The sequence below is a fragment of the Battus philenor genome, unplaced genomic scaffold, assembly GCF_028537555.1.
Source record: "Battus philenor isolate CCGP_79_NKW_IND1 unplaced genomic scaffold, ilBatPhil1.0.hap1 SCAF_15, whole genome shotgun sequence".
Classification (NCBI taxonomy): Eukaryota; Metazoa; Arthropoda; class Insecta; order Lepidoptera; family Papilionidae; genus Battus; species Battus philenor.
The window spans coordinates 9404711-9476167 of record NW_027181677.1 but is presented as its reverse complement, the minus strand read 5'-3'; the positions used below and the strand labels follow the sequence as shown (position 1 = coordinate 9476167).

The 71457-nt window shown below is 33.9% G+C and overlaps 7 protein-coding genes across 9 annotated transcripts in view; 3 read left to right on the top strand and 4 right to left on the bottom strand.

The window, feature by feature from the left end:
* Positions 1-5196, top strand: part of LOC137918732 (probable ribonuclease ZC3H12B) — a 34308-nt gene extending 29112 nt beyond the window's left edge. For both annotated transcript variants that reach the window (XM_068761617.1, XM_068761616.1), the window contains exons 3-4: positions 2427-2659; positions 3502-5196. In XM_068761617.1, coding sequence (XP_068617718.1) covers positions 2427-2659; positions 3502-4606 — 1338 coding nt within the window. In that variant the 3' untranslated portion in view covers positions 4607-5196. The remainder of the gene's footprint in view (positions 1-2426; positions 2660-3501) is intronic.
* Positions 5197-7266: 2070 nt separating this feature from the next.
* Positions 7267-9414, bottom strand: LOC137918910 (uncharacterized). Its single transcript, XM_068761845.1, has 3 exons — positions 9278-9414; positions 8964-9107; positions 7267-8071 (listed from the first exon to the last, which is right to left on the bottom strand). The coding sequence occupies exons 1-3, from the start codon at positions 9376-9378 to the stop codon at positions 7426-7428; spliced, it is 891 nt and encodes a 296-aa protein (XP_068617946.1). The 5' UTR covers positions 9379-9414; the 3' UTR covers positions 7267-7425.
* A 1165-nt stretch (positions 9415-10579) lies between these two features.
* LOC137918785 (early boundary activity protein 2-like) lies at positions 10580-21891 on the top strand. Its single transcript, XM_068761686.1, has 7 exons — positions 10580-10655; positions 13439-13648; positions 15200-15360; positions 16200-16763; positions 18581-18693; positions 20119-20262; positions 21144-21891. Exons 2-7 carry the CDS (start codon positions 13486-13488, stop codon positions 21262-21264), a joined length of 1266 nt encoding a protein of 421 aa, XP_068617787.1. The 5' UTR covers positions 10580-10655; positions 13439-13485; the 3' UTR covers positions 21265-21891.
* An 847-nt stretch (positions 21892-22738) lies between these two features.
* On the bottom strand, positions 22739-25937 carry LOC137918789 (uncharacterized). Its single transcript, XM_068761689.1, has 2 exons — positions 24626-25937; positions 22739-23917 (listed from the first exon to the last, which is right to left on the bottom strand). Exons 1-2 carry the CDS (start codon positions 25852-25854, stop codon positions 23680-23682), a joined length of 1467 nt encoding a protein of 488 aa, XP_068617790.1. The 5' UTR covers positions 25855-25937; the 3' UTR covers positions 22739-23679.
* Positions 25938-28928: 2991 nt separating this feature from the next.
* Prp6 (pre-mRNA processing factor 6) lies at positions 28929-42249 on the bottom strand. Its single transcript, XM_068761526.1, has 17 exons — positions 42050-42249; positions 41904-41963; positions 41712-41835; positions 41269-41399; positions 40523-40782; positions 39529-39789; positions 38615-38808; positions 37441-37711; positions 36521-36657; positions 35609-35686; positions 34836-35052; positions 32461-32624; positions 32180-32356; positions 31144-31277; positions 30661-30811; positions 30246-30356; positions 28929-29677 (listed from the first exon to the last, which is right to left on the bottom strand). Exons 1-17 carry the CDS (start codon positions 42142-42144, stop codon positions 29453-29455), a joined length of 2790 nt encoding a protein of 929 aa, XP_068617627.1. The 5' UTR covers positions 42145-42249; the 3' UTR covers positions 28929-29452.
* A 1384-nt stretch (positions 42250-43633) lies between these two features.
* On the top strand, positions 43634-59289 carry LOC137918940 (putative leucine-rich repeat-containing protein DDB_G0290503). The gene is made up of 5 exons (XM_068761880.1): positions 43634-44085; positions 56217-56781; positions 56951-57466; positions 57761-57975; positions 58604-59289. The coding sequence occupies exons 1-5, from the start codon at positions 43696-43698 to the stop codon at positions 58817-58819; spliced, it is 1902 nt and encodes a 633-aa protein (XP_068617981.1). The 5' UTR covers positions 43634-43695; the 3' UTR covers positions 58820-59289.
* On the bottom strand, positions 44626-70726 carry LOC137918942 (carboxypeptidase B-like). 2 transcript variants are annotated; one of them, XM_068761882.1, is made up of 10 exons: positions 70597-70726; positions 70271-70479; positions 67091-67215; positions 66492-66819; positions 66183-66418; positions 49355-49515; positions 47537-47668; positions 46866-46962; positions 45103-45249; positions 44626-44993 (listed from the first exon to the last, which is right to left on the bottom strand). In XM_068761882.1, exons 2-10 carry the CDS (start codon positions 70443-70445, stop codon positions 44754-44756), a joined length of 1641 nt encoding a protein of 546 aa, XP_068617983.1. In that variant the 5' UTR covers positions 70446-70479; positions 70597-70726; the 3' UTR covers positions 44626-44753. The 2 variants fall into 2 exon arrangements, with proteins under 2 accessions (XP_068617983.1, XP_068617982.1); XM_068761881.1 differs by lacking the exons at positions 66183-66418; positions 66492-66819; positions 67091-67215; positions 70271-70479; positions 70597-70726 and adding exons at positions 50346-50479; positions 50981-51172; positions 51427-51705; positions 55367-55504.
* Between the last annotated feature and the right edge of the window lie 731 nt (positions 70727-71457).

The window sequence follows — 71457 nt, the reverse complement described above, 5'->3', positions numbered from 1 at the left end:
CTATTAGTGTAATAAGTGTAACCTTTCATTATATTAATTTTCTCCTTGTCGTTACTTTCTCAAAGCCTTTAGATGGGAGACCCGTAACTAGTTATATTAGCTACTATGTTCTTTACCGCGTGGTTCTTTTGTATTTCTCGAACACTGTTTCATGATTACTATTCATTAGGATTTTTCTTCTTATTTAGGAATATAGAGAAACCATTATACATACCAATCTTACGTATATAACGTTATCTTAACGTTAATCTCATGTACAATAACTTATTTTCTTTACATATTTGTCTACTTTCCTTTACTGGTGTACACTACGTGTGGTGTTATACAATTTGTTATAAAACAAATTTAAATATTTAAAACGTAATTATGTCAGTAGTTAAGATCTTAGACAAAAACCAAGTAATTGATTAGTTAGTCTAGTGTATTTACACAATTGTAATAAACTTACCTTTACACGCATAGAAATCTCGATCTAGTGAAACAAATATTATATTTAGTTACTAAACAAAAGTCTAAGATAGACGCCATCATCACTCATAACTCAGTGATTTAAAGATTAAAAGCTTTTGTTAATGATAAGAAACGTATCGTTCAGAAATCTATGATTCAACATGGTTAAATGCTTTATAGGCGGAAATTGGTGCTGCGGTGATATCTATCATGTCCCCAGTTGGCTCAGACCGTTTTACTCTATAGTTTTAGATTAGGAGGCCGCCGAGCTCTTAGATTGCTTTGCCCAACGCAAGTGACTGCGTTCAAGGACCCCACCGATGGAAACTCGGCTTTGGCTGTAACTCGTCGATAATATCCGAATACCATACCAAAGTCTTATTTACTATTTTCAATGTGAACGTTCTCGTCTCGTTGTGATATAAAAAATAATGTATTCCTTACGTAAACCATACAATATATTATTATAGTACAAACTACAGACACACGGAGAAAGTTCGGCACTGTACTTATCAACCGCGATAGGTGACACCCGGATACGAAGTGCCGGCATTTTAAAACGAAACTTTCTTGTTATCTTTATACAATCAGGGTACACATTTAAATGGTCTTCTGTATGGTTAATTCATGCTGAAGTTAAAGTCAATGCGTGTTCATTTTCCCCGAGTATTAACAATAAGTTTTTTTAAATTATTTAACTTAATATTTGTAAACACTGACGAAAATTATTTATTTATATGGTTTTCAAGTTTTAAACCGAATCAGAAGTGTCTTCAAAGAGATATAATGAATATATTATAAAATTTTAATATTTAAAGTACGTGTTGCCGTTCACATAAGAAGCGTTTATTCTGCCACTTTTCCTCCCAGCGCCAACGCTTTCCGAAGTGGTAAAAGAGTTATTAGCCAGGCAATAGTAACCACCCAGTCGACATTCGGGCCTTTCGGGCGCCCCTATATAGGAAAGTTAAGCGGATATTATCGAAGAATAAGTGCCCAAACAAAGGATCCCTTGTGGCTCTTTGGCCTTTTTACTCTATTTAAAGTCCGTCAAAGTAATCTAAGAGTTTGTGGCATCCCAATCTAGTGAAATAGTAGTATGCAGTGGTCCGAGCCGAGGCCAACCGGAGGGCCCTCAAGCTTAGCCTCAAGGTAGCCTTAAAAGGGTCTTAAATAATGAGTCCTCTGCGTTCTGCCGCCTCGTATCCGCGAAACCTGTTAATACCATTTGGGCCACGGTGTAAGTCCGATTAATTTTTTTTAAACTAAAATTACACCGCTACGTATTTCACTCTAATTTTAAAATTTAACTATAGTTTTTCATTTTAATTTTTATTATACAACAGTTAGCCTGGTAAATATGTAATAGGAAGTAGGTTAATATGCCTACGCCTATATCTAAGGTCAAAATAATAGATAAAGAACAATCTATAGACGTTATAAACAATCATTGACGTCTCTCTAACAAATTATACGTGCGTCACGAGCATTGTAACGCCGGAAATTCAGAGATAAGTTTAATAGTTAAGCTCATCTCAATGTTACGTAAATTGCAAGTTATCTCTTATTTGCAACAGTTACGTCATTTATGGATATAGGGCTTATGTTTATTTATTGGTATATATTGTAAATAATGAAAGTGAGTTTGCTTACTCTTTTTTCGTATAAATAAGTACATTTTCAGAGAACGGGTGTTAAGTTTTGGAAACAAATATTAGGAAAAGAATGATTAATAAGGTTTAAAGATTTGCGATACCTTTATTGCTTTTTGTAACAAGGTGAAAAGTAATAATTAACAGTGTTTTAAAAGACCTTGTTTTAAGGTCGTCACAAGACGCTGGATGCGATACTTTGGGAAATATATATTGAAGGCATGTGTGCATGCGCATTTGAAGTTTTGTAGCTTAAATGATGATATGATACATTTTTAATGAAAGTGTATGTGTTATTAAATTCGAATATCTAATTTTCGACAGGCAAAAATTGATTTCGCGGTCAAACTGGGATATTCGGAGCGCCTGGCACGAACTGCACTGCAGCGTCTCGGTCCCGATCCGCCGAGGAACGAACTGTTAGCGGAGCTGATCAAGCTAGCGGCCAAGCAACCACCGCGAGCGCGGTCCCCGCCGCCGCCAGCGGAGCCCGATCCGCCGCCCGAGCGCGCGCCCCTGCGTCACATCGTCATCGACGGCAGCAACGTCGCAATGAGGTCATTATTTCTTATAACAAATTCACATAACTTCACATAATTTAGGTACTTAAACATGCCCTATTATTTTGGTTTACTAATTATAAACATTTTTATTTCCATCATCATCATCTCAACCGACGCGAACTGCAAGGAATAGGCCTGCGACAAAAATCGCCTCGACCGGTCTTGCGCTGCCCGCATCTAGTGACTACCCGCAACTTTGACTATAGCTAGTGGAGATGCCGCCCACCCACGCTGTGTCGGTAGACAGTCGGATTGTGGTTGCCACTCGAGAACCTTTCGTCCCCAATCGTTAATTGCACTTGGTCAGTCACTTCAGACCAGCAATTCTTCGAACTACGTTGGCTACTTTGGTTCTTCTCATTTCTGTTTCGATGTACGAATCGATTGCTACAAAGCTCCGAACATAGTCCTCTCTGTTGTCCCTTCAAAAAGCCTAGAGCCTTATCATGAAGCCTATCGTGAACGAACGTCTCAGATCCATAAGTCATCTCTTGCAACACACGCTTGTCAAAGACCAATATCGGCATACATTGCAGTGACTGAAATCATTGATTCACATTAAAATTACAATAAATTCCATTGCTTAACAAAATGCTAAAAGGTCACAGCCTGTCTCGTAAAGTGAATTACATTTAAAATAATGCTTTGGCCTCCTGGCGTGCAGCTTAAAACAGTACCGAAAGTTAAAAAAACGAAAGCGCCTGAAATTTAGTAGTTTTTAATAATATTTAACAAATTTATTCATATTTTACTAATATCAATTATTATTTTGATTTATTAAAATAATTTTTATATTTCACAGAATGTTTGATAACAATTGAATGTTTTTGTTTCAGCCATGGTAATAAAGAAGTATTCTCATGCCGCGGAATAGAAATATGCGTGGATTGGTTCCGCTCTCGTGGTCACAAGGAAATAACTGTATTTGTGCCGAAATGGAGAAAAGAAGCTTCGCGACCAGACAACCCCGTGGCCGATAGAGACGCCCTCGAGCGTCTCGAAAGGGAACGCGTGTTAGTGTACACACCGAGCAGACTCTTGGGCGGCAAGCGTCTCGTCTGCTACGACGATAGATATATACTGCGTCTCGCCGCCGAAACAGACGGCATAGTCGTCTCCAACGACAACTATCGAGATCTCGCCGCCGAAAGTCCAGAATTCCGTAAAGTCGTGGAAGAGCGCCTTCTAATGTTTTCCTTTGTTAACGATCGCTTCATGCCTCCGGACGATCCTCTCGGTAGGACCGGTCCAACTTTAGAAGCGTTTCTTCGTGCTCCCCCTTCTAAAACTGACCCTCCACCAGCATGTCCCTACGGTCGCAAATGCACATACGGTAATAAATGTAAATTTCATCACCCGGAACGCGCAGGTCGTCCACATAAACCCGTAGCGGAAAAACTCTCTGAACGAGCGGCTAAAGCGATGAAAGCTCGGGACTTACATACGCTCAGTCTACCGCCGATTGGACGGCCGACGGACAATAAACGCCCGTTAGCCCGTGCTCACTCGGCCACGCCACGATTAACTGACGCAACTTTGACAACTCACTTCGACCGCGCACAAATCGTGCCTGGACCGTCACAGCCGCAAGACAATCATCCAAATCTCCACAGAAAATTAGCTAGACAACTCACGTTAAACCCAGCCTGCGATCCGAGATTACACGCAACGGCTGGAAGAGTTGCCTCTGCGCCAGTTGGGGCGGCGGCTGCTGTCGGAAACGGCATGACGCTTACCCCTTGCGCCTCGGAAGGTGCACTACAGCATTGGGAAGCCCGTCGTCGCATGCATTTCCATCTCGCTGGTATATTCCCCGAAGCACAAGTCGCAGAGGCGATGGCCGCTTATCCTGAAGAAACTGATGCGCAGACTATGTGCGCTATCATTTTAGATCGCTACCGTCCGAGCGAAGCGCCACTACACCGCCCCCCTCCAATTTAAATTAACACCCTGTTTTTGATGCTTGAATTATACTCTATTTCATAGTGAAATAGAGATAATATGTTCACTTTATCAACAACTGCGATGATTCATTTTAACATTTATTTCTTCGACATGGGCGTATACGGTTTTTCGACGAGGAAACGGATAATAATAAAACATTGTATAATATCATTTTGTCACAATTGCATTCTGTTGGGCTGTAGCAATTGTATGAATACTACGTATACGGTAACTGTTTACGTGGACCTAATGAGTTATTTGCACATGCGCTTCTAAGAAGTGTATGGATTTATTTAATAATTAACGTATAAGTTTAGTTTTTAGGTGTGTACAAACTTTATATTGTCATTTATAACATCATCACTGTTTCGCTAATTAAATATACAATTATCATCAACTTCTAGAATTTTCTTATATATATTGATGTAGGAATAGACATATACTGACAAATCCACAAGACAATTCACATTTTAGTATTATTAAATGGATTTCAAGAAAAAATCTTTTCTAATGGCTGTCTTGATTAATTTTATTCCAAATAAACCAATAATGAACTTTTATAATCTGCAATGTTGAATTCTAAATTTTATTGTACTGTTACTATTTGCATAGACAAATTTTTAACCACTAAAATATTAAAATCAAAATAAGTAATCAAATAAGTAATATTATAATACATATAGTTCTTCTTTTACTAACGTTATATATATAATGGTTATACTTCACATCATTGTAGGTAAATCAAATTACTTTATTAATTTTGTTAGTTAACAAAATATATATATTAACAATTAAATAATTGTGAAGGTTACATTATTAGTACTATGTACTAAAATTGTTTAATATCTATCGTTAAATAAATAACACTGTAAATTGTATGATAGCTAACATCTAAAATGGACTTCATTAGTTATGCTTTGTAAAAGATTTTTTAAACGGTTTTTTGCTAATTAAGTATGTTTTAGATGAATGAAAAAAATATTGGAGTTGTAACATTATTAACATGATTATAGTTATATTGTTATATATGATTGTTTGATTTATATTGAATTGAACTGTTATGAAACTTTAAATGCAATGCATCAAATGGAAATGTAAGATAAATGTTATCTACTTGCTTGTGGCACTCCGTACAACAGATCTTGTTTTGATTTGGTACTGGAGTTAATTTTTTTAGACTAATTTATGGATAAAAAATATAAATTTTATTAAAAATCATGACTACAGTTACTTAATATAAGTATGATCGTATATATTAGAAATATTAGTCGTGGTTTTTGGTAGAATTCATTAAGATTATATTCACAATATGTGATTGAAAAATTCTAAATAGATTATTTAGTAATAGAACAAATTATTAAACAATTATAGTTATATAAGACATTTCTACAAAGAAGTGTATCAATGACTTGTTTAATGTCTTTTTGACATTGTACTTATAAAACTAATGATTCTATGAAATAAATCATCTTTTATTTGTAATAGACTTTTATTTTAGATTTATCTGCAAGTAGACCTTTATCATACTGTGGACATCCTACAAATGAAACCATAACAAATAGAACTTATAGTAAAAGAGACAACAACAATCATTATTTTATAAGAGCCGAAACTTTCTTTGTGGTTACTCACAAAATTTGAAGTCAAGGTGGGTTTTGATTCAAAACAAATTCTGCAGGCCTCACTAAGGGGTTGTACTAAGCTATTTATTTATTTATTTACCGTTTATAAACAAACAAGTGTATACAAATAATAAAATTTCACGCATTTACTAATTTATATGACGAAAATAACAAATTTCATAAATATTATACTTGTAACTAGTTTTAGTGTGATGTATTGAGAATCATTAGCCAAAGTGCATCACAGTAATACGAAATTTTCCAATCAGATATTACATTAATATGAAACTCAAATTGATTTTATCTTTCTCCATGTCTTTAGGTTCCAATTTTTAGTTACTACATTTACTGCCAATACGGTTTCAAGCAATTACACTGAGACTAATTAAAATCTAAACTAAAACGAGACCATACAATAATATGTAATTGTAAAGTGATCAAGTTATAAAAGACCATATTGCCATAGCAATTTAAGACTTGAAATTATTCGGGCGCCCCAGTAGATCCTCTCGAGTTCACACTTCAAATAAGCCATGCAAAGGGTTTAAAATTCAACTGACACTCAAACTTGGCACCATCTTCCAGTTCTGGTATTGCTTGTTTTTAAGGCTTTGGATCGACTAAGCTTATTTATGATACATCAACTTAACTTCACCAAAGCCACCATGACTTGGAACTTCATAGTTGCCAACTTCCTCCAGTGTTGTGTATAATCACTGAGAAATTTTTAGCTGTTATAAAATAATGAATGTAATTCAAATCCAAAACATTCTTAAACAAACAGGCATTCATACACACTTTTATATTATTATTTTAAGGTCATAAGTAGATAACTACCACCAGCTGAGAATGCTCTCTGCTGAGAAGAGAACAGATATCTTTTGGAAATTAATTTGTTGACTATTTGACTAAAATTTAATGCTTTTATTTGTTATTTTGACATAAATTATTTTATTGGAAAGATCAGATAGCAAGTCTCCTATTACTTCTAAAGAAATTAACTAAATAACAAAAATATAAATACTATTCTGAAGTTTGCTACACATACTAAACAAGTTAAATATTAAATTGAAACTTGTTTATTTATGGTTTTTGGATTTATTTTACCTTCCAATAAAGATGTCATATAATATAATTATATTCTCTCATTTAAGTATCTACATTAGTGCTAATTCTTTGCCAAATTTCTTTAAACTATAATCGATTCTTCTTCTTGCACTTTTTTACCTTCACCCTGTTAGGATTGTTGGATATTCTTTTTACTACCATATTCTTATAGGCTTTATTGCCTTTCACTTTATCTGTATTATTGGAAAATTCAATAAAATCTTGTCCAACAAATTTGTTGGTGGTTTCAGTTGGTTTATCAATATCTGGTGGTACAAATACTCTTTTTTTGTTAGTTCTATACAAATATGTATAACATTGGACAGGAGTTAATACACTTGGTACAAACTTTTCACTCATTGCACTGTTTTTCATGTCTATATCATTTACATTATGCTCTACTTCCATGTTTTCACTATCTTTTGGGTCATGTGTTTTAATAATGTGTTTGCTTTTATGCAATTTTGATATTTGAACTATTTTATTTACAAGGCTTGTTAGACAGTCAGTTTTTACTCCTAAACAACTTGTAGTTATTCCGAAGTTTGCTGTGCTTATTTTTCTTAAACCGGTCATACATAAAATTGGAACTTGTTTGTTCCTACACACTTCAATCAAAGGTTGCACTATGGCTTTTGGATTAATTTCACCATCTAAAATCAAGGCAGATACCTCATTACTGTCAACAAGGCTCCGACATTCTGATAATCCAAACACAAGTCCCTCAACTTTTCTGTAAAAAAATATTTAATTAAAAGCTCTTCCATTTATAAAAACCATATTAAAAGTATAACATAGTTGAACAAAAATTTGTTTTACATTTAGGACCTGTTTTACTAATACATATAAAGGTGAACTATAAAACAGCCAAAATCAGGTCATAGAGCAGGGGGCTAACCCCATTTCAAATAATAAGCTATTTAGCAAACTTAAAACGCCAATGCAGGAACGCCGTTTGAACACAATTAAGATAAAAACCGAATCAAGGATCTTGAAGGCTAAGCTGAAAAAGAACTATTCCAACTGTTTAGAGGACTAGAAAAAGTATTGGAAAAGTATGTTTTATTGGATGGTGATTACTTTGAAGGAAATTTGAAAATTGATGTGGAAGAATAAATAAAGGTTTACACATTTTATAAACAAATTCACCTTACTTTATGATTACACTATTACTTTGAAAAATCGTGGTATTTTCTATGAAATTTAAGTTTTTGCAGTACAATTTTTGCCTTTCATTATCAGAAGGGTTACTTATATTACCAACGAATTAAAAATAATTACAAAAAGACAGATATATACTCTTTTTAGTAAAAAAACATTACAGAATGTGTAAGATTAAGCTACTTGTTTAAATAGTAATTATTTTAAAAACATATGCTTTTACCCACTGGTGTCCAGCATACTACACAATTCAGGCTAAGCCATAATTAGGAAATGAGTTAATTTTATTAGAGTTAATTTTATTAATTGATATTTAAATTTTAAAGTATAAAGTATCATTAATTACTTAAAGTTTAAGTTAACAAATAAAATTGAAATTAGTGTATATTTTGTACATATTTTTAACCATTTTTATAAAATTACAATTATTTAAAGACACCAAATAGCGAGAAAATCTGACTTACTTGGGAGTTGGTCGCCTGGGTCTTTGATTTTTGGGTAAATCTTTTATATCTTTCCAATGTGGTTTTTTGAACTCTGGTATTTCAACACGATATTTCCGAAGTATTAATTCTAATTCCTTGCCTTCGTCTTCTGAGATTAGGGGCCTGAGATAAAAAAAATAGGATTAACATAAATAACATCCAACATTAGAACTTATCTTTCTTTAACTATGACATTCAGCCTTTTCATAAATACTTTAAGAATATATGAGAAACATATTTAATTATACCAAGTTTAACCGATTTGTATAAAAAGTTTTAAGTCATCAATTTACCAATTTATTGAATCTGGTCGGCAAATAACATTTTTTAAAGTTTTTTTAATTTTGCCCTTGTTAATGTTAGTTTTATTTTTCTTTAAAACTGTAGCTTCCATTTTCTTATTAATAAGAGTAATATTCTCTGTATAACAAGTATAACTGTATTAGTATTTACAAACAGTGTTTATTATAACCTTTAAAAAAATCCGTAAAAAAATATTAGAGGCACAAATCTATACATCATACAGCCAAAATGCCTAATTTGATAAAATTTACCAATACAATGTGCATGTTTCGGTGTAATATTTAATTTGAAAACAATAATGAATTGAATGAAACAATAATGAGTTATGTTTTAAAGTTCGATAAATTTCGTTCAAAAAATCATATAAATGAATAATAAAAAAAAAAACTGTTTAATTTTCGCCCTTTTCTTTTTTTGCTAGAATAATTATTCATACAATATTCGATGTTTGTAATAATTTCGATTCCTAAATAGTGAAAAGTCAAAAAATAATCATCCTTTTTACACAAAGTGAATGTTTTTAAAAATTATGTAACAAATGCATTGATATCATTATAACTTTTTTGTCGTAGAAGCTTTTTTTTTATTCATGACTATTTTGTTCAAGTTTTAAGCTCTCAATTTTGTTTTGGTTGACCTGTAGCTTTTGTGGATCATGTGGATTTAAATTATAGGTCTAATGTCCCGCAAGTTCGTTACCCAGTATAAAAGTATTCTTCATTATTTATATAAACTATCATACAGTGTAGTAATGTCGAACTGAGAATGTGGTAATATCGTTGTTTTCCATTAACAGTATTAAAAATCAGCGCTTCAGCTTTTATTCCTTCCATATATCGGCGTACATGCTCTCGGACGCCCTTGAGCTGGCTTCTTTTCTTACGAAAACTAGTAAACATAAAAATCTTTAATTTTCAATATTTATTTATAAATAAAAACATATTAACGATTGCATTTATATAACCGTATATTATATAGTGAATTTTGGCGCGTGAACCATTTTTCACTGTAAATGTTGTTACAGTTCTGGTATTATTTTTAAAACATGTCCTGTTTATAATTAATTTAAGTAACGAACTGTAATTAAAGGGCTTTTTAAGGTAAATGTTAACAATTGCTGAACGTATAGCGAATGCGAGGAGTTTGGCAGGAAATTATTAAGAGAATACCCTCATATCTAAAAATTAAGCCTCTTTAAGATATGACATCCACTAAAGAACATTGAGCCCGCGTAATTTATTATGGTGTGTAATAGTCAAGCAGAGACGTATATTCTAAAAATATGATTATTACAAGTTAATTAGAATAATTAAGTCATAAACGGTTTTTAACATCTAAGTTTTGGTTAAAATTTAGACATTTTACAGGGTGAGTGTTTATATTTCGTTTTCATAATTTCCCCCTGTCACAATTACATTTCGCCGTTCCTTTTTTGATGTAAATTTATATTAGTTAATATATATAGTATAGTATAAATCTATTGGGCTTTTTTCCGTATATTTTAAGAAGTTTACACAAATAAAGTTAAATACTTTAATATACTTTTTTGCCTAGCCAGCCTGGATCTCTTTACAGTTAATAAGTACGAGAAATTATTTATTTCAAAAGATTTGGAAGCTACTGAATTTGAACTAAGTTTATACGAAAGTCTATGAATATGTAAATTACACGTGAAGTCCTACAGATTTGAGACTTGGTATCTTACATCGGGCCTCAGTGGCAATTTAGTCATGTAAGAATAAAGACCAAAAACGGTGTGGCCAAAATAATTATAGATTTAGCATATTCTAAAATGCTTTTTATGTTTAAGTACTAAAATGGAAAAGTCTTAGGGGCTCATTGGCAAACTCGCTATCGCCCAACGACCCCTTCATGGGGCATTACTTTGTCATGAGATCGAATCAGGAATTAGAAAATCTGTAAACGAACAAAATTAACAGCCACAGCCCAGTGGATTGCGAAGTTGAAATAGCAGAGGGCAGGCGAGAAGAACAGATGGCCGCAGCGGCCATGGAGTAGATACCATGGGCACAAAAAGCACAGTAGTATGTTTCCCAGCAGTGGACCTCCTGCGTTCGAAATGATGATAAAGCTTAGGTCTCCTTTTTTTTTTCGGTTGGGGAAATCTTCTGGTATTCAAGATGCCCTGCCTCTGGGGGGAGGACAGGGGTATGTGGGATTCCTACCCACTAAAACCCCCCCGGTGGTCGCCCTCTGTGCTAAACGGGGGACCGCGGTATCTCCCGGTCAGGGATCGCCACGCGGTCTTCCCTTGCGCCTTGCTATTTTTCGATAGCCCGTCCTGGGGTATGCGTGGATACGCTACCCCCGAAACCCTCGTGGTACTATCACGATGGTTCGAGACCACGTCGAACCATCGTCCGCCTCAGAGTCGCCGAAGCTAGTGGGAGTTTAGGACCGTCGCGAGGCACGTCTCTGCGCTGACGGCGTCGTCTCCGAGCGGGATCTGTCCTCTGCCGATGCCGTTCGGCTGCCTCCTTCTGGACCATGACGGTCTCACAAAAAGAGGCCACGGCCCTCCACGCCGATGACCCACTCAGCATCGCCGACACGATTGCTGGCAAGGAAAGGTCCTGTCCGATCTCGTCCGCCAGAATCCGCCGCTCCGACTGCCACGCCGGGCAGACCGCAAACGTGTGCGAGGCGGAATCCTGGGCGGCTCCTCCGCAGTGGAAGCAGTTCGCCGTCGCTTCGCGACCAATCCTACACAGGTAATCACCAAAGCAACCGTGCCCGGTGATCATCTGCGTAAGCCTGTAGGTGAGCCTTCTGTCTCGTCGCTGCATCCAGGCCTCGAAGACGGGCAGGATCACTCCAACGACGCGTCTGCGCGCATAGCGCTCTTCCGAGAGCTTAGCGCGCCACGTCGCGAGCGCCCTGCGCCGTTCCTGCCATCTGACCGCCTCGAGCACACGGTTGCGGACTTGATCGTAGACCCTCGCATCCGACTCCGCTAGAATGTCCAGGGGCGGAAAGCGCGCCAGGACTGTCGCCGCCTCGAACGATATCGTGCGATATCCACGTACGATCCGTATGGCCATCCTCCGCTGGACGCTGTAGATCTTAGTTCTACAGCGTCGAATCGCCAGCCTTTTTGCCCACACGGGCGCCCCGTACAAGGCTACGGACCGTACGACCCCTGCATAGAGGCGGCGGACTTCCTCCGTGGGTCCCCCGAGATTAGGCAGCAGTCTATGCATGGCACCCGCTATCCTCTCAATCCGGGGGACGAGGCGATCGAAGTTCTCTTCGAAGCCCCAGCGACTGTCCGAGTGAGGGCGAAGCGAAGTGAGGCCGAGGTACTTCATGTACCGCCCCACCGTGACATCGTGCCCACCGACGCGAACGCGCGAGTCGGGAGGTTCCCTCGTTCGAGGCAACCGGTGGAACCATAGCGCCTCGGTCTTGTTTGGCGCTATTTCCAACCCCAGCCCGCGTATTTTAGCGACGACGACTTCCGTCCCAAGCTCGGCGAGCTCCCTGGTCCTCTCGAAGTTGTCCCCGCTGGCGACTACCAGCGTGTCGTCGGCGTAACAAACGACGCTCACGCCGGCGGGGAGAAGCTTAGGTCTCCTAGGCTAATGCACCATTAACCAAATGCCCCCGATCGGATATCCTGACTTGGATTGTAACCTGAAACGTGTTTCGTTAGGCGACTCGAGAGTCTCGGAGTCTTCTTCAGATCAATTGGTTGCTATTATCGGTTTATACTTTTTATAAAGAAGTCAGCCATTTTTCAAATGTTGTGTTTAAACATTTTTTTGTCTTTAGTAAACATCGCTTTGCATTTTTGCGTTTTATATTTATTTAATAACATTTCAACTAGTAATAGATAAACTATTTCAAACAGTACATTAAGAATAATTATTTAAATAATTGCAAGGCATAAATAGGCTTATTGTTTTAAAATATTTAAGAACGCACAACGAAGTCGGCGATGGGTGCAATAAAACGTATCTTCGTTTGGGACTTACTTAGAAATCCCTTGCAAAAAAACAGTAGTTTTTGTTATCGGCCGGGCCGTTGGCGAAACTTATTGTTCCGACGAAGACGGGGCGGGGGATGCAATAATAACGCAGTAAGGGTGCGTAATGAAACTTTTACCTGAGACCGATGTAATGCACTTTTAGGAAGGGCTTCATTCGTTCGGAACTGGCTGGTGTGATATGATATTTTAATGTCTTCGAAGGAAAAAATTGAGAAATGGCTCATTGCTGAGTGGAGTAGTGGTCGTGGTGTCAACTCTAGATCGATGGTGAAAGTGGAACACGAGATTTCGCAAGTTAAGATGCCGGCAACCGGAGATACCGTAGAAAACATGAATCCAAAGGAATTGCCAAGTGAGTCTGTTTATCTATTTGTTATTGTTCTATCATTTTTTTTAATTTACACAATATGTATGACATAATTTCATATTTTCATACTAGTATATTCTTAGTATTTAGTTATTTTAAAAATGGAACATGTTATAATGTGATAAGGCGAAGTTAGTTCTGGTTTATTTTTAGAGCTCATTTGAGAGCAGTTGTGTATTACACTAATCGAGCTAGTTTATATTAGTTATTCCACCAATTTTAACCTTATGTACTTATAATGGTTCTATTCGTACAATTCTTAATAAATAATTCCCTAAAAAAATACAGTGTTCACGTCAGAACAAAATATTACTAATTAATTATAACAGAAGTAAAATTTTGTTTATGGTATTATTATTTCCGAGGATTTTAAGGTAACGGTAACGAAAAAATGCATTGTTATATGAAGTCATTCAATGTATTAACTTCCTTTCTTTTTTAAATCACCGTAGATCATTCCCGCGTTCGTAAACGCGCTTCTTAACGGTTCTTACGTCTATAAAATACAAGGATTTCACAAGCTTCCTATATCACTTAAATAAATTAAGTAAGAAATAACAACAGTTCAATAATTTTTTTACAAATAATAAAAAATTACCAATTAATCAAAACCGTATTTTGTTAATGAGTATGAAACGTAACTTTGGTTGTTAGGACTTGAGAGGTAACGAGTGATCACGACACGACATACGATATGTCATTTCATGAATAATTATTTTGTTTTAGTAACATGTAAGTTATGAATATCATTACTCGGTTAATTCCATCATCATCATCATTTCAACTGATATATGTCTCACTGCAAGGCATAGACCTCCCATAAATTTCACCACGAGGACCGATCTTGCGCTCCCTGCATGCGGCGACTTATCCCTTTTTGATCAATTTAATAGTAAAAGAATATTTATAAAAACTTGTTTGTACTGTAGTCAGTATGGTTTTAACATATTTACTATTACATTATCATCCGCCAGAATATCCAGTCTACAATACAGATCCGTAATATAAAAACTGACGAAGGAATACTTCTCGAGTACTCCAAAATATATGTCACCGGAAATTTCATTTTTCTAAACCTCTAACCCAAAGTAACACAAGTACGCCCCCCCCCCTCCGGTTAGAGGGAGGGAGACGGGGGGGGGGGAGCGTTACCGCGTTGCGATTTCTGAGACTGTTCTGGTGTTGGAAATATAATGTCACAAAAGCTAGACAAAAGCTGCCTAGTAATGCCAATGAATAATAAAAACATGGAGTTTATATGTGATTTAATTTATTTTTATTTAGATGTACAATGACGCTTGGTTCTTGACTAGTCTGAGATATCTATAATTGTCTTTAAAGTACATACTTAACGTCAATCGTCACGTTTTGAAAGATCCCATTGTGTCCCCGTGTTACTTATCACACTCGATGATTAACCCCCTCAAATTTTGTAAACAGCTTCTTTGAGTGTGATAGAAATTTGTAACAACTAATTAAGATTTGCAAAAAAATCCTCTTAATATAATTAAACTAAACATTTCGTACAATTAACAGATGGGCGAAACGTACCTGCGGAAAACAAGCCTGCTACTGAACAAAACACGGAAGAAGGTGAAGGTGAACCGAGTGGACAGCAAAACGTGGATTTTTCATCCAGTGCTTCTTCGTGGGTACCCAGTGATGTGAACGTTTCCACGGAGTCTGATGACGTTAAGGTATATAGTCGTATTTAATTTTTCTTATTCTATAACAGCAACCAATGGTGCCATAGTTCGGATCATTGTCACCTCCAAGACTAAAATGCTTTATGTTTTTCAAAGGACTGTTCAAGCCAAAATGCTCTCTTAGGGGCACTTGCAGCCGCTCCCTTCATGCAGCAATACTAAGTAACTTCAATCATTGCGGCCACCGAATAAAAATAATAATGAATATTTAAAATAAATATGAATATTTTAGTATTTTAGACTAAGGTTATATTTTTATGCGAATCAAATAAATGTAAAGCCATTTTTTAAGCGGCATATGATGTTTCCGTGAGTTCAAAGAGCAGCCGCTTTGTAGCTATCTGAATATGTCGTCCAAGTCGTCATGAATTGGTCATTATGAATTGGTTTAGTTTTGTTTATACGGGCGCTCCATTGTAAAACCATAAGTTGATAGTATTATAAAGGTGCTTTAAATATCAATGTTATTAAAAAATCAACACAATTAAAATTATGAAAACATTATTAATTCTGGAATTTATAAACAGAGCGCATCATTAAAAAATTTCAGTTTTTTATGTGTTAACAAATTATGGACCGAGGCAGGTAAAGCTAGCAGGTAATTGATTTTTTTATCGTTAAAACGATGTAGAAGAATTGTTTTTAAAGTATAGTAAAATGCACATCTCTTACAAAAATATGTCAATTCTACGGAATTTAAATGGTTTGGCAGTCATTTTTTAGTTACTAGCTTAACATAACACAACATACTCGAATCAATTTTTAACTAATTTTCATAAATGTTCCTTTAAGTTAATATGATTAACTAAAGTGTTGTGATGTTTTTTTAGGAAGACAGCAAAAAGATGAAGCCGCCACAGACAATGAAGCAATACAGTAATAAAAAAACCGTAAAAAAAGGTCCCCTACCGGTACACAGGCCTAACGCAATAATCCCGAATGTTCTACAGCCACGTCAAACAAATGCCGTAGATAAGAAGCCAAAATGCAAATATGGTAATACAATAAACATTAAAAAATCACAAAAAAAATCCTCACTAGACTCTATCCGCAGGACCACGCCGCCAAACGGATTTGTAAAAGCAAACCATCAAACCCCAGTCAAACAAATTCTAAAAATGAATGTCACTTTTGCAAAATTATATCATATGATAAAGAATCTTAAATCTCGGCAACCTTCGTTCTCTGATACATTAACAACTGAACAATTGGATCAAACAATTTTCGACAAAACAAACAATGATACGGTGCCCATGTCTGAAGGTGAAGAAAGCGATAAAAGTTTATGTATGGATTCAGACCGATCAGACGACAATGTCCTCATTACCAATAAATACGACAAAGAAAATGTTTTTCCCGCCCGGAAGACAGAAAACAATAAAGAAGAGGAATGGGTAAATATAACTTGATTAACATTCTTTAACCTGTAAAAGAATTATTCCGTTTAAACAATATTATCTTTGATTTTAAACATTAATCTTTCGTCTTTATTACAACAACACAGTATTTTTATTCACCTGACAAAGTTAATATAGTGCTTTTACCAATTGCATTTCACGTAATAAGCCGTACCCATATTTTAGTTGCTAGACTTTTCAGTGAACATCGTTGTCCGAAAAACATAGTCATAGATAAAAGAGAAATCAAGAAAATATTATTTGAAATCGAGGTGTAAACGAAAACCATAAAAGCAATAGACCGCATTCATTTTGTGCTAACAACAGATGCATGTAGATGTTATCTTTAGACTTATTGAAAGCCAGTAATGTTATTTTCACAATTTTGGTATTAACTCTGCCCAGCGAATATGTCGTAAAGTTCTGCCGCCATTGTTAAAATGAAAACGCCTTTGCCGAAATTTGGCATCAGTTCGATTCAATTTACATGGAAAATTTTATCATCTGTAACATTTTATTTTATATCACAATGACACACAGTTTTCCGCTATATTTATCATAGTATTATTAAATTTGTTATAGGTAAAACCCTTTCCTCTTTTCGCGTTTTCCCTAGTAAGATATATTTTTTTTTACATGTGTTTTTAAAAACGAGAATTAATTCTTAAAATTAATTATCACTTTAGTACTTACTAGAGCGCTGAACACGATTTTCCCACGCCAGTCGGTTATAATGGTTCTGATTGGGGCAATAGTTCATCATATCTTATTCAGACAACCATAATCCAAATTAGTCAAATAGTATTTGGTTTGTACAGTTTATGAATAATCAAGAATTTATTTCAAAAATTAAACAGAAATAATGTGAATCAATGTTTTATATACAACCGTTTAGAACCGTGTCAGACCTGTTCTCATGTGCAAGCCTGTGCTTCACTCGTGCTAATTCGCGCTTCATTCAGACTCCAGGTTTTGTAGAACATGTTTATGTAAAAGGCAACAATTACGCCGTAGTAAGTACGCCTGCGTGTTGACATGAAACTTAGCAATCGTGCAGTTCTTTAAACGGGCGATTCATTACTTTGGCTGTGCCGCACACAGAGTAATTGATTGTAGGTGCCGCCACCTGCAATACGATTACACCCAACACATTCAAACGCTATGACTATAAGACAAGCCTCGTGCACTGCACACCATCATCATCTCCATTCGATAACCAACCGGTTTCGGTTCGGAACAGAGACCTCGGAAACGAGGTCGGATCGTATATCACATGGGACGCCAACCCCCGATTATATCCGATAGATGCGTTACTAGAGTTCCTTCCGCCACTTCTTTTAGCGCTAACACTTTCTAAAGTGGTAGTGATGACATTAGCCAGGCAATAGTAATCATCCAAGCCGAGGTTCGGCCCTCTCGGGTGCCCTTGTGTCGCAATGCTCAACTGGTATTATCGATGAGTAACAGCCTAAACGATGTCCCCTCGTGGGGGCCCTTGAGCCTTTTCACTCCGTGAAGCGTTCACCGAAGCGATGTAAGTGCTCGCCGGCCCCTCATTCCGATAAAATAGTATGCAGCCCTACCCGTGGCTCTCTCGGTGGCCCACGAGCTTCGCTGCTTACCAAAAGAGGTCTTAGGCGCCCTCCACTTCCTGCCATCTAATTGGGTAGAAGCGAAGTCCGGTCCAAAAAAAAAAAACAGTAAATAGAGCTTCGACTTTACCTTGTGATGTTATCGAGATTACAATTTGGACATATCGATCAATACATATTTTCTTTTAACATTCACAGAATTTTATTTACTTTTGTTTTTAGATTCCTATAGGTAGTGGCAAAACTTTGATCCACAAGGACAAATACAAAAACGTAAACTGGAGGTCTTATACCATCGCTACAAGGACTCTACTGTTGGCAACCTTCCCTAGGAGGTAATGTATTGAGATACCTAAATTATATTTTATTTAAATAAAAGAAACAGTAATTTCTTATCGTATTTAACCACTATGAATAAATATAAAAAATATTTGCGGGTTTTATTACCTTATTATATTTTATAGGGATAGATACTTAACTACATGTAAACACCCTTAAAATCAAAATTATATGAAGAACTCCAATTGTCAGCAACCACAGTTTTCAAGAAAATAAAACTTTATTCCGTTCTGGACTATTAAGGAATATTAACTAAAGGTTAATTCTTCCTTTTTTAAATGTATATTAATTATGACTTTAGTTTTTTTATCTATATTAATTAGATAAATAATTATAGTTGTAAAACGTTTTATTATTTTATCATTACTTTAGTTCTTTCTATTTTTTATTATTTTTATACCCATTTATAATATTTTCTGAATATTGCGTTTAAATCAATTTCATCATGTTTTTATTTAGTTACCGAGTATGTACCTAAACCTATGAAGTCTGTCTGTGAATCAAATGAAAGTCACTTATTAGTTTCTTTGTCAATTTTCAAAATTATTACTAATGTTTGATGACGATATAACCAAAGTTAGTATGTTATATGTTTGAATTGACGCCGCTAGCCATTTTAAATGTGTGCTTTATTGAAACTGAGTTCGCCGAAACGGGAGGTCCGCAAGCTAAAAGTTTACTCTGGCAAATCGTATTCGAGTTACACGAAGAGGTGTAGTGTGTTTATACAAGTGTAGGTATATAGTGTTGTGAGAGTTGTATACTTCAATCTGTACGAAGCAAGGCTATTCGGCAGTCGAGAGCGACACGGGCATCTCCTAGCCACCCTGGTTAGAACGCGTCCGCAGCGGATGTTACCGCTTATCTTGAGTGTTAGTGTTATGCGTGTGAGTGCGCCCGACAAAGGCCCGATGTGAGGAAGCAAAGTTGTATTCTTTTAGTTTATAATTAATAATAAATGATTTAACTTTTCGGAAGTAACATTGCTACCATATACTAGTGTATCGACACGCCATTGATTTTTCATTACGTACGTCCAAGATGTATAGTACCCGGCAATTTATTTGGCAAAACACACAAAAAATATCACGGTAAACTTAATGCCCAGGTATAAACTTGATCGACTAGGATGGGTTTTGCAGAACGATGTCTTTATCGAAGAGTACGAGTATGTATGTATGTATGTAGGTATGTATAGAGAACCTTAAACATAAAGAGAGATTTTAAATTCAATTGAAATAAAATACTGTTGTGTGAAGTAAACTGCGCGATTGTTTCATATGGAACGTTATAACGGAATGCTTGTATTGTCAAAGTTACATGGCTATTTATACACTTGCGGAAATAATATAATGAAGATTTCCACAGTCGTGCGAAGCTTCAGTACATTATTCCTTAACAATAACTATTTTGATTTTCAGGGTTCTGGCGACACACTCTTTGACTGGTAAAAGGTCACCGGCCTTCAAAAATAAGCCAGCTAAAATGTGCCTCGATCCAAAGATCGTCTCTGACGTCATAATAGAAATTACGTCTAGATTTAAGGTCAAGAGTAATCTAGTCAGGTTAGTTTTACAAGTCTGTCTGATTTAACTATGATTTAATTAATCGTTAATAAGATACAATATTAAGCACTGTTGAGCTAATGCTCAAAGTAAGGAGAAATGCTAAAGGGTGAATATTAGTTTTAATTTATTATATATTAAACAGAAATCACGCACTAAAAGCCAATTGTTAATATTAATACGTTGTTGAGCAACATATATTTTGAACGACATCACCCTCAAGAAACATACCCGTTTTCTATCGCTAATGCCCTTGCTGTGTAAAATTTGCAACGCAATTTTTTCTAATCCGTTAAAATTATTACTTTAAAAATATATTTTTTTTCATTTTCTTCTATTTAACTCGCCGCGGATAGACACACACTAGAAAGCAAATGTCTTACCCAAAAATTGCCACGAAGATCTATCTTGCGTTGCTCGCATCCACGACTTCCTATGACTTTAATCACGTTGTTCGTCAACCTAGCAGGGATCTTATCCAAGCCGTCTACCGGCTCGTGATCACTCGAGAAAGTTTCGGCACCATTGCCCATCTTCAACCATACACATACACCTTAATTGTAATTATTTTATAGCCGTACAAGATTGTCAGCATGCGATAATGAATGCATACATTTAATAAAGTTGTGAATATACTACAGCCCCCATAAATACCCTATGAAATTTAAAAATATTTTTTATATCATACTTAAATTAAAGCTAAAACATTTTTTAAGGTTTTTATATAAAAGGGTCTTCGTTAATCCTTGCTTATTTTATTTATGGCTGATGGCCAAGCGATGGCTAAGGAACACTATCAACCACTGGCGTCGTCGATTACCGCCGTTCATAATTAAAATTTTAATAAGAACAGGATATTGTAAATTACATTTGATTTACAGAAGTATAATAACTACAAAATGTGCTGACGAATGCAAAATGTACAAAATGCGGATGAAACAAAAAGGTAAACAAGAGTCTAATCGAGAGAACACACCGCCCGTGGAAAAAATGGCCGAATAAAAACAAGGTCGACAACTATACTCGAATAATTAAGATTTTTTAATTTTTATTATCTGCTTTTATTTCGTAAATCAAAAATGTTTTAGTTTTTACTGACAATGTTACAAATTCCAATTCCAAGTTTAGTTTGACAAATGTGTTTTGTTATTGCAATCGCAATATAACTATAATGACTTTCATATTGAAAAATTTACAAAAAAAAATTTTGTCCTATTCGCTGCTATCGAATTTGACAGTTAAATTTGATTTTTAAGACTGTCAAATACAATTAGTGTACTTTTAATGTACACAATTTTTAATGTTTTAATGAAATCAATCGTAGTAATTAATTTTATTCGTAAAATATTCATTCTATTCGCTGATATTAAATTCAACAGTACCCAATCGATTTGTCGGACTGTTAAAACAAATTATTGACATTTTAATTATGTGTGATCAAAGCGTACTTTTAATGTACACATTTTTTAATGATTTAATGAAATCAATCGTAGTTATTATTTTATTCGTAAAATATTAATTCTATTCGCTGATATCAAATTTGACAGTATCCATTTGATTTGTAGGACTGTTTAATGAAATTATTGACTTTTTATGTATGTGTGATCAAAGCGTACTTATAACGTACACAATTTTAATGATTTAATAAAATCGATTTTAGTAATAAATTTTATTCGTATTCATGATTTTTTTATATTCCCATTTTAAACAAACCTTTAAATAAGTTTTCAGCTTTTGATTCAAATATTATATTTAAAAAATCGTAAAATAATCTAGATCAGGGTGGACCAACTATTCTGTAAAAAGATGTACCTTCATCTAAAGTTTATCTAGATCGGCTTGTCACAAGCATAGTCCAAGAGGGAAGAAGGAATGTGAAATGCTTATCATGTTTATACAGTGTATAAGGTTTATTTCAACAAAGTATAGGTTAATAGCAAACTGAGTAGTGGTAGCAAAAGCGGAAGAGGACTGAGACATGTGATCGTAGATCGCAGGTCGCTCGTCGAGGGACACAATCTTATATAATTCACACTTTGTGCATTATATAGGATTGCCAATGCTCAATTACAAGTTTTCAGAGGATGGGCAGCAGGGTCTGCGTACCATAACGCCACACTGCGATCGCCAACCCGACTACCAAACGTGGCAATTATGTTATATTCCCTAATAGATCTTTGAGGGAGGGCTATGCCATACACTGGGCTTTTATGAGCTGAAACAACGACGACAATAGGTAAAAATAAGGTTGACTGGTAGAAATCGCCTCGAGGGATAAGACCGCTTTTTGTACCATATGAATTGTTTTTTTTCCTCTATTTACTATGGATCAAAACAATTTTAACAAATAAATAAAATAATAAATTTACAGATATAGTTTAGCTATTCATAGCATTTTTAAGTCCTGGATTATTACAATATAAAAAAACATTACGATGGTAATAGAAAACATTTATTGATAATACAATATTTTAGTGTGACATAAATTCCATTATCTAAAACAGGGTTTGCCTGCCTTTTTCGTTCCCGTGTCCACTTTAATAAAACTTTTCGTTTATAAGCTACCTACTACCGTCCCCTGATATTATAATTATTAAAAATGTGTTAATATTTTACCAGGCATATAATCGAGTACCATAGTTAGTTTTTAGTTATAAGATTCATTTTAAACTATATACTGAAAACTTAGGATATGAGACGTAACTTCTCAGCATCCCAAGATTCAGCATGTTGGTGCCGAGCCGTCGCGTTGTAGGGAACAGGGTCAGGTGCGGTGCTCGGGATTGACGAATCGGTTTAGGGAGGCCTCTTTGAAATGCATTGACTTTTTTCCCTATTCAATTATAACCTATTCAATTTTTTTATGATCCTGCGAATGCTGTTTTAAAAGCTTGTTACAGATATGGGCTGATGTTCACTCTTGACCGCCTAAATCCTCTAACTGGTTGATAATTTAAAAATAGATGTCTTAGATACACACCAGGCGTAACTTCCACCTCGTTAAAGTCATCGGAGGACACTGGATATAGGTCACTTTCCATCGGTGTTTTTGAAAAACTTTCAGGGAGGTCTATGTCCAGCATTTGACTTCCTACAGCTGAAATGATGATTAAGATCCTTCCTTCACAGCTTATAAATTCACTATGAATTTATTCCTGATTATTTCGTTGACATGGTCGAAAGTATTAAGTTCATAAAAGTTAACCGTTTTAATTTCAATATTTCGCCTGTCAGCCGAATATCCCCAGAAGTATGCATATCATAGATTGGAGATCGCTGATCTAGATAATATGATCTTTAATTCAACAACCAATTAGAAAATAAATAATTAAAATTCACATTAAATTGTAAAATAATAAATAAATATTATGCACTTATATAACATAAATTATGAATAGTTCAATTGTATACGTGTAACTATCTGCCTTGTTGAAATATGCCGAGTGGAGACAGCATGATGTCGGTGTTTGTACTCGCGTAAATGGCTCGCATGAGCATCATATCGTCAGGAGTGAACCGCCAGCCGCTGAGCTGCCCAAGACTTCGCAGCTTCGGACAGCTTTCGATCAGGAGTTCCACGGTGTCGCGTGTAAGTCGCGGCGCGTTAGGAAACCATATAGCTTCCAAATTCGGGAAGTTGTAGCGACGAAGCATTCTGAAATAAATATTTATAATTTTTTTAATGTTTTGTAAACTGATTACCACATAGAGCCATTTTAGAAGGGAATCCAGAGAAGAGAGAAAAAAAATTATTACCGAGATATTAGCACCGTTTAATGGTTTCTAGGTGTAGCTGATAAAAACATCCACAAAGATCCATAATTAATGTTGACAATAACGCGGAATGAAAAGTGTTTTTTGAAAGTTTATCAACAATAACTAATCCGCAATTTTTATAAAAAAAAATCTTAGGTTTTACGATCATCTCAATGTGTCAATAACTGAACACAAGTATTAGTCACAAAATATCAATGAAAGGAAAAAAACCATTTTAATTGACTTTATGAAACTCGATGCTAATAAAAACATAATAAACGTGCAGATTAAATTAATGTCAGCTACTGTGATTAGTGCTGTTTACTTACATTTAACAATTAATACAAATTGATTCTACTCAATACATTTTACTAAAAAAATGTTAATATATATTTTTTAATCTCGTAATTTTTAAAGATCGTAACTTTCGCTCGATTTATATATATACGAGCTATCGAAAAAATTACGGGTTCTTTTTCACTTAAGTTAATTTATTAAACTTCAACTCTTTATTAAAACATCAGTAGGATAAATTTGATATCATAAAGGGTACTTGCGTCTGAATTTGACGCATATTTGAAAATTAATGCGAACAATAAAAGATTACCTGGACATGTCATTATCATCTAGGTGTATTTCGTCCCCTATGATTAGCTTTTTCAAATTTGGGCTCGATGTCATTAAATATTTTAAACACTGTACTGAAAGTTTTCCGTCGATTATTTCAATATGCTCCAGTTTATTAAACGGAACTTCCTCCTCATGAGTTGCTGTCTGTATTTGATAAAACTCCAGACTTTCCAAGTTGGTGCACGTTTCGGCTATCCTAGTAAAGTTGAATGAACCCAATGACGCAGAGAGCATAAGCGTCATTATTTTGTATCCAATTTTATCAAGCAGCTGATGTAGTTCGTGGCATTGGAATTTGTTTAATTTTATTTTATTTACATAACTCAAGTCCTTTATCAATTGTAGGACGCCTTGCTCGGGTTCCTCTAAATAAATTGTCTCTAACATAGGACACAATGCGACTATCGCTTTCATCGTCCTTGCGTTTGTCCGTGCATCGTGCATATATTGTAATTTTGTTTTAAATCCTGGAGGGCAGTCATTATTATAAATGTAATAAATAGATTTGCCTACAAACGAATAGCTTCCTAGATTAGTTAAATTGGGCAGACGTCGTATCAGAAGAGCTACGTCAGTGTGATCTATATTTTCCTCTCCGTACATTCCTATATTAACTACAGTTAAACTCTGTGCGAGTTGTGGGTTTCCCGTTAACATTGCATCTATACCGATTTCAGTAATATCTGTTTCACCTGAAACATCGAGCAATTTGAGCACTTTATTATGTTCTCCTATAAACTTGAGCACTTCGTCATTTGCTATATACGGAATATTCAGTGTAGTTAAATTAGTGAGATTCTTAATTAGTTGATAGAAAAGCGGTAGATGTTCATCCTTAACCCATACGCCTTTCAAATTTAGCGCGGTGAGGTGACGTCCCTGTTCAGTAATTAGTTCAAGGACTTTCCTATAATACGGACAGGGGAAGATACCCGTTGCTAAGCTTTTCACGTTCTCTTTCAAGAGGAGTTTCATCGATAGATATCGTATGGACGGTTCCAAGTATTCCGAACTTAATATCAAATTGAGCAGATCTTGAAAAATATCGTTTGTTGCTCCCATGCTTTCATAGTACGATGACACCATCGCAAAAGGTAAGGCGACATCTTCTTCGGAAGTAACGCGAGACAGAGCATGTATTAGTTGTCTACCAACCAAAGATAATGTTACGTCTTGTAGAGGGGGCACTGGACACTTAGGTGACATTATCACGGCACTGCACTACTTTGAAACACTATTTGATATACTACACTATGTATTGAGCATCACTATTACTGATGTAGGGAGGATTTGCTTTCAGAATTAGAAAGAAGTGAAAAATTCGTGTAAGCTATTTATCGCGCATGCGCATTGTGTTGGCGCTACGCCAGGGCACGCTCACAACTCAAACGCACAAACACGTGCATTATTTATAGATCTTTTATGTGTAAAAAGTGTTTATAATACGCAGAGATGCGATAACTTTCATTTCGTGAACGAAAATAGTTAAGACATATTTATCTCGTATTTTGTATTGCAAGATTCTAAATTTATCTATATTCTTCTTTTGTATAAATACTCTTCTCTTCATCTTGTTTTCGTGACAGGGAGACCCTTCTACTTTCACCGTCCCTCTTTTTATTTCCTCTTTCATCCTTCATATTTTCTATCATTCAACATACATTCAACATACAGAATTGAAAAAAAAAACATACAGAATTGACCCACATTATATTTACGCATCACCTCCCATCCCTCGCCACACTTTCTGTTACACGACTTTGTTATGTCTAATTACGTTATCCACCATTCTGTAACAAAACCGCAAGAAAGTGTGGCGGCTCTCCTCCTCTTCCAAAAGGGGAAGCGATGTGGCCGCAAGCAATGCTCCCTTTTCCACTTCGCAAGCCTCAATATACGGGACAGCAAGTAATTGCGTGCACCACGGTCTGGTCCAGCGCAGGTCACAGGTGCAAGAGGAACTCTCTTTAAGCTTAAACCAGTATAGGTACTCTGAGAATCCCCCGTGCCCCGTGAACATTTGGGCCAGACGCGTGTTTAGCTCCACTGTGCGCAGTACATGATAGGTCGTCTCTGCGTCGGAGAAGAAGTTCCTCGTTGAGGAAGCCTTCTACATACTTCCTATTACATTCGCCAAGCGTCTCCAGCCTTTGTTGTCGCTTGACGAACGAAGCAAGGCACTCTTCGTATTCCGGTCTTCTTTAAAATTTTAGAAACTTCAATACCCGGTGACAAATATTGCACATCAACCTTAGGAAAGAGACAATCGGCTAATTTTGGCTTCGTAGAGCGTTATCTTTGTCGCACGACTGACAAAACGTCACAAAGGTAGTGTGGGACAGAGATAATGCTCTAAGAAGCCGAAATTCGACAATAGTCTCTTTCCAAAGATCAATGTGCATTATTTAATATATGTGAAAAAAATAAATCTGACCGATTTTGTTGTGAGCTTTTGTCATCAAATCACGTTTGGAGCCCTCGTAGCTTCAATTTTAAAGGATGCCATTCTTAACTGAAAACTTGAAATTGGACTCTTCTGTCACTCTCAAGAGGTACAAACATAATCACTGTAAATTACCCTATGCGGTTAACAATATGAAAGTACAACATAGAAAAGAAACTATTTAGGGTCACAGTTTAAAATAAAAGAAAAATATTTTTAATTCATTTAATTCACAATTAATTAATTGTTTTGGTCTATATCCTAATATTAATTTAGGATGAATAACTTAAACTGTATACATAATGCATCATATTCAAACATATTTAATACAGAAATCGTCATCTCATGTGCTTGGAGACGTAACATTCTTAAGAATCTAATTTTCTTTTAAAAATACAGATATACCTTTTATTAATGTCCACGTGGTATAGAACTACATTTTGTACTTAATTAAGCTTATAGTATAATATTATATACTATAAATGCAGATAATTTTCCCAATTTGATCACAAAAGTTTGATGCTCGAAGTTAATTAGTAATTAAATTAATTAAGACTGAAACTTTTTGTACGTTAGGATTTTAATTTTTTTTCATTGGTGGCGTAGAATATTACGCAAAATTAAAAAAAAAAACGTTTTGAGACATTACTAGAAGATTTATTAAATTTAATGCGATTGTTATTAATGCCATCGTTATCTTTTTGGATTCTTATAGATGTTATTCAAACACGGCAAATATCTAACAATGATTGAAATCAATTTTAATAAGACCATCTTTAAATCGATTAACTTCGAGGAGTATGTTATCATACAGATAGGAAACGTATTATTCGCTTACGATGAACCTCATAAAAAACCTCCAGGTCAGCTAGAGAGTTTTTCGCTGCGAGATCGAATTAGAAATGAGGAGATCCACAGAAAAACTAAGGTCACAAATTTTCGCGGGTACATGAGCCAGTAGACGGCGTGGGTAGGGTTCCCACAAGGTGGACCAACGGCAAAGAGCCGCAAAAAATCGCTGGATGTAGGCAGCGCAATATCGGCGATGTTCGGAGAAGGCCTATACCGTTCAATGTGCATCTATCGGCTGAGAGAAAAAGAAGATGGCGAATGCCTGAAGTGTTTTAGTTTAAAAATAAATATTTTATCGGTTCAGAAAAATGGTAATTTTTATATAGCAAGAATGTTAATAAAATGGATATGTATCTTAAAGGGGATAATGTATTATGTTTTTATTGGAAAATAAAACTAATATTCATCCTTTAGCATTTAAACTTATTTTGAGCTAATTACTGTACCTAAATATAAACAATTAATTAAATAAGAAAGGACCAATATCTAGCCACCTCCGCACATGCAGTGGTTGTCGTGCATGAAAGTGCACCGCCCGCCAGCCCGCTCGTAAATGCGCATGCGACAGACAATGCCAACCACACAACCGCCACCGTAAATTCTGCTGCTCTGCTGGCGGGCGGTGCACTTTCATGCACGACAACCACTGCATGTGCGGAGGTGGCTAGATATTGGTCCTTTCTTATTTAGGATGGACTTCCGCAATGTAACGCCTGAATCCATTAAATAATTAATTAAATGAACAAAGGCAATTAACTAAATAATGACTATTTTTTTGTCTGGCAAATGAAGTCAAAAAATACATGTTACTACATGTATAACATACTAAAAACATAAATCATAACAATTTTCTCTGATAAGCAAATGGATACAAAGAGAATTGTTTTTGAAAATAAAATATCATTAATGTTTTTCATCCATTATAGATAATGTTGATAGCAGTTTTTTGTAGTGCCACCGAAACTGCTGTACCGCGCTTAAAAAAATGGGTAAGTTAAGGGTCGAGCACGAAGAGCATAAGAACCAACGTCTTGCCGCGCGCATACCCAGGTGCGGTACAGCGGTTTCGGTAGCTTCACTGTTACTTTGGGATTTAAACAGTAAACTGAAACGATACAATTTTTTATGACATTACCAGAAACGACGGGAACATAAAAATAAACTGCAATATAGTACATAAAAAATTATTGTTATTTTATGAGTAAAACTCGCTTTTTTGCGACCGGATCCTCACTGCTGCAAAATGACATTTGCAGATTCCAGAGGTCCGAGGTGGGAAGGCGCAGAGGGCGCCTAGTCTAAGACCTCTTTTAGAGTAGCGACGCTAGAGGGTCCGACATTTATATAAGACGATTTCATCGGATTCGGAGGCCGCTGAACTCTTCGGCAGAGGTTCCATTGAGTGACTAAACTTAAGGGCCCTCCGAGGGACCTCAACTTAGGCTGTAACTCGTCGATTATACGCGTAAATTTCAGAACTTATTAAAGGATACTTCTTTAACGTATGCATTACGTAGGCACGGGTAAGTTCTTGGCGACCAGTAAAAGGATCTGTTCGGTGCTAAAGCACCAGTTGGCGATGTCTTTGGAGACCCGGCACCAGTACTCTCCGTGGTGTGGCTCGGCCGCCTTACACCGCGTCTTCACGTCCTCCTGCTGTGACTCGTTGCCGTGGAGCAACTCGAATTTGTAGAAAAAGGCCCACGCATCGCCTAAATCTGGATCTATTTTTACCTAAACATATAAAGAGAACGTTTTATACAAGCATTACGTGTAACAACGGGTCTTATTGTAGATATATGGGGAGGTCTATTCTGCAGTAGACGTCCCTCGACTGATATCATGATAAATTATGAATAAAACAGATGAGTGTCAGAGTTTTGAGGTTCTAAGTCGGAGACCAAGAACAGTTGAGCGCAGCGTTGAAAATTCTCATAATAGGTGGATAGGCGACTTAAAGATCATTGGAAAACGGTAGAAGTGGGCTCCTTCTAACCGACCCTGTTGGAAATATTCCGATTTAGGATGCTTCCAACCATTCCTGTAGTAAATAAATTAAATGTCTGTGCCTACCCCCTAGATTTTCTATTTTCTTAACAGGTTGCTAAACGACCTTAAAAAAGCAGTCAATCCAGTCTGTCGCAAACCTGGATATATCTAGCAGTAGACATCTAACGGCTGATCTGATTGATCATAGGCTTTTTTTCTAGATCGTAACAACTTTTAAGTATTCGCCTGAACAAAGTTCAATGAGGGGGTTTACAATATAAGAGTACAATAAGATAGAACAGATAAAACTCACTGTTCGGTTGAACCACTCGCGGCATTTGTTCAGCTTCCTCTCGGTCCAAAACAGCTGCGAGACGGCCAATAGCACGTGTGCGTCGTGCTCGCATTTCTTCAACGCGTCCACCTGATATTCAAAAACCTTTTATTACTTTAAACACTATGAGTATAGAATTATATTCTATGCTAACTGAAATGAAACACTATTGCATTAAGTAAACAACATAGCTGTTTTATGTGGATTGCTTGCGTTCTATATAGACGGACAGATATGACGGTGTTTTATGGTACGGTTTAAAAATCACAGTACCTTGATTTCTAGCATGAATATGAAAGTTAAGAATAACTAAAAATGAATGTTCGTGTAAGTGTTTTGCACAAATGAAGAATTTTACAAGTTAATATCATTGAAAAATATCTCTAAGACTTACACTCTTCGTTTTCCTCTGTGGACGTGACTCCATGAAGATCGCCTCCGCCCAAAGTCGGCCCGCGCTCGGACACTCCTGTAGAGCTTTTGCCATAACAGCGTTCGCTATCTCGGCGCTTCCATTTCGTCTCTCAAGTCGTACACTCTCTAACCTATGAAAAAAATATATATTCATAAACTAAACAACTTTGGCGACGGATTGTGTCCTCGATACAACCCGTCGTTTCTCTGTCAAGATAGGTATGGCGAGGCCACGTAAAAAACCTTTGCAGCAATTTCAAGTACTAGTTGACGTATATATATCTACATCTAGAAAGAGACTCCACAAGTCGCCATAGCAATCTTCGTGTTATAAGTTTATTTATAAAAACAAAATATTATTTTTAAATAATTATTACTATTTTTTAAACAATCTTTCAAAATTGCACATACTTTTGCATATACAAGTAAACGTATAAAATTATTATATATTTCAATAACTTACCATAATTCTGGATTCTTTGGATTTCGTAAACGCGCCTTCTCAAGTACCGATCTCGCTTTAGTAACGTGTTTCAATTTTTCTTCCAGCCGAGAAAGCAGTATCCACATCGGAACGCTAGTTGCGCATTTCTTTAACTGTAAATAGTACATAATTTAGTTACAAAAATGTAGGGATATGTTCACATGTCTTTTTATAATACATTAACAATGCCATATACTTTTGTATTTGGAATTAGACAGAATTAGTAAGCACACCCCTTTTTATTTCTCGCATTAAATTGGACTGAACAAAGTCAGATCAGAAACTGTCAATGTTTGCGAAAGTATTACGGCAATATAATATATAGAATATTTTACTCTTTTATGAATAATTAGGATTTATTAGTAAAAAATAAATATTCGAATGCTTATTTGACTAATATTATACTTTGCTAAATATAGAGACAGCTTCTGAGCTGTGTTACTAATAGATAAATTAACACGTTAACAAGAACAAACTACGGTAGCTTGTTGTCTCACTCGCACAAGCCCGTATAGTTATCTGTCACACTCGCTCATTCGCATCGCGAGATATTTTTGACAAAATTGCTCTCTATAATATGCTAACCGTTACACTTTAGGTATGTATGTATATGCACCTGAATATTCGATTTCTGATTATTCATAAAAAATACTTTCAATGATATATTTTGAATAGTCATAAAGGCCGGTAGACGCGGCGTGGGTAGGCCCTCAACCGGATTGACCGACGATATAGTTAAAGTCGTTAGAACTGAATGAGGACAGAGCAAGACTGGTCGTCGTGACGGTCCAGGAGGTGGCCCGTGCCTTGCAGCGGACGTCTATCAGATAAAATCATGACGATGACTCATAAATGGACATGCACAGGACCCCAAAGGGGGACAGAAGACCTGTTTAAGGTTATTAGAAGACGCTTGATACAGGCCGGTTCCAACCGGTTATATTTATACTCTTTGTTTGAGACCTGTGTCCAAACGGTAGACGTCTTACAGCTGAAATAGTAATAAGGCACTTACTCCCTGCGTGTACGTGTTGTGCGCATCGTCGTCTTTGGCCATCTGTTCCTCGATTTGTCCCTTCATCATGTGCAACTTGGCATAGTCTCCGAATACCTTTATCGCCTCTTCCAGTAGTTTAAGCGCCTCGTCCAGATTATTCAAGGCCCATTCCAGTCTTGCAGATTTTATCATAACCTAAATGGAAATAAAAATAATTTTATAATAATATAAATATTTAATGGGTTGACTGTCTAAAACGGTTCGAATCTCACAGGAATATGAATCAATGGAATACTCACCCTGGGCGTAGGGGCTGAAGCACGAGCCTTGGCCAATAAGCGCCTCGCTCTGTCGTATTCTTTATTTTCACTTTCCAATTTCACAGCAGCCAACCAGATCTCCTCCGAGTTTGGATTTGCTTGGAAAGCCAACGACAATATACCTCTCGCAGCGGGTACATCACCTGAAATAAATTAAAAGTACTAACCTTACTAAAGCTATTTGATTATTCAGTGAAAATAAATTACAAAAGTTATTTTAGTAAATCGAATAAGAATATTTCAAAGATAATATACAAGATTAGGTATAGACATAAAAGCTTTAGAGGTGAATAAACATATAGCTCATTTGAATATGTATATATATTAGGACCTTGAATAAGTTCTCGCTGTTTTTTTTAAAAAAAAAAAAAATATTTAAAATACAATGCTTACAATGACATTACTCAAAGTATTGTCCATCATTAAAGACCACTTTCTCCCTCTATCTGTCTGGTAGCAATTGAATCCCTCGTCGGAAAAATGACATCTTTCGAGGCAATCCATGAATTAAGCCATTTTTCGGCTTCTTCAAATAAATGGAAGCGCTGCTCGCTTAAACCGTGCGCCATCGACCGAAACAAGTGGTAATCGGAGGGGGCTATGTCCGGTGAATACGGCGGGTGGGGTAAAACTTCCATTGAAGTGTTTCCTGGTAAGTTTTGACTGGTTTTGCCACATGTGGCCGAGCATTATCATGTAATAAAATCACTTTGTCGTGTCTCTGCTCGTATAGTGGCCGCTTTTCTTTCAGAGCGCGACTCAAACGCATCAACTGAAGTCGATAGCGAGCTCCCGTGATAGTTTCATTAGGTTTAAGCAGCTCATAATAAATTACGCCCCGCTGATCCCACCAAATGCAGAGAAGAAGCTTAGAACCATGGATATTTGGTTTAGGCGACGATGTTGATGCGTGACTCGGTATACCCCACGATTTTTTTCGCTTTGGATTGTCGTAGTGAATCCACTTTTCATCCCCAGTGACGATACGGTGCAGAAAACCTTTTCTCTTTTGTCGTTGAAGCAACAATTCACACATGAGAAAACGTCGCTCTACGTCTCTCGGCTTCAACTCATACGGCACCCAATGTCCTTACTTTTGAATCATTCCTAACGCTTTTAAACGTTTTGAAACTGTTGACGCATCTACTTGTAACGTTTTCCCAAGTTCTACTAACGTCTGACATGGATCTTCTTCAAGCAATGCCTCCAATTTTTTGTCTTCAAATTATGTCGGTGCTCCAGAACGCTCTTTGTCTTCAAGGTCAAAATCATTACTTTTGAAGCGCCTAAACCAGTCTGCACATTGTATTAGACAAAGCATTGTCACCATATGTCTCAACGAGAATTCTGTGTGCTTCTGCTGCAGATTTTTTCTGAATAAAGCAGTGCAATAAAATTCCCCGCAAAAACACTTTATTTGGCACAAAAGTACACATTTTCACAAAAGGCAAATAAATATGTAGTTGACACTGTGGTAAACTCTATTCTACTATAATTTGAGGTTACATATAGCACTACTTTGGTGATTTGTTACCATACGAAATTCCAGGCACAGAGTGCCGCAACGCCATCTTTCAAAAAACAGCGAGAACTTATTCAAGGTCCCAATAATAAATAACGTAGTGCGTAAAAGGCGAATCAAAATTCGGATCACTAAACATTAAAATTACCTGTATATATTATTTTTGGAGCTAAAATGGACGTCTCCAATTTCTTAATATTATTTAAAAAATATATTTTGATGTGAGTTTTACATATTTATGTTTTGCATTATTGTATTTATTGTTAAAATAATATCAGAAACATCGGTGTTTTAAAAATAATCGGTATTAAAACTGGAGCGAAAAATAATACCGAAACAAATTCCGGATACTCTATTATACTATCTATATTCGGGTTAATAAAACGTCCTTTCACCACTTTTCTAAGTAAGTAGAAAAGCACAGATGACTATAAAATTGTAAAGTTTTGTTTACATGTGCCTATTTAATAACTGGTTCTTCGCATATTAATAATTAAATACTCACTGTTTTCTTTTTGTGGTATTACATATCATATAAGGTTCAACAACTTGTTTTTTTTCTAAATTTCATTTGAAGTTATATAAAGAATTCAGTACACGAATAAAAGTTACACAGATAGCTCTGTGGATTGACAAGTTATACTGGCAGTGAGCAGGCCACCAAGAGGAGAATAGATGGCGGCTGGGGCTTTACGCTTTTGGAGTGGAGATGTATACCTACAAGGTGGCTGCTTCCTGCCTATCTTGGAAATCTACCAGGATGGCTTATGTCCAGCAGCGAAGGATCCAAAGTAGTAGTAGTAAATGGTGATAATGACGAAAACCAACTTACCTGCCAACCACTTAGACTTGGCTCCCATAAGCCACAGTACTTCAGACTTGGGACAATGCGCCACGGCTCTCTGGAGTAAGGACTCGAGGCTGGCTCGAGTTCCGTGTTGTTTCTCAAGGTAAGCCGCCCGCAGCCATATTGATTTTTTGGAAGGGAACACAGATAAGGCGTATCCGTATACAGCTCGCGCGCATTCGTAGGCGCCCTCGTTCGCACACTGATGAAAAACAAATTGTCAATATTGGAATCATTGATCGCTATTACTTTCCGATGCCAGGCGGCTGCAACACTTACAAGTAGTTATATTATTAAAAGGCAATTTTTTAAGAAACTTTTTTTTAAAACTTTTATAAAATTTCTTTTTGCCTTCAGTTGAAAATTTAATAAATTTTTTAAAAGAAAATTAACGTAAATATGCATTAGTCTATTCAGTTTTAAGGGTATGGAATGGAGACCACAGACCGGCAAGCTTATCGAAAGACCATAACAAGATCCATACACAAGTTGAATGGACAACTTTCCTATAGTCGTCTATTAGAAACCTATAGGCGAGACTTTGGTGCAGCAGATGATGATGATCCTATATCTGATCATAATCTTTGTGATGGATAAGAATGCTCCTATATTAATTGGTCATAGTAACTTATTCATGAAGGAATCATATTACATAGATAAAGACCAACAGAAAAGATATGAGCAGCAGCGATTACGATTATATTAATTGATCGAATAATGTGAAATGCTAATAGGATATAGTTTGATTAATGACTTACAGCTTCAGCATCCTCCATCCACGTGTGTTTCTGGTCTTCGGGTTCAATTCCATGTCCGATAACAGAACGAATGATAGCCTATAAGAAAATTATATTAGTGAAATGAGAAACTGTAACCTCTCAAGGCATATCATACATCTTAATATATTGTTACATATATGCTTGGCTTCAGATATGAATGTCTGTCTCTAGTAAAAAGAACTCATGGAAAAATCCAAGCTTGTAATACTTCAAATATATTCTCTTTCTATTTCACGTCCTCAAAGAGGTCTAACGTAAAATGTCGTAAGCGTCATAATAAACTTTAGCTGTCTAAGATGATAATCTATTAATTATTGTAAGAATGAACATTCACATATTTAATATGTTTTGTGAAAAAAAACCTAGTTAAAGAGTTTCTTGTACAGGATGGATTGCAGTCTGGGTGTTGACAAGTTGCAGTGCAAGCTACAGATTGCCGTCGGAGACTCAAGATTCTGACATGACTAGCAAATGCGCAGGACGTTCATCCGCAAGGTGGCCAAGAAACCTTGTTAAGGTTGTAGGTAGAGGCTAGATCAGTATTTCCCAACCTGTTGCCATACCCTAAGCCTTTCTAAAACTCTTACGCCTCCCTATGTAACATACATCATTTCAATATTAAAGCGATAGGGTTAAACTAGTGTAGAGTGCATTTTCAAATTGCTCCCCGTTAACAATCAAATTGGCCCCTCGTGGGGCGTAGACCGAACATTGGGAAGCACTGTGCTAGATGCTAGCCACTTCCAAATGGCCCTTTTGGAAATTTATGTACGATGCCCATGTCCAGCAGTAAACATCCTGAGACTAAAACAATTATAATAATTAAACGTTTGTTAGTCCTCAATATAGAAACTTGTGCTATATATTAATAACCATTGGCAATATTCACACCTGACAAGTATTAACCGCTCCGGATTTCTCTGCCTCCATAGCTTCCTTGAACCAGTGCTCCCGGTTTATCTCAACACCATTTGCGCTGAGAGATGTTATTGCACGATCAATAATCTTCTCCACCATATGAGTATTACCTTAAATGTAAAAAATTATCTGAATATATTGTTATCTAAATACATCATATACATTTTTGACAAGCTTGAACATTGTCGATTTTCTTATATAATCATAAACCGAAAAAAAATTATACTTTAAATATTAATGCATTAATCATAGCAAAAATGGCATTATAATGTTGTATAATTAAAAACATGTTAATATATTTCTTCCAAAGTATTTATTCATTTTTATAACATCTAAAAATATAATTTTGGTTATAGAAGAGCAAGGTCTCCTGATATAGGCACCTATGATTAAAGGAGGTTCCGGCGACATGTTGAACATTATTAATATTATTAAAAATCAATTGCGTATTATTATCACTATACAGCATAGCTTAACACTATAAGAAAAATATTATAGATACAAACAAGGATTATAAATTATACTCCTGGTCTTTTTATCTGATATGAGCCATTGTTCTTTCACCGAAATGTTTTGCTTGTTTGTTATGGGACGATCTCGATTTTACTTCAGATCTCGGTTATTGAGACATTTATAGCCTAGCCAAAATATCTTAAATAAGCTAACGATGCGCTATCTCACGTATATAAATATATATATATATATACACATATATATATATGTATGTATGTATATATATATATATATATATATATATATATATACATAACGCGTCAACCGCAAGTTCAAGTAATAAGTCATCATGTCAGTTGATAGACGCCTACTGAACGGCAATCTTGCCCGCATCTAAATTACTGTGATGATGATATTTGTAACAACATTTTAAAACTCACCATGAGCTTCTTCCAGTTTAGCTGCAGTTACCCAAATCTGTCTGTCTGTTGGAATATTTTCGCGAGCTTTATTCAAAACTTTTCTAGCATTTTCGTAAGTTTCTAGACGTGCTAAGGCCAGCCAAAGCTCTACACTGGTTGGACAACACTCTACTGCTCTGGAAAGAAGAATGCGTGCATCTTCTGGATTTTCCAACTCAACAGCGGCTTTCCATAAACGCACTGAATTAGGAATGTGCTCCAAAGCTTTGCGATAGACACGACGTTTCGCCTGAAAAAAGATGAAGAAAAAATCTGTTTCATTTATTTATTTATTTAATATTATTCATTGTACACCCTAGGATACATTTGAATAGTTTCATAATAATAAACAATAAAGTACAATGGGCGGTCTTATCACACAAGGCAATCTCTTACAGGCAGCCATAGTATGGAAAAGGTAGAAGTATAAATAATAGGTGGTTAACATATACAAAACATACATAGACATACATATATTTGTATGTAATATATTTACTTATAGCATGTAATGCATATTACGGTTCATTACATATTATCAAACATATTAGGATTGCACTTGCCCCAGAAAGAAAATATTGATAAATAAATAAATTTATCTTAGAAATAATAATGAATTAATTAAAGCCTTTTAAATTTTTTTATCGTACTCAGTGTTTTAAAACCCAAAAAAATTTTAAATCGTTATGCTCTCTTGTTGTTGTTGTAAGCATGAAACCTTTGAAATTTTTCATTTGTTTCTAATCATCCTGTTTAAAGTGATTACTCTGAAATATGTCAAATTTATTTTTCCTATTGGAAGGCGACAGATAAAGTCTATAGGGTTCAAGGGTCTATCAGGGTAATAATTTCTTTTTTATACAACAATCTAAATTTCGAAAAAGTTTTTTCTTACTATATTATCATTGTGTTATTTCTTTCTGAAACCATTGATTTTCTGTTAGAGTGTACCAAATGTTAACTGGCATCACATAATATTGGTTAATGTTATTTCTTAATTAGTAAAATCGTCAATAACACTTTTGTTCTACTTTTTGAATTAGACTCCATGATGGAACTCTACATAATTTTTTGCAATAGACACAAATTTTTATGTGGTGTGCTTCCCTAGTAAATATGTATAATTATAACAAAGATAATGTGATATTATTCCTACCTTAGTTTCCTGCTCTAAATCTGCTGCTTTGACCCAAATTCTGACACTGTGTGGAAGGTTCCTTGCAGCATGAGCTATAACAGCTCTTGCGGTATCGCTTGGCTGTAGCCGAGCTGCCTCCAGCCATAACTCCTCACTGCTGGGGTTCACCTCACAGCCCTTCATTATCAAATTACGGGCGGATTGCACCTTGCCTAATGAAGGAATATAAATATAATATTATGAAATACAATAAATAAAAATCATTAAAAAATATTTCAAAAAATGTATATTCCTACAAAATTCATGTCTCTAAGTCATATGGTTGTAGAGATATCTCGATTATCACATATACATCTTGTTGTATTTTATCACATTAAAATGAAGAGAGGTGATTACACACAAAGAATATTCAAAAAAAATCCATTTTTTAAACCATCTGATTAATGTTAGCAAAAATTTGAGGAATTGAGACAACATTGAGAAAGGAAATTGACCTTGATTTTTCTTAATTTGGTTAATATTTAGCAGAGGACTTATTTAAAGTTAAAGTATTTGCTTAATATGGAAAGAACTTCCAAAAAATTCTGAATGTAAATGGGAGAGTGAGACTGTTAACTAAGCCTGCCTGCGTGAGCACAAGTAAAAAATCATAACAATATCTCATTGAAGCTAAAAATGACTTCAATAAGTATGCAACCCAGTGTCTGCTATCTGGTAATATTTCCATAGTAAATGTAGTAAAGTGCCACCAAAACTGCTGTACCACACCTTAGTTGTGCACATGGCGAACAAGGGGAGTATTGGCTGCTCAATTCTGTCAATGCTTGTAGTAATGCCACTCATGTTCTTACTTCCTTGCCCCATTTCAGTAGCACTTACACTATACATCACATCAATAAATTGTGCAATTAGCATTAGCCATTATATGTTACCTGTAACTTCCTCCAGTCGTGCACTAGCAATCCATGCAGGGGGATGATTTGGATTTGTTTCTCTAACCGACTTCAACAACAAACGGGCCTTTTTGATATCATTAATATCTCCACCATAAGTTGGAATCATAGACTGCAAGTCTGTTAAATAGCCTTTAGGGTCAACAACTGTTTGACCAGTAACTGAATCTGACACTTGGGAGAGCTTTACTGTCATAAGTGTGTTTCTTGCTTGTCCTATCTTTCTTAAATCCAAGTCACCTGGGGAAACAAGAGAACATAATTTTTTAAAAATAATATAACAAACCATTGTTGACAGTATTTTATTGTAATGTCACACACAATAACAATGAGTGACAATATTGATGAAGATGAACTGTTTTTAAAAATAAAAGAAGATGCAGAAATAGCAGTACTTAAAAAGATGATCTGTAATAAAAGTAAAGTAAAATAATAGTAAAATAAATAAAAGGCCATATAAGAAATCACATCAAATAAAGTTTCTCCAAAATATATTTAATAAATAGAAAATACATCAGAGGTGGCCAAGCTCTTTCATCAAAGCCATTTTTCAAATTAGAATATTTTTTGGAGCCATAATTAAATAGGTATTTAAAAGGAAGGGAAAGAATTTCAAATATTTTTTTTTAATAATTAAAGCAAATTATGTTTATTGAAAACATGAATAAAGTATATTTGTTAGAAAATTGCAATAAGTATTTCACATCTGTTATCCCTAAATTGTCATTTCAAAAACATGAAATTTTGACTATTTTTTATATATAAACATAAAAATAATGTAGAAACTTGGATATGTTAAATAATCTTGCTAACAATTTTTTTTTGCAAATGAACTTTCAAAGAGCCACATGCGGCTTGCAAGATACAGGTTGCCATTTCTCGATATTAGACTTTTAAGGTACTTTAGATGGGAACAAATAGTATTTTAGTACAGTGCTCTACACCTATATTCACATTAAAAAATAGAGTTTACCTGATGGTGTAAGCATGCCAGGGGTCGTAACACCAGGCATCATTGAAGCAAGACCAGATCCTGGGTCAATAGATGAGCTGGACTCTCCACCAAGGTTTCTTGAGAGCACGCTGTCTGGTAATGGTGTAAATTTCTCAGCACGAGGATTCCTTTGTTTCCTATTTCGAGCATCACCTACTTCTGGTATAGCTGCCCACTCATCTTCTGTCACAACCTTAAGTTCTCTTTTTAAGTCTGAAAATTGCTGTTGAATTTTTGGTCTGGAAATAAAAAAAAATTAATAATAATTTGTAATGATCTTGTATGATCCCATGGTAAATGTTATTATTTATTACTAATACTTTAATGGTTACATTTATTGGCTTTGAACTAGGAAGATTAGTATCATCATAATCACTTCAGTCATAGACCTCTCCTAAAGATTACTATTAATTTTGGTACTTTTTTGGAATATTCATATTTTTACTAACTTTTTTGTGACTTAATTTGATTTTTTATTTCAAAATTTAACTATAAAAAATTAACTCATCCAATTTTAATTCTTTCGATTTAGGTCCATAGATAGATAATTTGAAATGAAAATTTATTTTTTAATTGTAATTTATTTATATTTATACAGCATGCTGGATGATTAAACAAACCCTTTTCTATATGTTTAACATGACTTTTCTAAATTCTATATCACTTTAAAATTTGGGAAACGAAAGTAACCCCTAAAAGATAAAAAAAAAATTGAAAATGTTTACCTTTCTTGGCGATATCTCTCCAAGTCTTCTTTAAGTCGTTTCTCTCTATACTCTTTCCTCTTTTCGTCCATTCTTTTGTCAATAGATTCATATATTGCATCAGCTTCTGCATCATCTTTGTCATAAGGATCCTATAAAATTATAAAGACACAAAAAATTGAATTCCCATAAATCATTTATCTCTTGTGTTTTTTAAATAAATTTATTTTTGCCTGAAGTGTTAGTCAAGAGAAGACTCATAATATTCAATTTATGCTGATTAAAGTATAAAACCTAATATACCCATTTGGTGCGAAATTTCCAACATTTCCTAAATAAATAGGTTAATATCATTTACATTGTGTACAAAATTTCTTTTAATTTTATACTGCACCATATATCTTAATGTTATAAATATTGCCACAAGCAAAAACAAGGTTAATATGAAATAATTTCCTTCTTACTTTTGAGAACAGTGACCCACTATATCCAGAGAATTCGTCATAGTTTGAATCGTTCAAATCTTCATCATCATCCTCTTCTTCTGTTTTCTTACGCTTTGCTGCTGGAGGAGCATGTCGATCGTCACTGAAAAAAAGTACATTTTTTTAGTTTATAGTAATGGATTTTTATAATAAAAGGTTCTAAATACTTACGAAACATCATTAGCATCTCTGGCGGGCCCGATGTCCGACCGTGTAGTAAATCCAGTTGCACTGAAATAAATTAAAAGAAAATATGTAGGTGATAGCAATTTTAGGATTAAATTAAATCATGTATGTATACATTTAAGTAACTTTACCCTCGACCAACACCAGCGACATAACCTAAAGGAGCGGGAATACCCAAAAAGTGTTTTTTATTTTTATTAACGAATGCTTGCGGTGGTACTGACATATTGAGACTCAAACTATTTTCGAAATTTTATTAAAAATTATACTCCACCTCAAGAACAAATAGTGCTTTGGCTTTTAAAGCAAATACACAGTAAATAATAATATAACTCTGTCAAGTTGACGTTTGAGGTAGCTGTCAACGTGATATGCAACTGTCATTCATCAAGTCGCTTCATTTTAAGCATTCACTAATAGTTACTGCAAGCATATTAAAATTGTGATAAAAATTTAGTTAAATGAGAATACTATATAATATTTGACAAAATCAGCTGCCATTACTCATGTTCGCTTATTTATAATTTTTTTTAGTTATTAAGTGCCGACAAAACTTTAAGCTTAACACTAATCTATATTTATTAAAATAAATTTTACCTATTCTCCCGATAACATTATAGCTGCATGCAATTATGAAAAGTTTCGGCTTTCTCGCGCATGTTTGAAACATGATTAAAGCGTTTCGAAGGACAGCTTAAGCAAAGACCTCCCTTTGGGATCTCTTACCCACCAACCACTCTTTCAAGTGTCCTATGCGAACTTAAAGCTAGGCGCCCTTTGATTAAATAAACAATTTACTAGCCAGCATCAAGACTGCCGTAGGATTTTCTGTGCTAATCTACACTTTATTAGGGCATAATAAGTTTAATGATATTCACTCATTCTTTCTGCTGAAGCCGACATTGATAGCCTTGCGGACTGTTACAATTTTGTCGAAATAAGTTCGCGGGAACAGAGTGGTCCGCGAACTAAAATGACATTCACTGAAGTCGCTAACTTTAAACTGTATGCCAGAGGTTCTAGATTTTTCTTTGCTCATTGACCATTTTCGAAGTTTAACTGGTTCCGGTGGACCTCCTGAACAAACCGTCGGCTAATGAATATGGAACGCGCCAGTTATAACAAACGACAGTCCTTGAGCTCCTTAAATATTTTAGTTCTACATATCAAAAGCAAATAAATTTTTGAGAATCTTCTGCACAGTGAGTGTTCAATTTTTTTTATACGCCAAAGTAGTCACATCTTGTTATTGTTTTTATGGATATTCTTATAACAGTTGCTGGCAAAGACAATGAATTTCGAATAAAAACATTTGATTTTTGGTGTGATACATTAACGTAATACAATTACCATGAAGCGTTAATGAGCCCCCCTTATCTTTAAGAATATGCGTACCACATATTAGAAATCGCTATGCTGGGTGATTGTAAATTCTTATTACTGACTTTATAGTTAATTTTTTTATAAAAAGTTTGTATGACATGGTATTTCTGAATATTTTAAAATGAGTAATTTATTTGAAACCGGAGTTTCTAGATACGATTGGTTGTTATGGTTTCTCTTTAGAGTTATTTTGATCTTGCATAAAATATCAGTCACACTATACATTCAAGTAGTAGAATGTACGGAATAAACGTGTGGCTTCTTTAATGTTGTGTTGCTAGCACAAAAAAATCACTGGAGAAAACAATGCGGTTGCTTAGCGACGATCAGTTTGATTAAATTTGTTGCGTTTTCGTTTGTAAAACGTATATATTGTTCTAATATCTTTTAGCTCATGTATTTGAACATGGCTAATAATTCTTTTGTTAGTAATGAAAACAGTGAAGATGTTCTTAATGATGAATTTATGTTGATCGAAAAATCGTGCGAAGTCTTTAAGGATAGTGATGAAGAAATAAAGAACATATTTAGTGAAATAAAAAAATTATCTAGTGGTAAGAGAAAAGATGATGAAATTGGAGAGGATGTTGAGGATGTAGAATTGATCTTAAAAAGAGCTGAAGACATTGCACATGAGACTGAAACTTTATTAAACAGTAGTCCAGTTGTAGGTATAGTAAATAGTGTTTCCCCTAGTGCGCTGGACAAAATACCCCAAATAAAAGTCACAAAGGCTAATGAAACCAATTCAAAAAAGGATAATAAAATTGGAGTATATCAGAAGGTAGGGTATATATATAATTTATTATTTTTTGTGTAAAGTAATAATTTATTATTTGACATATTTCAATTTGTAGTCGATAAAATGGTTCGTTTTATAATATATACATCAAGCATGTGCTAGGTGGGATATTACAGAAATTTGATTGATATAGCCATGTTTCAAGATATAGTTAAAAAAGATTTTTACATTATTTTTTTCAGGGAATTGTATGAAAGAATATTAATTTTTCTTTAGAAAGACTATAAGAATAACTTGGTGATAGCAACTTTTACTAATGCATCAAGATCATTGACTCAATCTTAATTCTATTGTTTCAAGTTTCAGCTTCCTATTTGGTTAACTAAGACTGAGATCAATCAATGTATATGTAGAAAAATTTTTTTTTTATTTTAAATTTAACATTTATGGGCAGATAAATTAACATTATGGTTGATAAATTAACTAATCATCTACCTTCTTTCATGTATTATTGCTTTTAAATTAGTACATAATATATTTTTATTTATGATATAAAATGAAGCAAAGATTATTCATGATAATTTGTATATTTTGAAATTTTGTATAGGTACATTAAATATTTTTAAATACTTATTTATCTTAAATTTATTACAATATCAATAATAATGTTTCTAGAATAATAAATGCAGCCTACATTTTGAACCTTAATGTTATACTTTAGCCACTTTAGCAGCTAGTACACGCAGACCATTCAAAGATTCTCGGGCAACTGGCTCTATGTATGATGTGGGTAGTATAAAACCGTATGCTCCGGTATCACTAAGTTCAATAGTATAAGAATATTTGATTCCGTGGCCTTTAGCCCAATCATCAGAACCACCTGAAGCTGGATACAACAGTCCACTCGACGAGCCAACTTGATATGATGAACCACCAGTTTGTTTTATGGCCTAAAATAAATATTAACGAATTAAATAAATTGAGGCTATTAAACAATACACTTATTTCTTTTATATAGTAAACATTTTTTTAAAAGTAATATTCAGTTATTTTACTCACTGCAGCCATTTTTTTTCCAAGCTGGTCTAATTCTTTGTAATCTGGAGGTACCACATTGTCATAGCCCCATGGGTACAGCAGATATTGTCCGTAACTATGGTATGTTAGGTATGCTGTAAAATTAGTGGCACTACTCTTGATGAAGTCCTGGAGAAAACAAATTAAGTATTATAAATAATTTAACCTTTATGCATGTTTAACCATTAACATAATTAGCATATATATATATAACCACTCAAAGATATATATATATATATATATATATATCTTTGAGTGGTTGTTATAGCAATAGTAACAGTACATTGTCTATTGTGCTACCCTACATATGCAAGTCCATACTTTATTTATGCTAATTCGCGGGTCATTAACATACACCAGGTCGTGCAGAACAGGTTTATGCATAAAGCAACGGTTGCGCCAGGGTAGGTACGCGAGGAAGACCTGGATGTTGACTTGCCAACAATCGCCCAGTTCCTTAAACGGGCATTAATTCATTACTTTAACTCGGCCGCTCAACATACCCGACACATTCAAACTCTTTACCGTCTTGAGTCCGAGAAACTTACTTAAGTTTCGAGATGATGCATCAACTATAAGACAAGCTACGTGCACTGTACCCAATCATCGTTGCCGTTCGATAACCAACCGGTCTCGTCGGAAACGAGGTTGGACGCCAACCCCCAATCATACTAGATAGAAGCATTTTTGGTGTTTCTTCCGCCGCTTCACCCAGTGCTATCGCTTCATATGTGGTAGTAGTGAAATTTCATTGTCTATTAAGTCAGGCAAGGGAAATTGGCTCAAGTGTAACTAAATACACAATTTAAAGCCGTTTGAAAGGGCTGGAAAAAATCCATAGGTGAACGAAAATAACCGACATAGACCAGAGGATTAGAGATGAAGTGGCAATGGGCTTGCCGTATAGTGCGCAGAATCTGTGGACTCTGGGGCCTTAAGGTTTAAGGCCGCGGATTGGAGATGATGTGAGAAGAGGGAGGCTGAACCTATGCACACTCGGTTGCTTTTATCGGATTTTATTAACTACCAGCGATGTAGATAAAAAAGTATAATATATATTCTTTTAGATTTCATAGGAAAAATTTAAAGACGTAACGTCTTCTGTACACGTGACCAGAAGACGATTGTATCTATCGTCCCGGTATTTCGTAATGATACTTCACTTAAGCCACGTTAAGCCCTTTTTAAGTACCGTCTGCGTAAATGGTCATACTTATCATTAAGTCCAGACAAGCTAATAGGTATACACTATAGATAAGAAGTATTGTCATTGTTAAGTGTTATTGCACCTGCGTTTTTCGACACTAGAAATGAGGTGCGTAGTATTTTTGTTCCATAATTTTCCACTATTTATTATATAATAAACCTTCATCGTGTTATCGCACTATCTTTTGCTCTGTACCAAAATGTAGCATAAACAATTGTGGTGAAATGAATATGGCAAATGTCAGCTAATATGAGACTGATGCTATTGTTGTCTTATATTCTATATTTGAATTTTTACCGCCTTTTGTCATGGTGTTGTCATTTTATTATAACCCTCTTTTTTCTATATTTTGCAATAAACTAAAGAATTATGTGTGCTGTTCGTTTAGCTTTTTAAAATAAATGACAAAAGTTGAATATAAGTTCAAATTAGTTAAGAATTGTTGATAAAAAATAATGCGCTACAGATGAAATTTAAGTTTGTCAATTTACATTATTATATCAATATACATAATAATATAATATATGATGATACCTACCGATAGTGCCTTTGTCTCCGGTTCGGAGAATGCGCTGCTGCCGCGGTAAATTTCACTACAGGGGTTACCGGAAGAGCCTTTTCCTCCCCACCGATATCTGTTTATATAGAATATCATATGTTTTTGTTAAAATACTAATTTAAAAAAGTATATTTGTCGCGATAAAAACGAAAGCGGCTTTGACTGAATTTTCATTTATTAATTAATTTTCTACATATACATAACTATGTATGATTGATTTTAGATTTAAAACTTTAACGTGAATATATAGCTCATTTGTTAGGAAAAAGCATCAAGTATTTTATAAATATATTCAATCATCCTGTACAAAATGATCTCTAAAATATGTTACATCAATTTATTTTTTTTATTGAAATGCGACGTGTCCTTTACTTATTAAAAAGTCTGCAGGGGCAGTAAAAAATAATTTATTTTATTTTCTTTGCGTTATTTATAATTACAATTTTTTTTTAATGTACCGTATATTGATTGACAGCAAATGAGCTATACATCTACCCCCTTTAATTTAAAGCTTTGTTACATCTATAACAAAAATTATTTTTTTTTGCATTAATTAATTTAAAACTACGATAATTTCATATGTATTGCGCGGAGCAATGTTTCATTAATAGAAAATGTGTACCGAATATATACTTATTAAAATGACGTACCCAAAGTTCCTGTTGAGGTCGGTGCCTATGCAATTTCGTCCAATTCTGCTAGGTTTTCTGTTCTTTCGCCAGAGCCGATCTGATTTATGCGTATGTTCATATCCGTCAGGATTCACGACGGGCAAGAAGTACCTATAGATTTAAAGGTAATCATACCGGAGACTAAAGATATACGTCCAGTAAACATTAGAAGGTTGTGTTGAGCCACAATTTTTATCTATTAGTGATGTGCATGTGGTTAGTACCAAAAAAAGAAAGCTCTAAAACTCTTTTGTGGGTAATTATACGATATTACCATAAGATAATGTCCCTAAACCATCTTGTAATAAATTTAAAAGAACATTATACAAAAACTTGTAAAAATACAATGTGTGAAAGATTTTTTAATCGCTTCACTGTTATGCGGCGTCATTTTATTTTGAAAACCGTGACGCAAGCTTGCGAGCTTAGATAATAAATTCGACATAATTCAAAATACGTCCCGCAGTTTTAGTGCGTTCTTGCAGGAATTGCTCAGCAGTCAAACGGTTAAGTGATAATAGAGCTTGGGAAGGGCTTGCTCTAACCACTGTAGTGTTTAGTGTATTTTAAAAGTAAAACAAGTTTTAAGTTTGTTTTGTGCTCTTCTTAGATTAGCGTCTGGAGCCTTTGTAGCTGAAGGATAACGAGGGAGTTAAATCTGATTCTAGTTTGTATCATATTAGGATTTTCTGGCATTTCTCTCATGACGTACATAAGTGGTCACTCAAAGTGATCTTATGTAGATAATGATATAAATAAATATCGGCTTAATCGTAAACGTTAGCGAGGATTGGTTATCCTCGCCATTGTTTGTAATTGCATATTCCATTAGGTAGTTTCGTAATAAAACATATGGGAAAAATTTTCAGTTGCCATATTTGTTTTTGGTACTATTTATTACATGAATTATTTGGAAGAATGAGAGTTAAATATTATATCTTGTTACATAATGAGTTTTTGTCTATTTGTAATTTATATATCAGGAGTGGCCAACTTCTTTGATTGTCGTAGTTATTTTGCAATATTTGAAAATTTTCGCATTTAAAAGATGCAAAAGGGTTTAATTTTTTTGTACTGTACTGAAGTACGAAAAAATTAAACCCTTTTGCAACACGTTTAAAACACGTTTATTGTATCTAAAAATTAAAAATTGCCACACAATTTTTATTTCAAATTTAATGAATGGTGACAAGAGCACTCCTCAGTAATTATTTCAAATGCGGTATAATTAATTATAGTCCGTATTAAGAAATTATTTATATGAGTACTTTGGTTAGATTTACCTGGAACTATGATAATATAAATTTAAATATTGAAATAAATTCTACGATCATTTCGAACCAAAAACAATTGTCCAAAGAGCCGCATGTGGATAGCGAGTCTCAGGTTGGCCACCCCTGTTATATATGATTGGTTATAGGTGTAAAAGTTTTAAAAGGGATGAGTGTATATGTCAAAAAAGGTTTAGGCAAACCTAAAGCATTTTTTACCTGTTTTCATTCAGGCCTTTAATTTAATAACCACTATGAAACTATTGGAATTAGACAGGATAATAACTTCTGACACTACAAAGTCTGCTGGAACAGATAGTTATTTCGCAAAGGCAATTGTTGCTATATTGTCGTTATGGTAATTATTTTTGAAACCATTGATTTTTAAATGTATGGTACATTAATTGACAGAAAATGGGTTTATTCACCCCCCTTTAAAACTCTTACCCCTATTATCGATAACTAGACAAAAATATTCCGTTACAAGCAAATATAACAAAAATATACATTTAATGTTTGTACATACCAATCCACGTTTTTAATATCATCGGTTTCGACGTCGAAGTTCTCAGCGAATTGGTTGATAAAGTACGTGACAGTCGCGGGACTTATCCACTCGCGTGCATGTATGCCGCCGTCTATGAATACCGCTTTATTCGTTGGTTTTCCGTCTGATATCCGTAGCACCTTTTTATGGATTAAAAGTAAAATATTATGTATTTGTAAAGAGGTTTCATTTAATGAAATTTTTTTTCGGCATTGTAGATAACACTAGCTATAAATCATACAAAAAGAAATTACACAGAATAATTATATTCATACCTCTACTATCAAATTGTAGAGTTTTTTATATGTAAGATAACAATTTATTTAGTTTGTTTTTTTTCTATTCTTCTCTTAATGTATTACCTCTGCGATTCCGCTTTTTAGACACTAATTTCGAATATCTGCAACCACAGGAACCACCGCTGCGAATATTTGAAGCGCAAATCCTTGTCTCTGTAACTGCAGTCCGGTCGTTCTCACAGGGAGTTCGGCGCGTTTCGGTATTATGATATTAAAAGTATTAAGCTCTGAATTTCTCTTCTGTGATACGTAGACGAACGAAAGTTACAGAAATAGCTTATGGTTTGGCAAGTTTAAGTAGCAGTAGGCAAGCGCAGAATAGATGCCTGCCGGGGTTGTACTGAAGTGGAGACCATGGACTAACAAGAGCCGCCAAGGTGGACGTAAGGTTGTTGGAAGTCGCTAGATGCAGTACGCTTCCAACTGTTTCCATTGGAAATTAATAGAAGAGGCCTATGTTCAGCAGTGGACGTCATATGATTGACATGATGATTATATTACAGATTCTAATAACTTGTGATGCGACTCAATTTTCAGACATCTTAACTCAGCGGTTGCTTAAAAAAAACAAAAATGAGCAAAATGCGAAAGTAGAAAGAAAGCAAATGGTTTCAAAACCTTTGCTTTCGCTATAGTATACTCTTTACTTTAAAAAATAATGATAAACTAACCTTCAAATTACGTCCTTCGTAGGATTTTCCAATTGTATTTACGCTTATGATTTTAGGATATGTTTCAGCCAAATAGTCCATGAAACCATGTATGTCCTCCACTCTATGATACTTCTTCCATGTCATTCGATGACCTAAGAAAATAATTGTTCTAATTTTAGTTAAAAGTTTCTAATTTTTGTCATATATGAAATCGTTTAATGTAAAAGTCCGTAGTCCATTCATTAACTATTTTGTAATTGTTTAATAAAAACTTAAAACTTGTCATGGTGGCAAAGAAATTGGTGCATTTGTAGTTAGTTATGAAGTAGTCAAACAGATGCATGCAACGGATAAACATTTATTCGATAAAATTAATACATCAAAATTAGAAAAGTGTATGTTCAGCATTCGTTAGGCCTCACTTAATCTTTCGATAGTTTGACAAACCCCAATTTGCATACGGCCAATACTCCAATGGTAGATCGATAGAATTGTAGCCCAAGTAGGCACCTACCATGCTAGGTGGTCGATATGTACCCCTGTAACGCCAAAAATTGTAAGCTCTCGCTGCAACAAAACCATACGAACCCCTGGAATATCGTTTTCGTCTCCTACTCAGGTTTATCTCGGGAAAAAGTGCACATATTACTAACCTCGTCGATCTTGAAGTTCTATCTCATTTGGATCGAGGGGAGGATTTTCTTCGTTGATTCTTTGTTGTAGATCCTCTATGATAACAGCAATTGGTATCCTCTCTCTTCGGAAGATTCGTGTGACATTATCAACTGCATTCTGCTTTACAAGTATATCAATTGATGATTGATTTCCTCCCCATGTAGATATTACTAGAAAGAATAAGTTAGAGATATGAGTTGTTACCTGGTTTGAATTTCCAGATACTCACAAACTATGTATGTACCATCAAACTTTTAAATATGTATCATCAAAATTTTAAATGAAGTAATTTTCAGCTTACAGTTTGTTAAGGAAAATAAATCAACATTTTTTGTTTAATGTGATCAACCAAATTATAATTTAGATAACAAAATAGATGTTTTTGGTTCAAATCTGAATTATTAATAAGTTAAACAATACTCACGGTTTCTTCGACTTAATCGAAAGATAACGCCTCTAACATTGACCTTTTCCGTAGACACCTTCCAAACCTGTGCTCCGGTGTAGTCTACCTTATTTTCATCTGATACAGCGCTTCTTGTTAACGGTGGGGAAGCTTCGATTACGACAGCCTCTGGTTCATCATTTTTTTCAAATAGTTCAGGGACCGGTAATGGTTCTTCCTTATCGGTGAAAGTTGTTAGTGTTGAACGTTCGGCATCGTCGTCAAATGGCTGCTTCACCGAATTTCTAGTAGGCCATTCTACAGAGCAAGCATAGTACACAGTAAACCATTTATATTCAAATTAGCGTAAATATTTAGATATCGTATATATTGTCTTTGTCCCGAGGTCACCTTTCGGGGACCGCAAGGGCCTGCAACCTAAGAGCTTTGCGGTTTCTCGTTATGAGCATTTCAACTATAACATCCACCTCTATATAGGCCTGGGTGTAGACCTATAAGACCAGGTGGAAGGCATTCTGCATCTTCGGATATCGTTAACAAGGCCGTCTGGTTTCATTATGGGTGTACGTAATGTAGTGTGTTTGGTAGCTCGTGGTCATCCATCTTGGTGAAATAATATAGAGAGATCAGAATGTCGAGGTAGCCCTTGTATTTAGTTACTATAAAGAGGTTTAGGATAAGCTACTTTAAACCCTGGGCAGTTGTAAATCTTTACTGGCCTACAGTACTTGAAGAATTAAAAACAGGTAAAAAGGGTTATTTGTCTACTGACACTATTTCTGTAATTAGTTATAACTACGTACATATAAATGGTACATTTCGTGGTATTTATTGTTGAACATTTAACTATTGAGTTTAGTAGTCATCTTCATTGACTGAAATTTTGATGCTATAAATCAATTGAAATTATTTTTATTATATTATTTATGATATCTTTTATCTATATTACTCTACCGTATCAAAAACCTATGAACGAAATCGAATTGAAAACTATGTCAAATACTTCGATTGATTTATTACCACCGTTGTCGATCGGTCACAGTATTTATTTATGATGGGAACGTGTGGCGAATGCAAAGTAGAAAATAACATAAGAATGCATTGCTCGTTCCTCGTTCGACACGTTTAATGACTTTCTCCGGTCTATGCCTGTTTTCCATCGCTGGACGACTTGATCTTGGCCTGCCTAACGGTATAACATATAAGATCGTCGCAAAATATTATCTGATATAACTTTTTAGTGCATCGTAGATTTCTATTATTTTTTATCTCACAATTATTTTATTGAATTACCAGCATGTGTTTTTAGTACAGTCTAATTTATCACTATTGAATTTTTATTTTGTTATGAATATGTTTATATAACGAAAATTTTTGGTATGGTTACACTTGTTTATATGTTGTACAAGTTTGAATTTTTTTAATGATGATATTGTGTGTTTAAATATTGTTAGTAGAAATTTGTCAACCCGCATCAGAAATTGAATTCTAACATCTCGCTATTTATATAATTTGTGAGGTATTTGTGTTGATTTCATGCATTAGCCGCGAGTGTCGACAATGAGACCATGTCCCTGCGAAAATGTATGTTGATCACGTGTTAGTTGTACTGGTAATGCGGAATCCAAGGTTGTATAACTTCCGGATGTCACTTTTTATATTGTTTCGAATTAGGAATCTGCATGGAATACACATTAAAATGGAAAGTAAAAAGAAAACAAAAAGACATTACAACATAATGTTCCTATACTAAGGACGTACTCTTTCTTCGGTTTTAATTTGCTATTGACCTTTATATTATTTTCATCATAGCAAAGAAACTATTTTTCGAAAAAAAAGTCAAATACTTTTTACGAAACATAATTATTATAGTATAATTTACTAAGTATCTTACAAAAAATTAAGAATTAACATTGAATACTGGCGATATACAATTTTATTAGTTATTTTATACATTAGGGGGACCGGAAAGTAATATCGCTTTCTTAAGTTAAAATCACACGAGTAAATTGTTATCAAGTTTTTATTTCTAATCAACAATACATATACAATACATACAAACAATACATACACATTCGTGATGAGCTACCAAATGACAATCAAATATCGACATGCGCATAAACGACCTTATTTTCCGGTCTCCTAATAAAATGTTATCTGCCTTGTAGTATCTTACAAAAAAATAACACATAAAGAAATAACAAGAAAAAAACTCAAATCTGATGACTAGACTACACTAAATTGAACAGAATATGACATAATAAAGTAAGAACGAGACTAATAATTAATTATAGATATATACAGATATTATAGATATGTCTCGCAGTACTATGAAATAGATGATGATTATTATACGAATATTTTTCAAATAAACATGTGTGATCCTATTATTTTTCATTTCGTAGGAAATAACACAGAAATTATTTGAAAAATCTCCGGAAAATTTAATAAATAGTTAGTTTAGCGCCTTATTATTTTAAGTGCAGTAGTTTACAGTATGCTTGCCAACTGTAGAACGCTGCAGCTAATTTTGACATGCAATGTTTTATACGCTTAATACTTGTACGAACCTTGTACAATATTAATTGTACAACATACCTTGAATGGAAAAGATTGAAAACAAATCGTTAGATAAGGACTATTGTATTATGTAGAATTTAATGGTTAATTATATCTCTTACATCTAATTAATAAAATAGGATAATAGATTTGTTCGATGTTGCTTATTTAGACAATGGTAATTATATATTTTTTTCAATTAATGCAGCGTAATGATTCAGAAATGTGATTGTTACGAGATAAATTACTAAAAACGAAGCGCAGAGGGCGCTCAGGTAAAAAACTTAAAAGAGGTTTTTAGAATCTGCACATGCCACTTATGTAACAGTGTAAGCCGGGTCAATATAAAAAAAAACAAAAAGAGACATAGGTTATTTTACCAAACATAAATAGGCGTGAATAATTTACTACATGCGGTATTTTTGCAAATAAAAATAAAGCGAAATGTTCTTGAGGAAAAAACGAGTGCCGGATTCTCTAATAATCTAATACGTACTGGGAAAATTGTATAACAGGAAAAGCCATTCTGACATCTTGTACATGAGATATATTTTAACAAATTATATATGAAGCTACCTGAATGTATCATCATCATAATCATCATCATTTCTGCCATAGGTATACGGCTGGTGATAGACCTCCCCCACAGATCTCCAATAAGACTAATTAGACGCTGTCTCCATCAAGCGTTTTTCTTGACGCATTAAGACAGTAAAATTAAAAACATGTTACATATAAATAAATATTAATGTTATATGTGGTAACACAAATACTTTTTCTTATTATTAATTAGACTTTTTTTATTTATACTACTTATATTATACTCATTTGAATGAATCATTTAATTATTTCGGCATTTAAGGAGAAGGAAGCTAACAACCGTTAACCCTTCTATAACCGGTACAGCCGACAATACAGTAATTTGAAATGAATAATATAATGAAATAAAAATTAATTTGTTATTTAACTTTTACCCAGCTTTTTTATTTTGTACTTTGGAAATTTTAATTATTTATAAGCACAATTGGTTTTGCGACGATTTATATAAAGATTTTTCCGACGTGTCGAATCAAATATATACAATAGCGTATTATAATGGCTAAAATTTTATGACGTATGGTATTATTTCATCAATAGGACATTCACTTTAAAATTAAATTAAAGACAAATATTTTGTAAAGAACAAATCGTTTTTATATTTTGTTCTTTAGCGTTATAAATAAATTTATTTTCGATTTATCGCATTATGATTCTTGTTATTTTTTAAACGGAAAGACTAAATAACCATGATAATATAACAAAATAACTTGACTACACTATTCCTATTTGTCTAGAAATTACATTATAATAAGAGTGTTACAGTATATGTACTTAAGAAATTAAATGTTAGTATACGTACCTTTTCCGGCTTCAAGCTCATTTATAAGTGGCGAACAGATGACCGTAGTGGTTACCAGGAAGAGAACGACCATCCGCGACCACGTCTCCATGGCTAATGATGTCGAACTTGCGGTGGACGCGCTAAAAACCGCATTGATGCGCCTGCGCAACCAGTGCTTAACTTATAAGCTCTGTTATAATGTTATTGCGTAGTATATAAAAGATAAATAATATGTAATGGCTTCTGTTATAAACCGTTCGAAGAGGTTTCACATTTTTAATAAAATAAATAAATTACATTAAATTATTATTCTTAAATCAATCTATATTTTTGCGAAGAAAATGACTAATTAGATTATAAATATCACTAGATTATGTAAAATAAATAGAGTTTAATATTACATAGCCTTTAATTTTATATACTTAGTACTTGATTTTGTTTATGATTTTTCTTTGAAAATTCTTCGTTACACTAAAACAAATGAGCCCCTATTTACACGTCATCGTGCTTTTTGTATTTGTTTTGGAACCAGAATGACAACCTCCTTTCTTGACGTAGTTAAGGCGCCATGACCGGTCATTGCCTCTAAGTTGCAGTTATTTCATAACACGAACAATTTAAAAGTTGAAACGTAAAAATCATGGATAATTAAACAATGGCAAATTCATGATTTTCTTTCTTCGTGCGTATATTAAATAATATATTATGAAAGCAGTAGCTTTATTATATCAAATCAAAGTTTAATCCCGCAAGTCAATGTCCTGCTTGTAAATAAAATGCAAATTAGACTTTAGTCACTACGGAGAGCGTTTTTATTTAACGATACTTATTCAAGTATCACTGATCTTTGTTATGAAATATGTTTTAGGCCAATGATTCACTGCTATGTTCAGTCAAAGCTAATGTTAAGGAAAATGTTGAAAATCGTCGTAAAGTAAAATCTAGACCTTTTTCTGCGGGTATTGTTGAATCAAAGAAGAAGGAGGTCGGTAAAATAAAATCTACGGCCAATTCTCCGAAACGCATTATATGTAAGCATGAAAATATAATAGAAGAATTAAAGGACACCAATGAAAGGGTGAAGTCACTGGAGTTATTAAACGTCCAACTCACAGATGATAACAAGTTACTAAAGAAAAAATTGGAACAAATAAATAACGACAAACATATCGCAGATTTAAAATTGACTGAATGTGAAAAGTTTTTTCATAAGCTTTCAAGAGAATATGAACATAGAAATGCGGAGTTAAATACGTTGAAAGAAAATGAAAATATCGTTAAAGCTGAATTGTATAAAGAGAGAAACGAACGAAGAAATCTGACCGCCCAACACGAGAAAGATGTTATACTTATACATGACCTTAGAAGGCAGGTAAAAGAAATGGAAATGATTTTAAAACGGAAACATCCAGATTCTGTGTCTGCTTTAATAGGTAAGTAGAATTGTGTTGCATTTATGTTGTTGCATTTTAATGTTCCATTTAATCTTCTTTGACCATAAACGGTATATGCTGGTTTCCTAGTGCCATAATCTAATTAGTTCATCTAAAATAAATAGAATTGATAATGAAACAGCTCTTAAATTTCATACTGATATTTCAGTAGCCTCAAAATCCTCTACGGTTGAAAACAATAAAAAAAAATTATTAGAAGAACGAATATCGCGGCTAGAGCAAGAATTAAAAGACAAAGAAAATCATTTTCAGAGTATACTACTTACGTTGCAAGAAAAGTTTAGTGACATGAAACAAAAGTATGAAAGTCATATTATTGACGTTGAAAGACAGTTAATGGAAGATCGTAAGGTCAATACAGAACTTAAATGTAAATTTAATAATAAAAACTCAAAAGATTGTGCTATTCAAACTGAAACCGTAAATCAACATAGTATTGGAACGCAGACCTTTTTAAAACAAGAGAGAGCGTCGTCAGCTGTCAGCAGGTTATCACAAAATTCTGCTTTGTTTTTGAACAAGTTAAAAGAAGACAGCTATCTCGTGGCGACTATAAAAGGCTTGCAAGCTGAATTGACGGTGAAGCAGCGTACTATCTCTAAAATTAACAGAGAAACGGAAGAACTACGGAAAAATTTGCGGAATTCACAGAGGGAAAAAGAAGGTTAGTAGCGTGTACTTTTGATATAAGTTGTTTATTTATAATTTACTCCAATATATTAAAAATACAAGGGTGGTTATTATTTTTGCGAATGTTCTAAAATCCTTTTTTATAATACTTGTAGACAGAAAGTTTCTTTTCCATCTTTACAATTTACTTTGGGATAATTGATTTCAATTAATTTGTTCAATACATAATACGAATACAGTAGTATTCGTCGGTAATAGAATATTTTAATACATTTGGACGATAAATCATAATAGTATGTATTTCAAATGCGAATTTATTAAATTACAGTGTTATTAAATTTAAACCCGCAAAAGAGAACACCCTGCAAGCAAACAAAATCTGTTGAAAATATACTAGCGAAGGTAACTAATGAATTTGAGGCTGAACTTTGTGATGTAAGAAAACAGAAAGAAACACTAGTACAAGAAAAAGCGAGCTTACTGGATTCACTCAAACGAACGAATGAAGAGTTTATTTTATTGAAAAAGAAGCGAATACAAGATGTAAGTATCTCAATTTACATGTCATTAACATTGGCTTTAGACAATACTAAACGCTTATTATTGTGACTTTAAATATTAAAAGAGTAGGAATAAAATAGTTTATTTTTGTGAATCAATACAGCAAAAGCTTTGTAGACACCTAAATAGTGCCGGTGAAATAATTCATTAAAAAAAAAGATTAAACCTGATTTTTTGTTACAGAGGTATTTTTTAAATATTTGTTGCGAACTACGTTATAAAGTTACACAAACCTCGAGACATCTTAAGTTAGACATGTTTTAATTGATTTTAAGTACAGTTTATATTTAGAAGCACCACAAAATTAGACTGAAACTTTTATTGATAAACATGGTGTTAATGTAAACGAATTTGTTTTCATATGGAATCTATAGATTAAAATAAGAAATATTTAAGGGATATATATAATATAAATTATGTATATTCCTTTAATCTATAGTACGTAAATAAATATGTCATTATGGCAACAGCCATGTCTCTCGCCTTTCAGGCATAGTCTTTAGTCTTACCAACCTAGACAACCTTTGGTGAAAAATAATTACCGAAATTTGTAATGTTGTAGTAAGTGTTATTTGTAATTAAGTTTATTTATGACATATTTTTCATACAGCTTCACACGCTCCAACTGGCCCATGAAAAAGAATTAATGCAGATGAATATGCAGTTGTATCCCTTGCAAGAAGAAATAAAACTATTGAATCGGACCGTTAAAATCTTACAGGAACGTATACTAGATGCGGATGACAAATTAAAAGATAACGTTACTGCAAAAGAAACAGATTTTAGGGCTGGAGGTGATAATCTAACTTCGAAAAATGTTCGTTAAATTTCTTTTTATCTGTCAATCTTTTTTAAATTTTAAAATAAGGATGTTTTCTGTAAACTACAATTTTGTGGATAAAGTTTAGTCTCAAGTGTTTACGTTTAATTCAGTTCGAAAGTTTCATTTTTTGTTTAACTTTTTTTTCATCATTATTTAATTTATTTTATGTTGGTTGAAGTTTTTCTCTAAAAATTTTAATGCCTACAAGTCTCGGGGACCATTGTTAAATAATATCGAATTTTAATGAGATACGTATAGATAAACATGTGATCATTTGTTATACTGTGATGTTTCGGTGTCGTTGGCGCACAAAATTGTTGCATTTTCTCAATCGTGGTGTACCGCTTACAATTATGCATTTAATAACCTAGTGAGATTGTCTAGTCATATATTTTCATGAAACTTTTACTGTGCATTTCTAGATAAGTAATCACTCAGGTGCCTTTCTAAGATGTATCGAATAAAAAGTATGCTTAAAACTATTATGATTTTCATTTCATAGCCTAGTTAAAAGCAATCAAAAGAACTGAAGCAAAAATCATTATCATCATTTCAGCCGAAAGTCGTCCATTGATGGCCAAAACATTCCCCCATTTTTCCAATAGGACCGGTTGAAAGCGCCATGCATCCGACGACAACAGACTATCTTGTTAATTTCGTCTGTCTCTCTTCACCTTATGGATGGATTTCCAAACTAAAAAGAAAACACCATGGATAAATCATTTTTAAAACCGTTGGTAATGCAAACTAGTGTTAGCTATTCAAAAATTAACTCTGAAACAATAGATTAAGCATTACTGTGTTCAGATTGACCTTTTGACTGGTCTGCGACTCTACCAGTGAGATTACTAAGCGATGGTATAAAGCTGTGATCTCAATACAATTTTTGTGTCACAGAAGAGAGAAGTTATACAAGCTATGACACGACGAGAGACTACGACTCCCTACGAGAAATGATTTATAAAGTGAAAAATTACGACAGTAAAATTCGATATACATGACAATCTTGTCTAAGTGCAGAGAATATAAATGAAAATAAGAAATATACCGATGTACACAAAGTTAGACTTAGTAATAAAGATAAGCTTGTAATACCTTTCTCTAGGCTTTATAAAATTAGTAACACTTTTGTGGACTTATATGTCTTTGGTCTACTACTGGTGGACAGCCTATCCACGGCTCGTCTACTGGCCCGTGGTCGCCACACAAGAACGTTACAGCTCCAAAGGCCGTCTGTTGCCCCAGCGATGTGCCCTGCTCACTGAAAGCTTAGACGATATTCCTTCGAATCACGTCGGTGACCTTCGTCCTTTGGCGGATCTCCAATGTTTCTAAATTATCAGTTTAAAAGGTTTATTATACAAAAAGTAGTAAAAATTCTATTACTACCTAATAGTTGAGGTGGGACTAATACGACATACTTAAAGCATATTTAATAAGACATATTGTGGGAAGTCTAATGAAAAAAGTGTCTTAATATTACTGCTTGACAAATGCTGCTAGCTATACTGAGCACTTAGACGTTAATTCGAATTCCCCGCTAAAGCCTATGTTACGCGGGTTGGAGAAGAACGTAGAAAGCATGAATGTGGAGCGTAAAACTACCACCGACGTTCAGATCTTTTTTTATGACTCCCGTTTTTGGAGGCCTTTAATACGCTGGCCCTGGCTTAGTGTGGAAGGGGACTTTTATTTTTTTTAAATAAATTTTTACGTGTCTTATATTTTCACACTCTGAACTTCCAGACCTTTGACTGGCTATGAAGAGCTATGATGTTCTTTCTCTCTCTACATCCTAGGCTATAGAGCGCTGGCGCCTTAAGCTAGGCGAGGGTACCTCATGCTATAGTCCGAAGAAGCTGTAAAACCAAGAACGGCTAACGGCGTCCGGCACCAATCGAATATAGCCCGCAGGCTATAGAAAATACAAGGCTAAGTAGACGTACCACTTCAGTTTACTGCGAGCAGCGCATATGTGCACGATATTATAAACTCTGTTTTGAATTGGGTCAAATAATTATCGAAAAGGCCTTTCTTATTTCGTCACTGCTAATTATAAAATGCAGCTTTAAAACGAGAACTAAAATTACGTGAAGAAACTGGATATTGAAATTTTATTCATTCATTTTACATTATGTAATAGAATATACAGCATGAATGGTTATAGATATATATGCTTTAAAGGGGTGGTTTAAGTCGGTAATCACTCTAAAATAAAGAACATTAATTTTTTTTTATGGAAATGCGACAGACCAATAATTTTAATACAGATTACTATCTGTCCCTTTACTAACAATAATTAATTTTAATATGTAGTAAATCGAATTTTGAAATCGATTTTTCTTACTAAACATTTATTATTTCTGATAGCATCGAGTTCTGGATAAGGTGTTTGCATTTACTCTTTTAAGGCCTTTACATCTATAGCCTACTATCCTGTATAAAATAAATAAAATTCTAAACATAGTACTTAAAAGTATTCTTTTCTGTACTGCATAATGATATTTTAAGAATTCGGCCTCTACTTAAAGGTTGCATGTATATCTTGAGTTGGGCCGAAAGCCGCTTGCAAGGTTCGACAACCTTTGTTAAACGGTGCTAAAATTTCTTTCCTGATTTATTCAGATTAACGCTCTTTTAGTAACAACCAGACCGGTAATATTTGCATTATTTCTTTATAGATATCTGTTTATATAATAATATATCGAACATTTTGTAAACATGTACACATAGGACGATGTGTTATGGATGTAAGACTTAAAGGGATGAATGTGTACCTCATTTACTGTCAATTAATATATGGTGCATCCTTACCAAAAATCAATGACTTCTGAAATATTAAAATAACACAACGATAATATAGTAAAAAAAGCGTTTTTAAAATTCAGGTCACTACATATTAAAATTAATTATTGATTACAATCTGTCCTTATAGTCTTTACAAATGTTATTTGTCTGTCAAGTTCTAATAGAGTGCGAGAGTGATCACGTTAAACAGAGTGTTTGAATATAGGTATAAAAGCATTAAAGCTTTTTACTAACAAATGTGCCAACACCTACAACCATTCACGCGGTATAATTATTTAAGGTACAAGTTGATACCATATTTATATTTAAAAACTGAATCGAGTGTTTATTTAAGAATTTTATTACTTTTGTGTCATAGAAATAAAATGTCTAGTTGTTAAAAATATTTACGACGCCTGCTCTTTTTCGCTTCATAGAGGTTTAAACGTTGCTACAGTAAAATGAGTCGAGACAAAGAGATCCTATCGTTATGGCCAAAATATTCTTCATAACTACGACATGCTCCATGTTGCGCAATCCTTCCAATGCATATCAAAAACTCGAAGGTCTCTCATCATTTACCGTATTCTCCTAACCATTAGAGCGTTACCTTTCATAATTAAGAGCACTCTAAAAGCAGGCTAAACAAAATTTTCAATACTCTGGTATTTTTGAAGAAACTCGACAAATTGCTCGAATGGTAGGAAAAAGTTGTAAACAGCTACGACGGTAAAATAAATAATTTGAAGTGATATATGCAATAGAGTTTTTGGTTAAAAACAGCATAAACTTGTAACGATGTTCGTATTATATGTTACTCGTGTCCTCTATTACTTAAAGCTGATACTAGGTTATGGGAGATACGGTAAAAGCTAGTTTAACGAGTCTTATATCCTTAGAGAAATTTGGACGCGTATTATCATTCAAATGACGCACAATGAGTCACTAACAAGTATGCGCGACACGTAAAATTTAAGAATCAGGGTAATAGCGATGAAGAGTTGTATTTTAGGCTATTTGAAAAACATTTGAAATAAAATAAAGATTTTTCGTTATCATAAAATACAAATCAGGCATGATGTTATAAAATATAACCTCAAATTATTAAAATAGGAATTTAAAATTGAGTATCATAAGTGAACTTTTTGTTGTCAATACGCCAAATATCATCCAACATGAATGAAACTTGTAAGCGATCTACAAAAATATTAGAAGAAATATTTTAATGTAGACGTTAAGACGGCTATCTCCATGAGAAATCCTGCGTGTGCCTTAAAATCATTGTAGTTTTGAGAAGTTGAAATGTCAGTCACTTACACGCTATAAATATGAGGCTGCAATTTTGCGGTCAAATTCCGTGATGGCGTGTTCTGTAAGTTTTGAATACTAATTTATAGCAGATATTTTGATCGCATAAAACCTTTGTGCAAAATAATTAGTATCAAATTAATGATGAACATAGATGAGCAATTTTACTATTAGCTTTTGTATAACTGTTATACTAGTTGATCATTTAAATAATGAAAGCTAACATTACATTTCCATAAAAAAATGGTTCCGTAAATTGGTTCCACATTAAATCGCGCTAGTAAAATCGACAATCAGTTGTAATCCCGTTATATTTTAATGAAAGTTTTCTATACAGAAATTTTTTAATTACTGCAAAGTGTACAATTAACCTTGATGTATATGACACAAATATGAGGGCTAATATTCTATAAGTTTGTTAATAGAATAAACGAGCACATGTAAGAGCGCATGAGGGTGATTATCATAGCATGTATAATATTCTTTGTAAAAAAAATGTTATATGTGTAATAGTTATCTATTTTACAAAAACATGAATGTGTTTTACATGACACAGAAACAAGCGAGTATTTTTTATCTATTTAAAACATTGTGTAATAAAAGAAATGATTTGCGTAATCTAAAAATTTATATAGGACATCGAATATTTTAAAATAATAAAGTTTATGTCAATGTTCTTAAATTCCTATGCCGATCGAATTGGAAAATAAGAATAAGGCTCGTCTGATGAAATCCAGTCACTCGATGTGTGTGTGTGGAATAAACTTTTGTACAAATTTCAGTTCCAAGGTCCTGTTTCCCACATGGAATACAGGTCGGATTTTGAAAAGAGCGTTACTGTATTTCTGGCAAATAGCCTTGACGCGTGTTAGTAGAAGAATTATTAATAAAATAATTATTCAAGAGAAAAGTTCTCAAAGTACATACTTTAAATCGATAAACTTTAATTTGTTATGCAACAAAAATATAAGTACAATAGTGAAATACATTATTCACTTAAAATATTGTTAATATATGATTAAATATTGTGGTAATTAGTCTTGTGATTTTCTAGAATAGTTACTCTAGTGGATAGCGACAGTAATGTATTGGTTTTTAGGTAATTGTAAAAATATAGTACGTATTTTAAATTACTAAAGTTCGAAGCTCTCTTTTGGTGTACCTCATACTTTACTGTCACAGTAACGGTATCTACCCTCAATATGGATTTGAACGGAGCATTCGACTACGCTGTCATAGCACATTCTCTCTTATTGGAAGCTTTATAAAATTATTATTTTACGTTTGGGCTACGTAACCTAAATAAAGTTATGAGACTTATGTAGGGGTCCTCTTTAACCTTGGAGTTTTTGCCGCTTGTAGTCAGTAACCTTTTAATTTTACAGATAAAGGTAATAATAATTTTCTTAAATAATATATTTCGATTACATCGAACTATAGATGTGTAGAATATTGAACATCTCATAAATTTCCTTTTTATTTTAAGCTAACTCATTGCCTGATAACCAACTAGCCATCTCTATCCAACTTACATTTCACATAACTTATTGTAGATAGAAAATCCAATACTACGCAGATTATTAATAGTTTCGAGAGGTCGTTCCGGTATCCGCAATGTTAACACGACGCCTTAAACGAAATGGAAATTATTTTAGAAAGATTCAATTTGTTAGTCTTAATAGATTAAAAAAATGGTGATTTGATACTTTTTTAAATAGTGTATATGTTTAAGAAGTGATAACAAAAGTGATGGTAAGCGGGTGGAATCACCAAAACCTGTATAGATCCTTAATCATCATGTTAGCCGATAGACGTCCACTACAAGGCATGGGCCTCCCCTAAAAATTGCCACAGACTAGTATTGCATTGCCTGCATTCAGCGACTACAGCTCGCCTACAAGCCTACAGGCTCGTGGTCGCCACTCGAGAAGGGACTTAAACACCTTATCTTCAAGACCCTTATGAGTGAATAATAAATATGAATTGTTACTGTATTTCCATAATGCTACTACTTGAATAAAATCTTATCAAAGGTCAATAGGCGACATTTCGGAAATAGCTTGAGTAGAGAGGACTGGTCAAACAATAAAGAATGTAAATGGTATAAGCTTCAGGCCTACACCCAAAGGGGATACAAATCATCAAAGGAGGAAAAACTAAAACTTCTGACAATATTTGAATCTTTTTTTTAAATATGAACTATTACGGAAAAAGGATTATGGAGAATTTTAACCATGTGGTGACAACCTTGGTTTGTAAGTTTTTGTACCTTGCAAATTTGTTCCAAAGAAATGGACTAGACTATATATCAATAGTGCAGAAGACATTTGATGTGGACACCGCTAAGCCTCATTTAATGGTAACCATGCATGAAGATAGCATAAGTTCATTTCTTAGGAACAAATTTACTAGTTTAATATCAAGTCTGTATTATAAGAATATGAGGTTACATCTACATAGATTAAGAATAATAGACCATTCCTGTAGTCAGTAATATGTTTATTAACATAGCTCTATATACATTCATTGTAATTTCAAAATAGAAACATTTCAAGTAGAAATTCACATAAATTTAATAAAAAAACGTGGCATTTAAATACTATTAGGCTTTGAAGATATAGATTGCTAAATCCTGATTTCAATTCACCATCAAAGGCAATCAAACAAAACAGACAATCAAGCAATGGAATTCGGCAACAATAATTTGTCATTGTTCATTTATAATAGAATTGCTTCAATATATCACAAGTAATGCACTTTAAAAAATAAATTATAAACCGTCAACTCAGTGTTTGTCTTAATATTCATTTATAAGTATAAAAACAATGTCAAAAACAATTCACTATTCAATCTGATCACATGGTCCACCGTTGTGCTTAAAACGCAAACTATACTTTTAACAAATAATTGTCTCATTTTCACATTATATGACACAATCATCACCAATTCAATGTCAATGGAAATGACACATGTATATCTGCTGAATTTTGTCTTCTAATAAAGTACATTGATTTTATACGATACACCTCAGTGTTAATGGAAAAACATTCACAAGTGACATTACATGCGAATGACACAGAACCAGCGTTCCACCCCAATAGTAATTTTACAAGTCACTCACAGTTGTAATCATTGAAACAATTTTTGTATCAACGAAATTACCATAATATGGTTAATAGTAAGCGGTTCACAATTTTCACTAGTTCATATTTAAGAAATGTGTTCGGTAGAACACTGAGGTCCAGGGCTAGTCTGCGTCGCCATTGGTCACTGTTAAAGGCTCCTCTTCTTCATTGTAGTCGAGGGAAAGGACAGAGGCTCGCCTCCTTTTGCCAACCGGTGTGTCGCTGCACTCACTACCCGAATAAGTTCGTTTGTCAGCAGGGGACGATGTCCGGTTCCCATTGATTGTAGTTTGCGTCGCACGCAATTCTCGTTGCAGGAACAACACTGTGCTCTGCATGCCCTCGACATCTTCGTCTAACTCTTGCAGGAACTCGTCCATTTCTAAAACAATATATTGTGCTCTCAAAATCTGAGTAACTTGACATTTGTATCAAAAAATATTTTTGAATCATACCTGATTGTGATTTCTTTACTTCCTCACTAAAACTTTTCTGTAATGCCAAGTCACCTTCTAGTTTAGCTATCCTGCCGCTAGATGTCATCCGACCAAGATCTTCATTCTCTTGATGCAGCAGTCTGCATTTGGCCATAAGTTTCTTCCCCGTATTCGAGTCAGGTGTGAACTTCCATGCTGACAGTTCATTCTGCGTTTCCTCTAATCTCGCTTTAGTTGAAGTTAGTTCTTGTTTTAACCTCAAAATGAGCACATTCACAGCCGGGTCTAAAAGTGTTGGTCGTCCTTGCAGGCTCGCATGTGATGACTTTAATTCATTGATCTGGCTCTGAGAATTCACAAAAATTTAAAAATTATACCTGTCACATATGATCCCGGTTAATTGATTTTGATAGAAAGAAAAGGTAAGTTATTCATCTTTTAAATCATATTATTCTGTATGTTATGATTTTTTTTAAAAAATTAATGTAGAAGCTTAGATAATGCTGTTTTCCAAATTCATGTAGTGTTGTCTGGAGTTCGCTAAATGTAATGACAATATTGATTATTGGAATTTAATGGTATTTAAGAACACATAATGAACAACATTTTTGACTTACTACATAGTCCTGAATCTCTTGCTCTTTTGCAGCAAGCCTCCTAACAAGTACCTTCTCTCTATGTTGTGATTCAGCATTTTGTTGTTTATTCCTATCTTCTACCTCTTTCGCTTTTTCCAAACTACCTGCACAAATTAATTTATAACTTTAACATTGATAATTGCTCTTAATTAAAAAAAAAACTGGTTTGGGTTTCTCTTAAAAATATTTATATGCATTGTAATATCAGTATTTAAATGTTTCCTTTAAGAACATTCCCAAATTATTATAACTTATTTTAATTGAAATTACTACTATCAAATGGGATATAATTTAAACTAATTGTATTTTTTTTATTTTAGGTATGTTTCATTACCCATTGTATATCTGATATCTATTTTTGCATATCTATTCCTTATGAAATATATTTTAAGTGTAAACATGGCTTAATTCTATCTCTTAAATACAAAACTAAAATCGACAACACCTTAACTAATTACAAATTCTGAAATTTTTCATGGCTGACATACATTAGACATTTCATTTTAACATCATATGTTTTTATGTGTGCTTTTGCTATTATGGTTACAAAACATGGCTTTCTCACTTTGGTATAATAAAAATGGATTAATTACACTAAACATATTTTTCATACCAAAGAGTGAGAAGAATAAAACTGACATGGTTCTTAGTGTTGGGCTAACACAACAAAATATATCACAATTTTTTTACATTTAAATGTTGATTCTACAATTAAAAATTCTGGTCACGTCTTTATAGTCATAGTCATAGTTAAGACATAACACAAATTAAGTATTTGTAAAAAGTTAGTAAGAAAATAATTTATGTAAATCTTTTATCATTGAATAGTCTGTGAAGATCAAATGTGGAATTAAAAAGAGTCTTAGTATAATTTTAATAAAACAATTGTAATTATTTTAAAATAAGATGGTAACCACTGTTCAAACAAATACATAAGCTTTTTTTATAATTGCAGGTATTTTCTCCAGTGATAAAAGTGGGTAACTTTTTTGTAATATTCAGGGATTTACCTTTAAAGAAAAATTTAGAAAATAACTTGTCATGATTTGAAAAGTATAATCTAATATATATATATTTTTTGATTTTATAAAAAAATGTAGTATTGATCTAGTAATTATCATACAGTACAGACTTTATTTCAAATTTTGTAGCAAATTGTTAATGTATAATAGCAGATTAACAAGATAGATATATTTACTATCTACTATATAAATAACATTGGTATAACCTCTAAATTACTTTAATATTCATCATGTTCCTCAGTATTGAACATGGTTAATTAAAAAAATATCTTTATTCCACTAGGCACTTACAAGCCCTTATTAATTTAAAAATTATAAGTAGTAAAAAGAGTCACTACTTGCTTGGAAAGCTGACCTGCTGAGAAGAACTAGAAACCTAACGGTTGTCCTTTTCAAATGAAATCTAACAATTATTGATATATAATTCATAACATCAACTTGTAAATGATGTAACAAATTGAGTTTCATACATATCTATCAACTAAAAATCTTGAATGCTAAAATATTATTATTTAATATACTTTTAATTTTTAGATTTACAATTAAGAAAAGGTCTAAGATACATTGAGGAACCATATGGTACATACACTCAAACCTTCATGGGTTGGATTTTTTAACTTTTAGAAGATTAAGTAATTTTGAGTTTAAGATTTCCTATATATTTCCGCTTGTTACTTATGCAAAGTTACACAATCATAATTATTGTTACAGAATGCAGAGAATTTCATTGATTTTATATCATCTTTGTAACATTACATTTATCTGTCTTTTCTCTTGTATATCTTTTGTTTTCTCTCATTCCATGAATACATAATATAATTGTACATTTAGGGATATAATTCAATTTTACAGGAAATTGAACAGACATATGTTAGTTAAATAAAATTTAATAATATCAACTAATTTATACCAAATTTAAGGCATATATAAAAAGCATCCACAGTACACCCAATGAAAAGCATTAAAGAAGCATAGAACAGATTAAAATGGAATGTCCCTTTCACCTTTTATATAAATATAGTATTATCATTTACATTTGTTAAAATAATAAAAACTGCATTAAAACTTAGATATAGTATATAATTTTCACTGAGCAAAAACACTTCACTAGATTTTTCAGTTATAAAATAAATAAAAACAAGTTTATATTATTACGAATTACATGATATGCACTTGTCTATGATTGATTTGAGAATTTTATTGAAACTAATTATTTTGAAGTTTACATTGCAAAATAAATTACTATTATTTTCTCATAGTTTATAAATACATGAAATTATCTAGCATTATACACATGTTCAATATTTTGATGCAGTTTTTATTTTCATCAATTTATAAATTGCAATTACTGGGTTAGTTACTACTATAATATTGATAAAACAATCTTATAGGTACATGACAAACACTAGTTGATACATGCAATGTGATATTAAATATAGTATAATTGTATTTTGTTTCTTCAGAATTACGAGTACATAGTTTGTGACTTTTTGTTTAATATACATAAATTTTAATGAAAAAAATTCCACATATTCTGCAAAAAAATTGCTTGAATAAGCAAAATAAAATTGGATTTTATAACAACTCCATGATAAATAAAAAAAGCTTGAAGATGATTACAAGTTGATGAATTTATTGAAATAATACATTATAGCATACAATTTAAGTAAATACAAAATAAAACCTTATGATTATAAATAAAGAAAAAGATATTTACTTTCTCATGCTGGTAGCTTGGAGTGTTAATTTTATTATTCATAGTAATTATTATGATTCCTCCGAAAGCACTGTTGTCACAGTTCCAGGTTAATCTGGAGTTTACACTCGACCCCAGGCCGCAATGATACATCACATTTCCACTGATCACTCCACTTGCACAGCTCTGACACGGCATTACACCTTCTTCTGAGGTCGAACTATCACCTAAATACACCCCGCATCACATGTCGCTTTCGTAAAACTAACAATTCAACATCACAGAAACAATTGAGGCATATTGTAACAGTATCACTAGGTATTTTAGTTAAAGCATTGTCGATATAAGTAACTAAAAAAGTTTGCACAGATGAGGTCGCGTGTCGAACCGACCACGACCGACCACGACGCTACCAAGCCGGTGTAACCTTGTCGTAAATACCTTCCAACTGTTTGTTCAATGTTTCGAGATGATCAATGTACAAGTCCTGGTTTCTCCACGCGGTGCGGAGCGACTCAATGCTACCGGTGTCCAGTTGGTGTGGGGTCAACAACACCCGCGTGAGACTCGTGACGCCTTCACTCGCCTCACCATGCCGATCTGTGTCCTCGGACATTGCACTCTCACAACTACGTTAAGATGTATTGTAGCTGTAAGGAAACGACTGCCATTAATTCCGTTACAGATATGCGGTTTGCATTTATCCGTTATCAGAAACCTGTAACAATGACGCAAATAAAACTGACAAAACCAGCAAGTATACTCACGGGTATAACGTGTGTAATTACTATTAAAACTATTAAATATTACAGAAAATTAGAAGTAAATAAAACACTTAATTGTCACTATAACTAATATTTTAAAGAAATCAAGCAACTCCTATACAGTTAACGCCATTTTATCACGTAGCACTTTATGATGTTGCCATGTTGCTTATTACATTTTATAATATAACACATTAATTGTTATTTGTGATATTTTGTGCCAGTATTATAATATATAGGACATAATACTTTTTTTCAATTTTAATATCAATGATTCATTAACTTTACATATTTCTGATAATTATAATTTTCTCTAATAACAGATTTATAATTAAGACATGAACATAGCTTGAAAGGGAATTTAAGACCTCAATTTATTACTACTAGGTACTTTCTACACTTGTGCCCATATGACGACTCCACAGTACAGACTTTTCATCACTTACTCAGATATTGCTCCCGATTCGCATCCAAAAGATGTAACCACATGACCTTATGTGAAAATTAAAATACCTCCGTTCAACTTACCGGACCCATTCAAGAAAAAATCTACTGCAGAATCTTTTGATGAGTTGGCCCGGCACATTGTTCTAAATCTCAAAGCATTTAATGGTCTGTAGCGCTTGGGCAGTGACTTGAAATAAAATAATGTACTAACTAATATATAATTGAGTGAAACTTACAAATTTTATTGTTAATATATAAAAAATTTTAGCTGTATTTACTCATAAGAGAAAATTGTGTAAGAAAAATTGTAAAAGTTATAAAACGCTGACGTGCCTCGCAGCTGGGAGAAGAAAGATTCATATCAAATAGCGGCAACCCTCTCCCAACTGTCTGCGCTTAGTAAAAGCGAAAAAAAAA

What these genes read in the sequence shown, in the direction of transcription:
- LOC137918942 (XM_068761882.1), bottom strand. Translation starts at nt 70,445, where the DNA reads ATGTCCGAGGACACAGATCGGCATGGTGAGGCGAGTGAAGGCGTCACG. An exon ending in AAGAGATTCAGGACTATGTA is followed by an intron (nt 66,820 to 67,090) that starts GTAAGTCAAAAA and finishes GTGAATTCTCAG; the next exon opens with AGCCAGATCAATGAATTAAA. An exon ending in GATATTAAAAACGTGGATTG is followed by an intron (nt 47,669 to 49,354) that starts GTATGTACAAAC and finishes TTAAATCTATAG; the next exon opens with GTACTTCTTGCCCGTCGTGA.
- LOC137918940 (XM_068761880.1), top strand. Translation starts at nt 43,696, where the DNA reads ATGTATTTGAACATGGCTAATAATTCTTTTGTTAGTAATGAAAACAGT. An exon ending in TTCTGTGTCTGCTTTAATAG is followed by an intron (nt 56,782 to 56,950) that starts GTAAGTAGAATT and finishes CTGATATTTCAG; the next exon opens with TAGCCTCAAAATCCTCTACG. An exon ending in TTCACAGAGGGAAAAAGAAG is followed by an intron (nt 57,467 to 57,760) that starts GTTAGTAGCGTG and finishes ATTAAATTACAG; the next exon opens with TGTTATTAAATTTAAACCCG.
- LOC137918789 (XM_068761689.1), bottom strand. Translation starts at nt 25,854, where the DNA reads ATGTCACCTAAGTGTCCAGTGCCCCCTCTACAAGACGTAACATTATCT. An exon ending in GATGATAATGACATGTCCAG is followed by an intron (nt 23,918 to 24,625) that starts GTAATCTTTTAT and finishes TATTTATTTCAG; the next exon opens with AATGCTTCGTCGCTACAACT.
- LOC137918785 (XM_068761686.1), top strand. Translation starts at nt 13,486, where the DNA reads ATGTCTTCGAAGGAAAAAATTGAGAAATGGCTCATTGCTGAGTGGAGT. An exon ending in ACAATAAAGAAGAGGAATGG is followed by an intron (nt 16,764 to 18,580) that starts GTAAATATAACT and finishes TTTTGTTTTTAG; the next exon opens with ATTCCTATAGGTAGTGGCAA. An exon ending in GTCAAGAGTAATCTAGTCAG is followed by an intron (nt 20,263 to 21,143) that starts GTTAGTTTTACA and finishes TTTGATTTACAG; the next exon opens with AAGTATAATAACTACAAAAT.
- Prp6 (XM_068761526.1), bottom strand. Translation starts at nt 42,144, where the DNA reads ATGTCAGTACCACCGCAAGCATTCGTTAATAAAAATAAAAAACACTTT. An exon ending in CAAGTCTAAGTGGTTGGCAG is followed by an intron (nt 32,625 to 34,835) that starts GTAAGTTGGTTT and finishes AATTTATTTCAG; the next exon opens with GTGATGTACCCGCTGCGAGA. An exon ending in CCAAAGAATCCAGAATTATG is followed by an intron (nt 30,812 to 31,143) that starts GTAAGTTATTGA and finishes TTTTTTTCATAG; the next exon opens with GTTAGAGAGTGTACGACTTG.
- LOC137918910 (XM_068761845.1), bottom strand. Translation starts at nt 9,378, where the DNA reads ATGGAAGCTACAGTTTTAAAGAAAAATAAAACTAACATTAACAAGGGC. An exon ending in CGACCAGATTCAATAAATTG is followed by an intron (nt 9,108 to 9,277) that starts GTAAATTGATGA and finishes TTTTTATCTCAG; the next exon opens with GCCCCTAATCTCAGAAGACG. An exon ending in CCCAGGCGACCAACTCCCAA is followed by an intron (nt 8,072 to 8,963) that starts GTAAGTCAGATT and finishes ATTTTTTTACAG; the next exon opens with AAAAGTTGAGGGACTTGTGT.